At 38.4% G+C, this 60,571-nt stretch overlaps 4 protein-coding genes across 4 annotated transcripts; 3 read left to right on the forward strand and 1 right to left on the reverse strand.

Moving 5' to 3' along the window:
- Nucleotides 1–3,055: 3,055 nt before the first annotated feature.
- LOC148862974 (formin-like protein 4) lies at nucleotides 3,056–6,110 on the forward strand. Its single transcript, XM_088975905.1, has 2 exons — nucleotides 3,056–4,449; nucleotides 4,604–6,110. The coding sequence occupies exons 1-2, from the start codon at nucleotides 3,077–3,079 to the stop codon at nucleotides 5,925–5,927; spliced, it is 2,697 nt and encodes an 898-aa protein (XP_088832031.1). The 5' UTR covers nucleotides 3,056–3,076; the 3' UTR covers nucleotides 5,928–6,110.
- Nucleotides 6,111–15,202: 9,092 nt separating this feature from the next.
- Nucleotides 15,203–20,711, forward strand: LOC148862975 (seed maturation-like protein). Its single transcript, XM_088975263.1, has 6 exons — nucleotides 15,203–15,810; nucleotides 15,930–16,206; nucleotides 18,507–18,605; nucleotides 18,696–18,910; nucleotides 19,984–20,087; nucleotides 20,464–20,711. The coding sequence occupies exons 1-5, from the start codon at nucleotides 15,332–15,334 to the stop codon at nucleotides 20,057–20,059; spliced, it is 1,146 nt and encodes a 381-aa protein (XP_088831389.1). The 5' UTR covers nucleotides 15,203–15,331; the 3' UTR covers nucleotides 20,060–20,087; nucleotides 20,464–20,711.
- Nucleotides 20,712–21,881: 1,170 nt separating this feature from the next.
- Nucleotides 21,882–22,864, forward strand: GLP7 (germin-like protein 7). Its single transcript, XM_088979975.1, has one exon. The coding sequence runs from the start codon at nucleotides 21,983–21,985 to the stop codon at nucleotides 22,703–22,705; it is 723 nt and encodes a 240-aa protein (XP_088836101.1). The 5' UTR covers nucleotides 21,882–21,982; the 3' UTR covers nucleotides 22,706–22,864.
- A 1,231-nt stretch (nucleotides 22,865–24,095) lies between these two features.
- Nucleotides 24,096–47,636, reverse strand: LOC148862977 (pyruvate dehydrogenase E1 component subunit alpha, mitochondrial-like). The gene is made up of 8 exons (XM_088974547.1): nucleotides 46,617–47,636; nucleotides 46,383–46,462; nucleotides 44,955–45,032; nucleotides 26,676–26,771; nucleotides 26,512–26,583; nucleotides 26,165–26,218; nucleotides 25,939–26,004; nucleotides 24,096–24,596 (listed from the first exon to the last, which is right to left on the reverse strand). Exons 1-8 carry the CDS (start codon nucleotides 47,323–47,325, stop codon nucleotides 24,552–24,554), a joined length of 1,200 nt encoding a protein of 399 aa, XP_088830673.1. The 5' UTR covers nucleotides 47,326–47,636; the 3' UTR covers nucleotides 24,096–24,551.
- Between the last annotated feature and the right edge of the window lie 12,935 nt (nucleotides 47,637–60,571).

Below are 60,571 nucleotides of genomic sequence, written 5' to 3' on the forward strand. Positions count from 1 at the left end.
GCTCCCATGATTTATCCTAGACCAATCGCCAGCTAAATTCATCACATCGGCCATATATATTCGCTTCTTTCTGCATGCAATTAATTTCTGTCCTATGCACTCTCACCCTGCATGCACCCTCATCAATCACCATTGATTGTTCGCGATCTGCTTTCTCTTAGTAGATATGTCGGATGATGCCAAAATGAGTAGGTTATTTGGTCGAGCTGCAAGAGAGTGATTATCAGAGTGTTCGGATTGCTTTACCTAAGATGAATATTCTGAAGTTTAAGTCAATAAAGAGTTTTGAGAGAGCTAAAAGTGAGAGAACTAGAGAATTAGTGAATTTTGAGAGCTAAATCATGTATACCTATCTTTGAAAATGGGGGTGCCCTTATATAGGCGTCGGTTGGCATGAGCTTCACGCATCACATCCGAGATCCTCGAGAGGACATGACTTACCAATCCGAAGTCCTTGGAGGTAGTTTCATACGTGGACTAGGCTTTTGTGCTTTATTTGGTTTGCCTCCAGAACGATCGGTGCGGGAATTGACTTCTGGAGGACCCGAGAGTGATAAGACGCACATAGAGGAGGTTAGTGAGCACATCTCCTAGGTCGCCACCTAGACCTCAGTCAGATTGGTAAATCCTTCGGGAGAGGTTACTCCTCATGCTGAGGTCCCTTGGACCGATAAGGACGAGGTACCATAGGTCGGCCCTAGACAATAGGGGTGCTCACAGTTCGGTTAGGCATTTTTTGGAATCGAACCAGTACTACCGGTTTTTAGAAAATCAGTAACTAGAACCAAGCCAAAGCCAATCGGTTAACCAGTTGACCGATTCGATTAACTATCAGTTCAGTTCGTCGATTTTTCGATTTTTTTTTTGTTTTTACGATATATATTAATATATAATATATATTATATTTTAAATAATAAATAATACATTATAAATATATATTTATATATAATGCATATTTATTAATATATAAAAATATATAATATATATAATATAATATACATAAATATATATAAAATATATAGAAATATATGTATACTAGTTGGTAGACCTGTTCAAGGGTTGGGTCGGGCTTTCACTCTACATTAATAGATTTTTTTTTATGGCCCGATCTCGGCCCAACCATCAGGCCTACAACTTGGGTTAGAGCCTGACCCTCATAAAAAGCCCGAGGCCTGGGCTTGGGCCCGAGCCCAAAGTATATAGCTCATGCCGTTGCTGAAGCGACTGAATAGAGAGAGAAATTATAAAGAAAAAAATAAAAATGTATATATATTATAATAAATATTATATATTTTATATTATATAAATGAGTTGGGTTGGGCCAGGCTTTTCTAACAAATCCCAAGCCCGGCTTGACACACAGTTGGGCTTGGTGTTTTGGGCCCAAGGTTAGGCCCGCATGCCTAATTACATGTCCAAGCCCAACCAGAGTGCGAGCCAGGCCAGGCCGAGCAGTCGAGCTACCCGACCCATGAATAGGTCTACTAGTCGGTTTGGTTAACCACTAGTTTTCTATATTGGTTAACTGAAACGGAACCAATACCCTTGTTTTTTTAAAACATCAAACCGAAACTGAATCAACCAGTTCGGTTAATCGATTTTTTGGTTCAGTTTCGGTCGGTTTTTTCGATCAATTTAGTTTTTTTGCTCACCCCTACTAACAACGTGTTGCTAGTTGCTTTGCCGATATGCCTAAATTGTATACGAGATGCTTGGACTAGTTTCGGGTGCGCTTCATTAAATATTTACATGTGTATGCCATGTTGTCATAAGGGTAGTTCTATAGTGGAAGAAACCCGTGTGGCGTCCAGGCCAAGGAAGGTCAGGACAGCCTTATGTGCACTTGGGGCTAGGAGTTACCTGATGAAATGGATCCACCAAGGTCAGTAGCACTGGATCATTACCTTAGTTCGCATGGCCAGGGTTCTCTGTTGGCTCTTTTCGGTCCATGGGAGGCGCCGCTTACGTGCTAAAGGGGGACGACTAGATGAGAGGCGACTTGGCGCCGATGAGAGAGGCTCCTATATGCCGGTGATACTAGGCACCTGTTGTCCAATGATGATAGGCAACCGCTGGGCCGGAACACACCCATGCGCTAAGGGCAACATGATGGCTCAATCAACTTAGGCAAGGGACTGGCGAGGTGTATAGACATGCTTAAGCCAGACTTACAAGCCAAGCCTCCCTTGAGTGTCGGTGGCACAGTGTCGGTCCATGCACTGTCCTCATGAACATGTATTCGCTCATGAGGAACTTTGATAGCCATGCTAGCCATTAACCAGGAGTACCCCGCAAGAAATGTTGGTCTAAGAGTGCAAAAATATAAATCGCTCGTAGTATGTTAAGTTTTGGTGATTTACCTCAAGAATATATGAGATTTTTCAATAATCTTACTAACCAAAACGATGATAGTATCCCTTAATGTAAACCCGCCAAACATAAACAAGGCTAAACCTCTCTAAGACCGTGACAATGTGATGGCCTGTCATGCCATAAGTCGCGATGTCATTGAAGTGAAAAATCACCCTTCATCAACATGCTATTGCTATCACGTCTTTGTATGCAAGGGCACGGCCCCAATTTCTGCTGTCTACTGTTGGAAGTGGGCCCATGGCCTTTATGATTTATTGTCTGCCAGTCGTGCGGTCTACATTAAGGCCTGACAGTATCAAGTAATCAATCCAAAAAAAACAAGGATGATCGAGAGAATCCACCTTCTGACTTTTTATTAATAAATAGTCAAATACAATAAAATAAAAATGCAGTCAGGAAGAGGAAGAACGAAGAAACATTCAGATTCAGGCCTGTGCATTTATAATAACATAATTATTAATCCAAGAAAAACCGATTCAATGCTTTTGACGTCGATTACAATGGGATTATGGGAAGAGAAGAGGTCCGACAGAGTGAACCCATCATCACAAGTCACAAGTCACAACTACCCTCCCACGGTCCCACCCGACCGCGTCCACTGCTCATGCAAATATACCCTTTTATTTTAGACCATAATTACCAAAACACCCTCTCCTGTTAGGACACCACATCCAACTGCTCCCATGGATATTTTTGTCACTTGATGAACAAATGCCTGGCAACAATTACCAACTACTCTGCTTTGAAACTGTCAGCAACCAAAGCCAAACCGAAGTTTGCATATAAAGAAATTAACGTCATTTCCCCAAACTGTACAAGAACCAAAACAACACGCTCTGTTTCCAGTTTCCATCATATCTGCATATTCCATCTTCTCTCTGTCTTCGTCGCCGTAATGTTTTCGCCAAGGGTTCCCTCTCTTTTCTTTCCTTTCTTCTTCGTTTTTATTTTCCCTTTCGCTCATTCTCAGTCGAATTTCCCACAGAATATCGAAACTTTCTTTCCTCAGCTCTCTTCTCCTCCACCTCCTCCTCCTGTATTTCCCCCGCCCACCCTTCCAAACAGTCCTCCTATCTCTCCGCCAACTCCATTGACACCGCCACCGCCCACTCCATCGTCGGACTCGCACAACGTCGCTAAGGCCGTCGCAGCCACCGCTGCCAGCACTCTTGTCGTTGCCGGTGTCATCTTCTTTTTCCTTCAGAGGTACACCGTCAAGAGTCGTCGTCGCCAGGATGAGAAAAATCCGACGGTTTTCCGCCCAGACAAGGTTATGGCTTCCCGGGACGAGTTCAAGAGATTCGACCTCAAAGGGGTGATTGTTGACGAGAGTGGTTTGGATGTACTCTATTGGAGGAAGCTTCAGGATGGACAGCGTAAGAATAGTTTCCGTAAGGAAGTCATTCCTAACCGTAATATTGATGGAGGAGAACCGGAGACTCGTAGAGGAGGAGATCGAAGCAGGAGATCTGAGCAAAATCAAGAATCACCATTGCTTAGCGAGAGCTCTTCAACTTCCTCTACGCAGATTAGGCCGGCAGTACGAGAGCCACGTCAGAAAATGGCTGACCTTTGTCCTGTGTATGATTGGATTCCTCTTCGCGAAGTAGACAAACCACCATCACCAACTCCACCACCAACGCCTCCACTCTCTGCATTCCCCGTCCCACGACCTCCACTCTCAGAGCCCTCACCTCCACGGTTTCCACTGTCAACGTCCCCACTACCGCCGGCGCCGCCACCACACCAATCACGATCAACTGCACCACCGCCCTCACGTCCTCCTCTGCAAACATCACAGGCGATTCCTGAAAAGAAAAGTCAGGTAGCACCTCCTCCTCCTCCTTCGCCTCCAGCTCCTACGAAGAAAACTCCAGCACCACCACCGGCTCCACCATCTAAACCGGGAGGAGCTGCACCCGGAGGGAAATCGATCAGAAGTGCGCATGCAGAGGCTTCATCATCGAAGGAGACGGGTGCTGGCCAAGTGAAGCTCAAGCCGTTGCACTGGGATAAGGTGACGGCTAATGCCGATCACTCCATGGTCTGGGACAAGATTAGTGAGGGTTCATTCCGGTGAGTCTCATTCCCGAAATCAAGACTAACTTTTACCATTCATTGTTTTCTTTGGTAAATTCATGATTAAGAAAAAACATGATAACATTTCTTGTTACTAAATCAATATTTCTTTCTTTTTCTTTCTTTTTCTTTTCTTTTTTTTTTTTTTTAGGTTTGATGACAATCTCATGGAAGCTCTGTTCGGTTACATGGCCACGAACCGGAAGTCGCCTGAAAGAAGTAGAGAGTCAACGAATCCGAACAGCTCCAAGTTTGGTCCACCTGCACAAATATTCATCCTCGACCCCCGTAAGTCCCAAAACATAGCAATAGTACTTAGATCCCTCGCCGTTTCTCGCCAGGAAATCCTTGATGCCCTCCTTGAGGGGCGAGGCCTTAGTGCTGATACCCTAGAAAAGCTTACCAAAATTGGTCCAAGCAAAGAAGAAGTAGCCGAGCTACTTGCATTCGGAGGCAACCCCACCAAACTTGCCGATGCTGAATCCTTCCTCTTCCACATCCTGAACGTTGTTCCCTCCGCTTTCGCCCGTCTCGAAGCAATGCTTTTCAGATTGAATTACGAACCAGAAGTCATCCAGCTCAAGGAAAATCTACAGACACTTGAACTAGCTTGCAAGGAACTCCGAAATCGTGGGCTTTTCTTGAAACTTTTAGAAGCCATCCTAAAGGCAGGCAATTTGATGAATGCTGGAACAACAAGAGGTAATGCGCAAGCGTTCAACCTCAATGCACTTCGAAAGCTTTCAGACGTTAAAAGTATAGATGGAAAGACTACGCTCCTTCACTTTGTTGTGCAAGAAGTAGTTCGGAACGAAGGCAAACGCTGTGTAATCAATAGGAATCACAGCCTCGGTCGAAGTAACAGCCGGAGCAGCACCAACAGTAGTGGGAGCTCCGAGTCTTCGGTTGCAAAAGAAGAACGACAGAAGGAGTATATGATGCTCGGGCTGCCGGTGGTCGGAGGACTTAGCGTTGAGTTCTCTAACGTAAAGAAAGCAGCGACAATAGACTACGATACCTTAGTCAAAACATGCTCCACTCTAGCAGCCCACGTTGCCCAAACTCGGGATATCTTGGTAAGATGCAGTGTCAACGAGGGAGATGGGTTTGTGAGGGAGATGAAAGGATTCGTAGACAAAGCTGAAGAAGAGCTCAAGGCATTGAGGGAGGAACAAACGAGGGTATTGGATCTTGTGAAGAAAACAACAGAGTATTACCACGCAAGATCTTCCAAGGGGGATTACCCACTTCAGTTATTTATTATAATCAAAGATTTTCTGGGCATGGTTGATCAAGTATGCATTGACATTGCTCGGGATTTGCAGAAGAAGAAGACAGCGAGCGCCGGTACATCACCACCAATGTCACCGATAAAAAAGATTACGGTGAGGTTCCCGAAATTGCCGCCACATTTTATGTCAGACAGGTCCAGGAGCTCTTCTTCTGGTTCCAGTGATTCGGATGACGATTTTTGAAGAGGTGTCAATATTTGAATCCTCAAATTAAGGATTTGATTACTGTACATAATAAACAGGAATAGTAGCTAGGAGTAGGAGAATGGAACACACATAGCTCGTTGAGTAAATTATTAATTGATCGTGTCATTGCGTTGATTCTTTACTTAATACTGAATTGTTGGAGTCAGATGAAAAGTTGTCCATCTTGTAGTGTAAATTAATTTTTTAGTTTTTTCTTTTTTAATTTCAATACATCATGATCATGAAGATTGAATCGAAGAAGTTATTGGGATTACGTAGTTTTTTTTTTTTTTGGTTGGAAAAAAATATATCATTAACATAAACAGCAAAAAAATCAACAAGAACAGAGAAGACAATCTTGCAAGCACTCATGACAACCAAAGAAAGAATCAGCAACGAGTACCTTAAATATCAGAGACGACGACATTCCTCAGTGGCTCAGTCCCCCTATATCCAGCTTGAGGCATATCAAAAGCTGAGCTGGTTCAAGAACAGAAGGGCTGAAGGGGTTATGTAAATACAAGTGCAGATGTGGGGGCATCTGTCATTCAATCCCAAGCAGGGAAGACATACCTGGCATTAGTTTGACAGTGAAATTTAATATGCGCATGCTCCACCGAAAGAGGATACAGGTGTGAATGGTTGATGAACTCATTAAATGAAGTATAAAAATTAAAGAAACGCCGGCCTTTTATTTATTACTTAGTGCCACAGCATATTGGGGAATTGAAGTGGCAATATTAAGATGCAGTAGTTTAGCAATTAGCAGAGCAAACGTATGAAATGTAGTAGTAGTCAGTCCATGGTTATCGTAAAGGACTACGTTTATTGATATGGTAGAGGAACTAGGAATAGGAATAGAATGAGAAAGGAAGGAGGAAGAGGAAGTAATACCAATTGCCAAAGACTAATATGAACATATTATATATACTGGTGGCCGTGGCCGATGGCTTCTTAAAGTTAGTACAAGATTAGATTAGTGGTGCTTGTCTTTTTTTAATGTTAAAATACGCGTTTACGGCACTTATTACTCTATCCATCTTCTGGTAAGTGGTAAGCTGGTTTCGCTTGGAGACGGGATCCGGCCTCTTTGGCTTGTTTAGCTGACTAACCAGGCAAGGATAGCCTGCCTTGGACATACACGCAGTGACGCAGACATACAGAGACGTGTAATGGGATAAATTCTTGGGGGAAAATGTTGAGATAAAGATAAAATTGCTTTTTTGCTGCTGAGTACTCTCTCTCTCTCTCAACAAGTGGAAAATGAAAATGCGGCTCCTAGTCAACCCAACCCAACTCACATTCGGTTTCACATCACATGCACTCTCAATCGAAACTGCGGTGCACCAGATTCCAGATATTTGGTTTTGGTAATGGTAGCCCTTTACACTCTATAGTCAAAATGGTTTCATGGCTGAAATGTGGGTGAGGCCCGCCCGACGTAATGGGAGCGGTTTAAGTGGGCCTGGGCCGGGAACCTGATTTGTACCCTCTACCTGTAGTTGTTTCTGTCAAAATCAGTAGAGGTTTTGCTACTTATATTTTATTTCATGAATTTTCTTTGAATAATATATAGTTAGTTGGTTTAGTTCTTGCATCCCATGTTGCTTCTCCTTGTTAGTCCATTAGCTCATCAACGTCTAATATTGAATTATTGATAGGATAGGACGGTGCCAACTGCCTCAGTTGATAAGTTCTTTACTCTCTATATAGCTGCTGTTTCTAGCGGATTCCTGAGATCAAATTCCACCATCACCCATCTCTCTCTCTCCTCTTCCTTTTAGACTCCACGATTTCACATTCCATCCAGCGATGATCTCTTGATCATAGTCTTTGCAAGTTGGTGAGTTGCATCCATATTTATAAGGGTTTGTTTTGTTTGTAACCGGAATTGGAATTGAAATCTGATGTATTCACTTCTAGTAATGTATTATTTTTTTTGGCTAAGTATCTCGTCATTTGATTTGCTTCCAAGTGGCCGATGACTCAGAGGCTGAAGTGGAACTTCTTAGTGTAGTGCAATTCAGATGTTCCCTGCCGGAGATGATATGATCATCTTTGTAAATGGCAGACCTGGTTGATCTGTAAGAGATGAATTAGAGAACCCGAGGGTGTTTACCCGACGAGGTTACTCCGATGGCTAAGTTAGCTCTTAGTTGTGAGCTGAAAATGATATTAGAGGATGAGAGAGTTAGAGAGCAGAGACTACCTATCCTTTTTCCTTCTCTCCTCGCCCCTTGGGGGGGGGGTGAGGCTTTATATACTGGAGTCCTCGTGGGTTTGGTTGAGTAGCTCCTATATTTTCGCTGTGATGGGATATGTTTTGGTGTTAGGTGGGGATAAAGCCACCAACTGGTAAGGTTGCCCATTTTCGCCTAAATCGGGGAGTGGGTGAGCTAATATAGCCGTAACAAGTCATAATCCTGTAAAATGCGAGGTACGGTGGTGAGCTGCTCGGGGTTGTCATGTGGTCGCCGGTTTGACTAGGAAGCGAACTGCCAGTAAGGTGCCAGGCTACATGGTGGCAAGTTGTCTGTAAGTGTCAAGCTGCTTGGTGGCGAGCTGCCTGTGAAGTGTCGAGCTGTCTATAAGGTGCCAGGCTACATGATGACGAGCTGTCTATGAAGCGCCGAGTTGTTTGTAAGGTGCTAGGTTACATGATGGTGAGCTACCTGTGAAGTGCCGAGCTATCTGTAAGGTGCCAAGCTACATGATGGCGAGCTACCTGTGAAGTGTCGAGCTGTCTATGAGGTGCTGGGCTGACCAAGTGTCGAGCTTCCTGTGAGGTGCCGGGCTGACCGGGTGCTGAGCTTCCTATGAGGTGCCGAGCTGCTTGTGAAGTGTTGGGCTGACTAGGTGCCGAGCTGCCTAGGTGCCGGGCTGACCAAGTGTCGAGCTGCACTTATTTGTCATGAGGTGCCATGTGTAACGTTATTGTTGGAGGGTCAAATTTGCCCTCATCAAATTCCTTTGGAATTAGAATTGAAATGATCTCTTCTTATAGTCTGTTTGATTCAGATAGGAATGGGAGTGAAAATGGGAGTTAGCAGTAATATAATGAGATTTCATTCTCGAGAAAGGGACAGGAAATGACCATTCTCTCAAATGGGGGAACGCCATTCTAACAGGAATGTGAATGTGATTTTAATTCTGCGCAACCAAACAGTTAGAATAAAATTAGAATAGCCCATTCCGATTCCATACCACTATTCCCACAAACCAAACGGGGCCTATATGTTTTTATTTTTGATAACTAAACGCTAACAAATACTCCCCCCCTCAGTTTTGACCGTTTCTATATTTGTTGTTTATTATTATTGAGGACGATTTCCTAGTGTTTTACACCGTAGTTTAGGTGGGTATGGATGCCTTCTTAGCAAAGTTTTCAAAAAAAGTTCTGCAAAACTTTATGAAAATGTTTGAATATTCATAGTGCATGTCAACTCATGATATTTAATTATAGATGACAAATTACAAGATGGATCAATCCACACAAAGTGTCAAACTATGCGAAGAAGGGTGTGGCATGGATAAAAACGAGCCATTTGATCACAGCTTAAATGACTGAAGTGAGAAGCTTATTAATTTGTCATTTAGTGAAGCTATAATTGGGTAGATTATCATATTCTTAAATATTTTATTTATTAAAAAACGAAGAAATAAGTGATTCAATTTAACAACTTAAGTCGTTATCAAATAACCATTATGCTTTGTTCCTTTACTAAGAGGTCATTTACCTTGCTAAGTGCATTTATTGAATTTCTGTTTTTTGTTAAATTTATTCAGATAAACGAGTCTTCTCAACTTTCCCATATTATTTTGCCTCATCCACTTTCCTGGTTAAGTGGTTAATTTTTCTATCTTTTGTCATTTTTATCTTTAGGTCCATGTCTATGTTTTTTTAATTATATTGTTTTAATGGGTGCTTTTGGCATATTGTATTTTGAGCATTTATTCTTCATTTGGGAAAATCAAGTGGAAGAAGCTAGGTAAGTGATACCCAAGAAAAACATATTTACTATTAATCTCACCTAAATCCTCAAAAAGAACGTGGGAGAGTCGATGGGATTATGAATCCCATTGACCAACTTTCCCCTATATTAGAACCCGCGAAACATTAGAGGCTATAAATCTTCTCTAGATGGGCTCAATCATAATGAATATGCAATTTCATATATTTGACATATTCACATGAAGGCACAACCTAAAACCCAAAATTCTTGCGACTACTAAATGCAACCTTTACTTTTGTTGCATTCAATCACTAGCCCAACAGTGCTATGCTCGGGGAAGGGAACCTAAACCTTGTAACCAAGAAACCGGTTCTCAATTTCGTATGTATATAACATGTTAGTGTCATTATGGACTTACTATAGCAGTATTATCTGAATTCTGGCCTTCCAATAGGTATCTATCACATGACAAATATGTGATTAGTGCTGTAAATCAGGCTGGGTTAGGTTAGGTTGAGGTTAACCCTAATCCAATTCGAGTTTCTAAACCCCCAACCCTAAGCCCCTAACCTAAACCCAATCTGACCTATTCAACTTTAACCCTAACCCAATCTATTCGTTCAACCATAACATAATCTTTCTCCTATCCTCTTAAAATCTCAAATCAAAATCTCTTAATCGATTAAGAGATCTAAAATGACTTTTCATATATACTGACCATTTTTTTTTTATTGCTGTTTACTTAGTTGATATTTTTATTGATTCTTTTTAGATTTTTTTTTGAAGCCTGAAAAAGGCAAATTTCAATACGAATGCTGAGAATATAGTCTAAAATAAATTTCATTGTTTTAGTAATAAAATGAGATAAAAAAGGAATATTTCAAATGGCCAGAGTCTATTATCATGATAGACCTCCTCGTGAAAATCTAAAATCATGAAATTAACAATAATAAAATATAAAATAATAGAATGAAAATCATTAATGACAACATGTAATTAAGGTTAGAGCTTAAGAATATATATATATATTAGCCCAAGGGGTCGAACTTAAACCGATTATCAATCAAAACCCAACTTGACCCATGTTGCGGCCCCATATGTTATAACTTCATCTATTGAATTCATATCGGATCCAACACATTTAATCTTTGATTGTTGAAAATTCAAATCAAATCTAAATTTTGTTTTATTGTGTTTAAAATAATGGAAATAAATAATTTAAAATTTTAATTATTTTCTAATTTATGCACATAAATTTTAATATCTATATATACATAATATATATATATATATATATATATATAATAAATTTTAATTAAATCCAATCTTAACTGGATTGATTTTTTATTTCAGAGTCCATTAACAGCCCTAACTATAGCATTGTGTCAGTGTTTGGCATTGATATTGTTTCTCAGAAAAAAAAAAGGTGACAATTCAGTGCCACAAATGTTGTTTTGCCAACTGAGGGGTGGCTCAATTGGTTTGTTAGCTGGTTTGCTCCAACATAGATGCAGATTTGGTTAGTGAAACCATCGACTTTGGGAAGGGAGGCTATTAGTGTGGAGTGAATTACCAAAATACCAAAAAAAAATGTTGTTTCTTGTCTTGCCCTTGTGTTGTGTACCATGTTTCACTGACTTGGTGCCAGTGTGACACGCGAAAAATGGTCAAAACCCTTTAACGGGTAAAATATAAAAACCATGAGGTTTTGACAATCATAAAAATCTCCCCTATACTTTTGAAAAATCATGCAGTTACCTCCCTTCCATCATTGTCCCATCCAAAAAGATTGGCCTAATGCATTAATTTTTTGAAAAAAAAATCCATCCATTTTACCCTTATGTCTATCAATTCAAGTGGAGATTTACTAAAATATCCCAAAAGAACTTTTAGGCTCAGTTTGGAAGGAATACAAATACAAATATGTAGAGTGCAAAATCTTGTATTTTGTATTATTTTGAATACATTTGCATTGTACATATTTATATTTGTACTCCTTCCAAACTGAACCTTAATTTCTAACTAAAAGAATTCCCTAAGTCAGATTAAAAAGAGTAAACTAATTTTATTTTGTAAACTCATTATGATCAAGTGAAATCTAGAAGGACAAATCTAACATTTTGATTATATTGAAAGATGCCCTAACAAATACTAAATGCAATAATGTAACTTCTAAGTTGCTCTTATTGAGACAATGATGTCTTTTTTTGGTAATGAACTAAAACAATAATGGAAGGGAGGGAACAGTAAGTTTTTCAAAACTACAGGGAGGGTTTTGTTAAAATGAAACCTCAAGAGATGTTTTAATGATTGTTATAAACCTCAGGAAAGGTTTTTATATTTTTCTCTAACTATTATTACCTTTTCCTAGCCGGCAACAATGGCTCCAAACCAGAAAAAAAAAAAAAAAAGCATAAGAAATCCTTGTCGTTTTCTCTGGAAAATGCAATGCAAGAAATTGCTACACTATTTTTTTTTTAAAGAAACATTATATTTCAGAGAGAAAGAAAGAAAACAGGAAAACACACAATAAACAGAAACACATATGAAAACTAACAGTAAAAAACCTACAACTACCCCAGAAAACTAACCCAACTAAAATAGTCAAGGGGGCTTTGAAACTTCAGCTTCCTTTTTAGACCTAGAGTCAGACACTTCTAATCTCATAAGAGGGAGCAGCCACAGAGGAGAGACTGACCAAAACTCTTCAGAACAAGATTTACCTTTTGCAGCTAACTTATGAGCTGCAAGGATTGAACCACAACTGGCGCTAAACACCACAAGCTTCACACCTGAAATGGCATACAAATCATGCAAAATCTACCAAACTGCAGGATCACAATCAAAATATCTTTGAGAGACTGTATTAACCACATTAACTGAGTCACAGAAAATATTGTTCAAATTTTGAATTTCAAGTCTAATGGCAGCAAGGCAACATTCAACAATAGCTAAAACCTTAGCAAAAACTGTAGAAATAACTTTACAAGAACAAGAAATCACCAGTCATTGGATATCCAAAATCCAAAACCACTACAGCCAGAACAAAAGCTGCCATCAGTCATATCTTTACAACCAGAAATACTATTCCAAGAGTCCAAAAAAGCCTTGCCATCCAACTGATTAGTCTGAGAACATGCGGTTGATTTTAGAGGGGAAACTCTCCTCACTTCGTACAAAGAATAGAGTAGAATGAGGATTAGGCAATGACTCCTCAAATATAAAAACGTTTCTGGATTTCCAAATGAACCGCTGAGGATTCCACCACATAATCATCAATGTTTGTTAGATTGGGTTCTTGGTTCAGCGACCACACCCACCAATCAGCAAAAGAATTAAATTACGAACTTGTTTATTGCTATATAAATGACAGAAAATAATAGAAAATTTTGATGTTTGTTCATGCTACTTATTGCTTATATATGACAGAAAATTATAGGAAATTAAATGCAACTTCTACACCCAACCAATCCACCAATCCGACCTACCCACCTTCAAATGTAGGGAGGGTTTTACATTTTCTTTTACAGAAAGGGTTTGGATTTTGAAAATCTAATCCACTATAGATTTTGGGAGGATACAAGTTTGGAACTCTAGTGAGGTGGGAAAGATATAACATTTACAAAATCCTTATCCATCCTGCCATGTTGCCATCCCTAATTTGAAATTAGAACCCACTCTTTTGCATGCAAAATAGTTGCACTTTTTTGTTCTGATTTGACCTATTTTTGGGCAACAAAATTGCATCTACAAAGAAGGGTAGATTATAGATAGGTACCCTTTACTTCAGGGGTAGTGTCAGATAGGTACCCTGAACTTTCAATTGTGACACTTAAGTACCTTGAACTCTCAAAAATAGACACTTGGGTCCATTTGTTAGTATTCCGTTGGTTAAATATTATATAATCTCAAAAATACCCTTCTTGTGTATTTTTTAGATCATTCTACCGAGTAAAATCATCACCAGAAAATATCATCGTCGAAAAATTTGAATCTACTATTTGCTGTCCATGTGACAACGTCATCATGAGAAGAAAGGTATTTTTGGTATTATATAATGTTTAACTTATGAATGGACCCAAGTATTTATTTTTAAGAGTTTAGGGCATTCAAGTATTGCAATTGAAAGTTCAATTACCTATCATTCACTACCCCCAAAGTGCAGGATACTTTTTCTTTTCTATAAATTACTCAAAAAATGTTAGGGTTTGTGAAGTAAATCTTTTATGAATAGAATAAATCTAAATTTCTATATGCATTGAAAGATATTTTTTACATTAAATTAAAATATTTAAATTGATCTTTACAAATATTGGTAAGGGAAGTTCAAGTGTTAAAGTGAAATTAAATGGAGGTTTCGGTATTGTTTGAAACCTAGGGCCGGGCCAGGACCAGATCAGAGTAGGTTTAAGCATTTATTCCAAGAAACAACAAAAAGAAGTGAAAGGACACATGTGATACAAAGCCGAAAATGAGATAAACAACATAACCAAAGGCAAAGGTATTAGGTACAAGGAAAGGGAAAGGAAAATTGAAAAAAAAAACACACACACAAAAAGATAAATTCCTATAACTTCCCCCTGCCCTATACTTTCTAACTTACATCGTTGCATCTAAATTCCTTCCTAGAATATTAACTGAAATTGCTCATATTATCATCTCAATATTTTTAAATGTCAAGATTGTTCTTAGATGAAAAATGTATTTTTTTCTTTATGCCAAAACCAAAATATATGTTTTTACACTAACCAAAATACTCTAAAAAGATGATCTATATCATACTTGAATAGTGGGTTAAAACCCACCTTAACCCTCATCCGCCTCAACCCACCCACTTGGACTCGTATGTCCAACATACTCAATATTTTTTTTCTTAAAATACAAAAAAGGAGACAAAAATTGATAAAAATAAAAAAAGCCAAAATTAAAAAAATCACAAAAAGTATATGTTTTTTCAAAAAATGTATTTCAACAAAAATATTAGAACTGTAGAAAAAATACATAAAATGATAAAATTTTCAAACAGAATATATATCTCAAGTGAAAAAAGGCAAAATTTGCAAAAAAAAAACGATAAAGAATTAAAAAATGTAAATTTCAATAAAAAGTAGAAAGTGTAGAAAATACATAAAATTCATAAAAAAACAAATTTTATGAATTTTTGCCAGTGTAATAGGGAAGGGAAATTTAATAATCCAATTTACCATTTAAAATGTTGGGTATTTAGGTAATTTTGCCCACTTTTGTCAGCTGAAAACAATGAAGGGAAATATAGTAGTATTAACATAAATCAGGGTACAGAACCGAAACTATCAGAAATTACCGGGGTGGTTTCAGAAATTTACGCAAGAAGTAAGAAGACTAGAAGAGGGGAGGAAAGAGTTTCAGGTGCGGCGATACCAAAGAAGACGGGCATCGAGCCATCGACGCAGCAGAGGGCTTGGGCTAATGGCCGCCACAGCTAGGGCGTTCCTGCTCTCACGCTTGAACGACCTTCCGCTCAAGACCCCTCAACTACCTCCCGCCTTTACCCGCCATGTACTTCTACGGCCGCTACTTCCTGCCACCGCCGTTCGGGCAACCACTACCACCACCACCACTATTGCTACCAATAGACAGTCTTCTTCTCCTGCTGTTCTTAATTGCCTCATATCCGGCGTCGACGGGGGTGGCGTTGCAGATGACTTTGTCTCCACCCGAAAGTCCGGTTTCGACCGAGAATTCTCCGTCATTGCCAATATGCTCAAACGCATCGAACCTCTAGACACCTCCATCATCTCCAAGGGTGTCTCTGCCGCGGCGAGGGATTCCATGAAGCGCACAATCTCGACAATGCTTGGCCTGCTTCCTTCCGATCAATTCTCCGTCACAATTAGGGTTTTAAGGCGTCCCCTCGACCACCTACTGGTGTCGTCCATCATTACCGGGTAATAGAAACTACTTCTACCACCATCACCGTTACCTTTCACCTTTCTAATTCTCTTTTCGCGATTTTAATAGGAAATTTGATTGTTAGTGAGTTAGTTATTGGATGGTAATTTTGTAGGTATACTCTGTGGAATGCGGAGTATCGACTTTCGTTGATGAGGAACTTCGAGTTGTCTCCTGGGAGTACCGAAGCTTCGGTTTCTTCTCGAGGGCGTGAGGCTTCTGAGATGGAGTTTGAGGAGAGGGAGGATGTCAATGGTCATAGTGACGTTTGTGTGGGTTGGTCTTGTGAAGATCTGGTTGATACAAGGATTCCTCAAGGTTTAGGGGATTTGTCTCCCGAAACTTTCAATTACATCCAAGCGCTGAAATCCGAGGTGGCAGCTATTGAAAAGGTCAGAGCTCTCAGCTCTCCCAATCTCTATTGCTTTCTTATCGGGTCTAGATCCCACATTTGGATGTGAACATGAGAAAAGTAACACAATTTTAAGGAAGAAAAATGGAAAAGAAAAGGATGAATAAAGAAAACGAAAATTTATAAACATAACAACTTTTCGATGTATTGTTTTAGAATATGAGGAATGTTTTAGATTGTTCTAGAATATGAATGATATTGATGCATATTGCGTGGATATGTTATTCAGAAAATCAGATTATATAATTGATATAGTAGAGCCATCAAAACAGTTGATCTTGATTGGTCTCAGTTTCAATTGGTTTTAGGGGATGTGTTGTTGAAAATCAAGTTGTAATTACTAATTAGGCTTCTTTTTGCGCTCCACTCAGCCTTACAATTTAGCCCAAAATAAGTGCTACCTGTTTCCCCCTGTTTAGCTAAAGTATCTGCCATGCCATTTGCAGTTCTTCTCACCCATTTAAAAGTGATGCTCAGTTCCCTTGTTATCATTTCAATCCTTTGCCTGTAAACCCAAGGGGTTTGGCTGTGAAATTTTGTCCAGGAAATCACCACCTGAGAGTTCCCTTCCACTTCTAACCTTTGAAAACCAAACTGTTTTGCAAGCTTCAGCCCTTGAAGCAGAGCCATTAATTCTTCTGTCAATGGATCCCCTTGCCCTACAGGACCCAAATAAAGTGCCAGTACCTCACCTTCTGTACCTTGAAATACACCCCCTAAACCAGCCCTTCATTTCCCAAAAAACTGTCAAAATTTAGTTTCACGGAATTAGGTCTTGCCGGTCTCCATTCCATAACGACCCTTTCTTTCTCTTGGGCTGAGTTTGCCACTTCCTTCCATGATCTCAAAATATCATTGAAGGATATAAAACATGGAAGATTTCCAAGGTTTTTACCCAATGAACAACTTTTATCTTTATGGCGTCTATGATTCCCAACTCAGATCTACAGCTTTCATTGAAAATCCTCCCGTTCCTTTCTTTCCCAAATAGTCCAAATCAGTGCTTTTCACAGATGCTGTTTTTAAAATAAGAAATCCTAATCCTAGCTCTATCTTCTCTAGTCCAAATCTCTCTCTCTCTCTCTCTCTCTCTACACACACACACACACACACGCACGTGTGCATAGCCACATACACACATTATAGTTCACAGTGAAGCCCTATTTGGAGTTCTGAGCTGAACTGGTAAATGGACACTTGGAAAAGAAAGTGTCAGAAAGCATTAAAAACTGCTTCCGTTAGTGCTAGGGAATATTCAAGCATCTACTTAAACATGTGAGACCCATTTCTCAGTCACGGTCTCAAGTATTTTGTTTCGCGGATTTTCGATCTCCTGTGGAGTATGAGGGATATCAATTTTGTCATTGGAAGCTACATGGTGGAAAAATTCTATATTGTATGTTTCTTATTTTAATAGGATGTGTGTTCACTTTTGAAAAGGTAATTCTGTATTACATCATGCAATTTGGGGATCCAATATTTTCATATATTCTGATGATATTAATCTTAGCTGACTGTAGGTCTCCTCTTATTGATATCATTATATCTTTGAGCTCTCTGTAAGGGCTTTGACTTTTATGGTCTCCTGGTTTTTGAGTGATAGGTAGGGGAGGATTCTTAGATTATTATTTGGTGAATGAGATGCCCTCTTACAGTTCCGAGAGGTTGAGTTATTTTGCCAGAGAAACTAGAAATTTGCCTTCCATATTAAACACTTGGGTTGTTTGGACATTTTGATCTGCAGACGTGGTTGCTGGTAGGCTTGCTATAGGTGGAGTTCTGTGGAGTGTGCTTATTCAGGGCTTTCTTTACTGGTTTTATTTTGCTCACAATGTTTATTTTGTGTTTGTTTATGGTGCATCTGTTTTGGTACTTTCTCCCTTTCTATTGTTGTCTACTACCTTAAGGAGTTCAGAGAGTATCCTTTTGTCTGATTGCAAGGCATTATGTTATCTATAGTTCAGATGGTGTGTATGTCTACAGAGACTCGTACCTTTACATATCGGTCAGGTAACTTGGGGTTCTTTGTTTTATTATGTGATCTTAAAATCGGATTTAGAAAATCTAATGCTTTCATCTTTGAGGTTGATTTTCAAGGAACAAATTATATATTTATGTAACTTATTTTCAAACAGATAGGGATATGAAAGAAAGCTTTTTCAGGGGTTGAATGCACTGTGAAATGTGTCTGCATACAATATACATGATACTGCTTTTTGGTAAAAAATTGCATACATGATACTTAATTGCATATTGAAGTGATTGGTTATATTTTATCAGGAATTGAATGCACAAGAGCAGGAAAATGTCCACATGGAATGTAATGGAGAAGAGAACAATGATTTGTTAGAGTATTTACGGTCCTTGGAGCCCAATATGGTACTGATCTTGGAATTTCTGTGTATTACTTAAAGTAGTGTTCTTAGTTCATGCTCCATAATTTCATATTTCGTTTTGCTTTTTGAACAGGTAAATGAACTATCTTGCCCTTCATCATTAGAAGTGGAGGAAATTATTCATGAACTCGTTCAAAATATACTGCACAAGTTTTTTAAAGATGAAACTGCCTCTGGTTTCCTGGAAGGCTCAGTCATAGCAAAAGCAGACAACTACCCAAATGAAAATGTTGAGCTTTGTGATTCTATAGGCACTACCCGGGATTACCTTGCTAAGCTACTTTTCTGGTTTGTCCTCTCATACTTCACCAATGATCTTTCCTGTTATTATCCATACTTTTATGCCATCATTGCTCATATTTCAATTGAATTACTATTCCAATCCTATAATTTAAGCATTTGAGCCTGGTTTTATAGCCAGGATATCCACATAGAGATATAGACATGTTCAAGCACACACACATGTATTGGTGGTGCAACTGTCCATGCATTAACATGTGTATTTTTTGTTATTTAAACACCAGTAATTTTTGTCATTGTGCAAATGACTAAAATACCTCAATTGAACATGTAATGCAGTGGGAAGCATGAAGATTGAAGACTAATTTTTTTCTGTACATGATCTTATATTACTTTTGTTCTTTCATAGGGTTCTCATTTGCTTTCTAATAACTTTACTTTTATCACATCCTTATTCAACTTCCCAATTATTACCAAGTTGTTTTGTAATCTAAATCTTGAATACATGTGTCAACATGTTCTGGTAAAAATGAAAGAGGAGGATTAAAATTACACTCTTGTGCATGGACGACCCTTTTTGTACTCTCATTTAACAAATATGTTGTATATAGGCCTCATTCGTTTTGCGTTACCTGGGTAAGGCATTTCCCCGGGCAAGTGATTCCTGGGGAAACGCTGCCCAGGTAATCACAAATACGGCGTTCGGCTTGGCTAAGGATTACTCCCATTTAACAAAGCAATTGGCGTTTTCAGTGGGTAAGGGTAACTTACCCACCTTCTAGGAGAGACCTGATTGTGTTTCTTAAGCCATAGACTTGTCAACCAAAATATCAGATCGACTGTAAAGAGACCTGAGCCAAAATGGTGTTTTCTGGTGGCATATCTCAAAGCATCTATTATATGTTTTATTTAATTTGTGCAGTGAGAGGTTGAAGCAGTCTAAAAGAGGCATCTTTTTAGTGCCAGAGCTGGTTTGGTGATAATTAGTATCCAATTTTACTCTGAAATACAATGCTTGCTTGTAGTTATTATCCACTAGTATTATAATGTATGAACCTTTATTGATGTATTCAATTCTGATCGCAAACTGCATTATAAAGGTTATCTTATTCTGATGGCAGGTGCATGTTAATGGGTCATCACTTGAGAGGCTTGGAGAACAGATTGCATTTGAGCTGTGTTACTGGATTGTTGTAAAGTTGAAGAAAGGAAGTTGTAGATGCATGTACATTCTTCCTTATAATCTGCTTTCTAGAAAACAATATGTATGATCATTCTAATATTTGCACTTCCAACAAGTCATTCGTAGATTCATTGAAGTAAATTTACCCATTAGCATGAATTGTTAGGTCATCTCATAGTCGGTGTGTAACCCAAAATGGTAACGAGACTTTCTTTCATTGGAATAGGTAAAGTTGGAACCAGATTTGGGATCCTAAAACTGCCGCAAGGCAGTGCATGTATTCATTCTGAAATCTGGACTCTACCTGTGCTATCAACATTTTTTTATTTTTTTATTTATCATTATTATTATTTTTTGTGATGCTAGTTAACTAGGTGGAGTTGTGTAATACTTCATCCGAATATTTCTGGTGTCGCAGGGACAGGAAAAGAACCTTATTTTTTGGCTCCGTGGAGCATCCATTGGAACATTACCAAATGCCGCCTAGTTGATGACCTTCTGTGTTGTAATGTGTATCCTATCTAGAGGTGCTCTACCCAAGTATCGGAGTTGAGTGATGGTGATGGGGGAGGTGGTTTTATTGGAACCTATTAACAGAGAAGGCATTAAATAACTTTGTACATCAATCTTTTAGTTATTAAAGTAAACTACTGAGGGTTTTAAACACGAATTGCCCAAGGAGACCATTAGGCTCAGCAACCACAACACTTCGGTTATGCAACCACGTTTTGTTTATGGTGTAGGATGTTCGTGCTAAACACGAATTGCCCAAGGAGATAACTTTTGGCACTGAACAGGCTTAATGCATTTATTGAGGTCGGGCTCTAAATTTTTATTTTCCTTTTTCTTATCTCGTCTCTATGCTAAGCGGGTTCAAGCTGGTTGTCAATCAATTTGGTCTCTTTTTGTCGGTCTAGCTTAGTGGTGGGTTTTCAAGTCGCAGCCTTTGACAAGTTACTATGACTAGCCTGCAATGCATCCTCAATTGGTTTAGAACTCTCTTTTGCTGCAATAGAGAAATGCTCTTCCTGTATTGAATTCGGAAAGATTACAGACGCATCAAAATATGTTCCAGGATGGATTGAGGGAGGTAACAACCTTAAAACCAACTGGGAATCAATTATCAGCCACTTTAACCCACTATATTTCCTAAAACTGAAAGTTCACCAACCTTTGTTTCTAAAAAATGTGTTTTTTTACCTTATGTCGTCCAGGGACCGGTGTCTCATGAATAGAAAATATAAAATCACTGATGTTGGTACTGTAACCAGAAAAAATTGAGCTAATTGAAACAAACATTGTCAAGAATTACTAAAATGATCAAATTCAGTTTTTAGCATTTCACACCGTTGGGCAAGGAAGAACAAGTGAATCCAGGAATAGTTATTTGAATACAGGCAAAGAATCCCATCACCAATCACTCTATCTCTAACGGCCACTGAACTCCATTCATCGATGTGGTTTTGTCTCATGTTCTAGGCATGGATACATATATCATCTGGGCTGAGCTGATTGATTACTTAACCAACAACGACTACAGTGTTCAACCAAAAAAAGAACAATGCAAAACAAGGTAAATGTTTAGAAAAAGATCGACCAGTATGATTGGGCCGGATGGACAACTCTGGGCTATTTTTACATGTTACTCTCATTTGTGGGCAATGCACAGAGACCATGTTAAATTTACGTGAAAGAAACAAAATACAAGTTTGGAGAATGCTTGTGCTTAAATGATCAGCCTTTTCCCTTTACAAATTATCTAAGTGTAACGGAACTTCTCTTTCCAAACTCCAAACCGACTTGCCTTCTACTTCCTTCAATGCCCCTACGCTACTCTATCTTCATGGTTATGTATAAAAAGAGCCCATAATCTCCATTTCCCAAACATCACTCTCAAGTCTCAACACCCAATTCTGTTCAAATTCTGCCGGTTGAAAATGAACTCAGATCTAGAACAAAAACAACCCAACTGTTCGACTAAGAACAACATGAAGGGAAAGACTTGTGGCTTGCTAGGGATCCTAATCTTATTACAATATCTAGGTTCCATCAGAGCAGACCCGGATCCCCTTCAGGACTTCTGTGTCGCCAGCACCAGCACCAGCACCACCTCTCAACCCTTCTTTGTCAATGGCGCACCCTGCATTAACCCAGCACAAGCACTTCCCGTCCACTTTATGACATCTGTTCTGTCCAAACCTGGTAACACAAGCGCCAACCCATTTGGTTTCAATGTAACCCTCACCAACACAAGAAACCTGCCTGGTATGAACACCCAAGGTCTAACCATGGCACGCATTGACATAGCGGCAAATGGGCTCGTACCACCCCACTCACACCCTCGAGCCTCGGAGGTCACCTTCCTCCTTAAGGGCAACCTTCTTGTGGGCTTTGTAGACACCTCTAATAGACTCTTTACGCAGCAGCTGCGTGAAGGAGATTCGTTTGTGTTCCCTAGAGGACTAATCCATTTTCTCTACAATCTCCAATCCTCCCCGGCACTATGTGTCTCTAGCCTTAACAGTCAGAACCCCGGTGCACAGCTTGCTGCAATTGCGACATTTGCAACCAATCCCTCCATTCTTAATGATGTTTTGAAGGAGGCGTTTCAAGTTAGCGAGAAAGATGTTGCCAGAATTCGGAAGAACCTTGGCGGGTGATTACTTTACTACTTTACACCCGCTGGATGAAGATGATTACTAGTTAATTGTAACTTATTTCTTTTTATGATGATTGAAATTTCCTTCTCGACGTAATTTATGGATTCTTGTACCTCCAAGATGAAAATGAAGAGAAGATTGGGTTTGTCGTATTGTTCATGTGATGTTACACCGTTAAACTTGGGCCATGTTGACAGGAAACGCCCACAATTCCAATACTACAAGTCTACGATATTACACAAATGCAAAATCATTCAGATTTTGGGCTTTACAACATACCCACGTCTTATAACCGGCTGTAATTCGTTATCACCTCCGCTTTAACTGTAAAACCAAGTTTGCATTCAATTGTTTCTGCAACCGTTGCACCAAAAAGGAACGGTAGGAAGGGTCAAGGGTGTATCATCTTCACGGGTTTCCGAGTTTTATTAACCTAAGCAATTTATTGGATTATGTTGTATTCAAATAATTCAAATTACATGTAAAAATTTCATCTCCAGGATGTATGTAAACTTTTAGAACTTAGAAGAATCAAATACAATCACATTTAGAGACTACTGTACATTAGCAATACAGGGGATATTAGTGTTTAGGTGGGAACAGTAATAGGGAGGAGTTGATGCCAATACAGGGGATATTGTTGTGCTCTTTTGTCATAAGCAGAAACCTTAATAAAAGGACTCTGGCATAAATTTATTCACAAGGTTTAGGAAAGAATGGGACCCACGATACAATAAACAATAAAGTGAGGGGAAAATCACTTGCCCTAAAATTTCCAACTTCACCAACAGTTGGGGAACAGTGAGAGGGAGGAGTTGATGCCAATACAGGGGATATTGGTGTTTAGGTGGGGGTTTGAATTATGGGTGTATGGTGGAATTAAATTTTCTGTGGGTTTCAATGAGATTTTCCCATTCTTTAAAATCTCTATTTAAAGTGCCTAACCACGTTTCTCAGATGAAAGAATTTGGGAAACACACAAAGGCTCAGAAAACCTCTACCAGAAAGTTTTGACCAATGAAAAAGTTGCAGAGAATTTTGATACGTACCACGAACCCTTGTTGGGTGCACGTTAATACCAATACTAGTATACTGCTATTAATTCTATGGGCTACGTTTGGAAATAATTCAAATAAATGTAAATGTAAATATGTAATGTAAATTGCAAAATTGGATTAGTTTTGCACTGATAAATTTAACTTCTTACCAAATAGACTTTTAACTGTAATGGATACAAACATAAGTTCTAATAAAACATTTTTTTATCAAAAACCAACTTGAGTGCAAATTTACTTATTAATGTACTTTTACATCTTATTATCAATGAAAGTATGCATTAATCTGTCATTTGTCAATACATAAATGTAGTGTTGCCAAATACAACCAAAAGTGAACTAGAGTGCAAATTTACCTTGAACCGAGATTTACACTTCATTTGCATCGTCTCCAAATGCAGCGATAAGGATTACAATGACGTTTGCCTATCTAAAGTTAAAAAAACTAAAATAATGCAGCTTAGGTTGCGTCGAGCCAATTGAATCATCTCTTAATAACTCCTCACGCCTTTAAAACAAACTGATGATGGGTTTCAGCAGAATCTTTCAGATTCCAAAAACCAAATTAAAGGTATCCAAAAACATAAGCATCCTGAGGATGCCACGCTCAATAAGTTCCCGATGGTAATCGAAATTTAAAAGGCTCAGCAGGAATCTAAGAAGAATCGATTTCCTATACAACAAAATGAAAAGGATCCATTAATGGGAAAGCCATTAGTCGATAAACGCCACTTAACCCCTTTTATTCCTTCTAACTTTGGTTGAATTGTCCACAGAAATTTTGATCCGTTTCAAGGAAGTACAGCTTTCAAATGTTTCCTATCTGCTCCAAATGCCTGCACAGAGAATCCAAGTGAGTCCTTTACTCTGCTACAAAGCCAATAGTCAACCGTTCTTTCTTTCTATTATTTTTTTAGCGTTTAAGGGAGAGGTGTTTAGGGGGCTGTAAACAGATTACATCCAAGTCCATACCATTAATAAAACTCAAATTGGATTGAATATTATACCATTAATAAATTAAACAAAAAAAATCAATTAGGGGTGTCAACGGACTGGGTTTGGGTTGGACCAATCTGAATCAAAATCAATTTGAACAATTTGGGCGGAGCAATAGAACATATTGAATTTGATCAGCCCAAAATATTTATTGGATTGGACCAATATTCAGTCCACCGACATAAGATTAGAGTACGGGTGTCAATGAACCAGGTCTGGGTTGGACCCAATCTAAATTAAAACCAATTTGAACAGTTCGGACAATCTAGACACTGAATTGGTCCAGTCCAGGCCCATAATGGTCCAAAGTATTCATCGAATTGGATTGGACCTGGTCCATCTGTAATGGATTCATACTAGACCAGATCAGATTGGACCAATATCTGGCCCATTGACAACCCTAAGTGCAATGGTAAAATCCAAGCTAGCAAGTGTGAAAACACAGGTTTTGAGAGCAGCTACTTTGTGAAAACAATTAAATATAAAATAAGTGTATTTTGAACTGATTCAACCAAGAAAAAAACAATTTCTGAAACTAACAAAAAGGCATTCAAAATGAAAAATATGTTATGTCAAAAGGATGACTTAGGCCATTATTCGGTGTCATAACATTGTTGACCACATGCTGAAATTTCTCCCAGTCTAGTACAAGTGCTAATTTAAAGTTCACATGGATTACACATTTAAATGCATTTGGGTCCAAATCACAAAATAAACAAGCGACTAGAAATGGCTTCAATAATACATTTCATAAATAAAACAACTTAGGATGGTATTCTTCAACACAAATGATTTTGTTTTTCCTGTTTCTAAAAAATGCCACATCAGCAAAAAACAAAAAATAAGTGCTTGAAGAAGTGTTGTTTCAAAGCATAGTGACAAATATTTTTTAATTGATTCAAAAAATACCCCCATTTTTTAAACTAACAAATGACTGCTTCCAAAAACAAAACATTTTTTAATGTCAAGAATAACTACTTGGGTACTATTTGGTGCATTGCACACGCAATGAAAGTTAATTTCCGCCTTTTTTTTATAATTAGTTAATTTCCACCTTTTTACGTCAAAACAAATTACACCTATTGGAGCAAACCTTTTCCCTCGAGGAAACCAAATAAAAAGGTAGAAAAGAATGAACAAATATAACAGATGAAGAATAGATCGGAGGGGAATGAAACTTACCTCTACACCAAAACCTTTTAAGTACACATTGGTGAACAGTTCAGAAGGATCAGGCATGGGACTTTCCTGGAAACAAGAGGAAACGGCGAGCAGCATTAATAACAGGAACAGAACAAGTTCAAGCATGCCATAGCAAGAAAAACTAATATGACTGATGAAGTTCAAAACTGAAGCTAGTGTTTACTAGAGTAGTCCAACAATGTACAAATAATATATTGCTTCTAACCTTAGCTTGAGCTATGGCGTCATCCACTTCTTTCCTGACCTCCTTCTCGACATCCTACAAAAAGAAATTATTGACATTTCAGTCTTCTGATGCAATGAAATTCCTGCTCAATTATTCTCCCCACACAATGTTCAGACTTTGTGATTTTGTCAAAATACTTTAAGGCCCCAAACTAAACCTACAAGCCACAAACTTTAAAATACATATGACACTTGATGACTTGAAAAGACTTTTTAAATCCAAAACCGATTCAAAGAAAGCAAGCAATAAAAGCTAATTCAGTTAATCCCAAAAGCATAAACTTAATCACCCACACTAGATATTCAAAGCCCATTTCAAAGAAATACCTTCAACTCTTTTTCAGTGGCTAGCTCATGAGATAATATCAACTTCTTTATTCTTTCAATTGGATCACGCTCCTAAAATCACAACCAGAGGAAGGTCATATGGAGTAGATATGACCAAATCTTAAGAACGATTACAGAAAGAGAAACATTGAGAAATTAACCACCTGTCTCACACCAGAAATTTCATCACGTGTCCTGTAGGTGCTTCCAGGATCTGACATGGAGTGTCCATGGTACCTGTATGTGTCCATTTCAAGAATCTGAAAATCCACAAAGAAAGTTCAGGTTAATTGAAATTACTTTAAAATAGAATGTTAGAAATAGTATTCATGCTAGAAGTAGTTTCTGAGATACCCTTAGCAGACAACAGTCAAGAAATTCATCCATTTCCTATATAGACAACAACAAAAAATAGGAGAAAGCCTTTTAATACAGACCAAGTAGCTTTATATGCAGATGAGATAAGAAAAGATACCCTTTAGCATGAAGGGGCACAAGAGATGGGGGAGAAAAAGGGCATAGGCAATAATATAACTTGATTTTTTAACCATAGATATATAAACATTGTTATGGGCCTTCAAATCATTTCTCACGACTTCAACCCATGTCCTTTTTTGTCTGTCCCTAGCTCTTTTGCACCCTTTTTTATCAATAACAACAGATTTCATTAATACTTAAAACAGGGTACATCTTGACAGATGCATCAAACTCTGATTCTCTGAGTCCACTCCCATTCCCTTTACTTGCAACATCTATTGTTATGGTTGATGGCTCATGGGACACCACCACACACTATGCAACCACAGGATTATGTCTGCTATCTCATACTTATAACATTTCTATTGCGGAAGGACAGCCCTGCTATGTAAATGCCACCTCAGAAGCTGAATACAGGGCAATCATTTGAGGCCTGAGGAAGCTGCTTTCTTTTGGAGTGAAAGGGCTCTCCTGGAGCACATACAGTATCTTTTTATCCCTTTTTTGTATAAATTAGAATCTTTTAATCCCTTTTTGTTGTTTTTTTTTTTATCAGTAACAAGAAACTTTATTAATGATATGAAACTATGTGAAACTTTAAGTACAAAGGGGGGAGGTAAAATATCTTAACTCCCCACCAACAGAGTACATTGGAAGAAAGTCAAAAGTTCACCCAAAATATAGATTCCCTATTCACCCCTTGCTTGGCTAACCCATCAGCAAATGAATTAGCAGTCCTCTTCACCCAGCTGTAATGCAACACAATATCCCTACTCAGCCATTTGAATTTTTTCTTCTCATTGGTATAACTCCACAAACCGCTGTCTTCTTCCTTTAGCCACCTAATCACCACCTCCGAGTCACCTTCAAGAACCAAACATCTGATGTTCAAATCTCTTGCTCTTTGGATACTTTCCAGGGCTGCTAGAATCTCAGCCTTAAGAGAGTCTCCTTCTCCAATTGGGCCTGAGAACATGGCAGTGATAGCCCCATCCTCATTCCTGAACACTCCCCCAATCCCAGAAAGCCCTGGATTCCTTAAGCAACTACAATCAAAATTCAGTTTTATGAACCTAGAGGGAGGAGGGAACCAATAAGGACTACGAGTCTTCTTACATGGGGCAGAGGAAGCTATGTCTTTCCAATTTCTTACCAAATCAGCCACAGAATAACCTGAGAACAGCTCCATAGTTTTCAGCCAATGGGCTACCCTTAAAAGTATTAGATCTAATAAGTTTTCCAGGGTTCTTTCCTTGTCTGAAAATATTCGTGAGTTTCTTTCTTCCCATAGGGACCAACACACTGCTGCCCTAATGCTTCTCCACATAATCTTCCCTCTCTTCTTTGGCCATCTGAAAAATGAAGAAGAGAATAAGCTTTAGACGCTCCCAAGGGGAATTCAAATACACCCAAAGAGGGAAAAGGCCCACCCCCATACTGTTTTAGCGACCGAACAAGTAATCATAAGGTGGTAACCAGTTTCCCCATCAGCTTTACAGAGAGTACACCTATTAGGAAGTAAACAAGAATTGGGTCTCTTTTTCTGAAGTAGGTCATTTGTGATCCCTTTTTTTTTGCTATCAAACTGTTTTATGTGAATAGAAGTGAAGTTAGTGTTAGAGACTACAAACCTATTCAATGACCTCACCTAACAGCTTAAGCTTTTAGGTTGAACAGTTCTTTAAGATGGTATCAGAGCTTGTTTGACCAAGTGATCTAGCGCTCGATCCTTACCGCCCCCATTATAATTAATTAAATTTGAGCACAAGGTATGGGTGCACATGTTGGAGACTGAAAACCCATTCAAGGACTTCACCTAACAGCTTCAGCTTTTAGGTTGAACAGTTCTTTAAGAGTTAGAACTGCACATGTAATAGCTAAAACTGCCAAAACTAGGAAGTCTTTTGTTTCTTTTGCTAAAGCACCCCCTTAGCCTTCCAATCATATCATTGTACAAGGGGGCTTTTGATGTAATAGTGTTTTGAATGGTTCCTTTATTTTGCAAAAAAAAAAAAGAGAGTACATAAAGCACAGATAAAAGAGGAGAGGTAAACTCTCTTCACTCTCTTCAGTATCTTGAACAATGTTACAATTAAGCCCAAAAGTTGGTTTATTCCCACCACTTGTTTTGCTATTTGCTAGTACATCAGCTAAGGCATTACCAATTCTTTTAACCCATATCAGTCTCACATCTATATCTTGTGTCAGCCATTTGAATTTCTTTCTTTCACTGTTGTAGTTACAAAGTCCAACTTATTCCCTTTGTGGCCATCACATCACCAGCTTTGGATCACCATCTATAATCAACTTATTAATGTTTTAGGTCCTTTAACGTGTAACAGATCAATTCTGTTACAGGGGCAATATTGATAAAAAAACAACCACCTAACTTCAAAAGGAAACTTGAGGATGTTATGAACTACAATAGTGATGAAATCAAACTGTAGATTAAGTCCAATGGTGTGCCTAGGCTCTTGTCTCTAATATACCCTCACATGTGAGAACTATATTTCCTGTCTAACTACTAATAAACTCCTATAAAATTTATATGCATTTCTTGGTCCAGTTGTGTTTCAAGCAGCTACTTCTCATGCAGGTACAAACAAAGAGTAGATCAGCATCATTCACCCTATAGATCCCAGTCCTTTCCTTTCAAGATGACAAACCATGTCATAATCAAAATAGTGGGACCAGAAAACATGCCTTCAAATCCTATTGCCTGATTTCTAATTCACTGGGTTTGACTAAAAGACATGGATGCATCCCAAAAGAAGAACCCACTAAGTTCCACTTCCCAAGTGTCGTACACTCTCTGATGTCCTGAAGAAGAAGACATCATCAGGTCCCCAAATATGCTTATATCATCGAACACATCTTCAGATATTGTGGATAGCATTGAGATTTTTAAGACAGCTTCTTATCATAGCAGCAATTTGGAAAGAAATGACTCATTAGAAATGTTTTTTTTCCAAATAATTATAGTTTTTCTAATATACTTTACCAAGCATGAAAATGATCTCATAATATCTACCACACACTGAATAAACATGAGGAAAAAAAAGTATAGCAAGATTGCACAGCAAGACTCCTGAATATGGAAGGTAGACCCAATGGCAATTTCTCCGTACTGTACTTTTATGTAGTACCCCTTGGACCATTAATGATCCAAATACAGAAAAAACCTATGGTGCATGAACTGCACTTGAAGAAAAAAATGTGAATAGGAGGCAAAACAACACATCACAGCTAACATCTTTAATGTTATTAAAGTCTTGATTGTAAGTACACCTTGTAAAACGCGAATCAATGAAAAGTAAGTAGACCATGTGACGTCTTAAACACAATTAGTTGAAGATTTCTCCTCTTGTTCACCTTGCAAGTAAATGTTCCACTGAAGATTTCTCCTCTTGTTCACGTTTGCGCCAGAAAGGTTTCTTACAATCTGTCAACTAAAATGAAGACATAAGGATGTGAAAAATTGGGATCTCACTTTGTGTAAACCAACAAATCAGCAACCCTGTTTTCCATTCCCCTTTTTCTATAATGTTTCTACCTTCTTCAAAACCATAGATTCACCAAAAGAGACATCCTTTGGTGTTGGGACCCAAACACTCCCTCTGAACCCAACTGTAGGAGTGGAGCAGGCCACCACTAAACAGCATTTCACTAGAAGACAGAGAGGCTAGCGTGACACGCGGCAGAGCCTCCTAGAGTTAGTTACACCGCCACCAGAAGATATTCTCTCCATGATTGCATACATGTAGGCCAGCTATATAAGGCCCTGATCATGTAATAAGTGGCGTGAATGAATACCCCTTTCATCTTTCTCTGAGTCATTTTCTTCCTACCTTTCCCCTCTCCCCCCCCATCTTTTGTTTCAGAAGGTTAAGCCACCCTCGAAGGGGCTTCCAAGGTGAGCAGTACCTCATCAGATTGGTATCAGAGCCAGGCTATCCAAATCCCAGGCTTCACGATGCCACAGACACGTTCCACTACCGTGGATGATAGGGCCGACCAGCTTGAGGTTGGATTCCACCAGGTGTTGAACGGACTCAAGGAACTCAAAGTGGTCGTCTCCAGCTTCGCCTCTCAACAACAGTCCGACGAGACCAGTCACCCAACAGGAGCGGAAGCCTCTGCTTCCAATAGCCAAAGAATAGGGTATTACCACACCGGAAAAGTCACTAAGATCAACTTTCCCAACTATTCCGGTGGAGATCCCATTCCTTGGATCTTCCGAGCATAAAGGTATTTCGAATACCACGAAACTCCCGCACACCAGCGTGTCTCCATCGCCTCCATTCATCTAGAAGGAGACGCGCTTCTATGGCTCCAGTGGTATTGCCAAAATCATCCCCAGGTAACTTGGGCGGAGTTCACCGAAGCTTTGTGCATCCACTTTGGGCCGACGGCGTTCGTGGACTACGACGAGCTTATCACTCGGTTGAAGCAGACTGAAACGGTAGCAGAGTACCAGCTCAAGTTCGAGTAGATGGCGACCAAGGTACACAGCTGGCTGGAGAAAGCCTTAGTAGGATGTTTTGTGGGAGGTCTCAGAGAGGATATCCGTTTGGAGGTGAGGGCTCTCTGTCCGACGACTGTCATGGCTGCGGTGGGATTGGCTCGCCTTCAAGAAGAAAGAATCGACAACCTTCGTAGAGCTAGCAAACCGACCTACCCGAATTTGAGGACTCCTCCACGAGTCGATCAGCCTCCCAGAGCTAGTTACACTGCCACCGGAAGATATTCTCTTCATGATTGCATACATGTAGGCCAGCTATATAAGGCCCTGATCATGTAATAAGTGGTGTGAATGTATATCCCTTTCATCTTTCTCTAAGTCATTTTCTTCCTACCTTTCCCCTCTCTCAAACTCATCTTCTGTTTCAGGAGGTTAAGCCACCCTCGAAGGGGCTTCCGAGGTGAGTGGTAACTCATCATTTGGCCAGCGAGGGGATATAGCAATAGAGGGAACACATCATTCTTATCAAGAGAGAGGAGTGGGAACATATGATGGAACAAATCTGTAATTTTACTAATATGCTTTCTTTAACAGAAAACCAATAAATGGACTGCAAATGCTGCTTATACTGCCTCACTGGAATACCAATAGGTTGGTGGCACAGAAAATGGTGAATTTATGGGAACTAGAAAGCATTTCTAAATAGGTATTCTCAAAATAACGATTAAAACTTGTTGAAGTTTGACATGCCCTAGAATTTTGTCTTGTTCGTTGACTGTAAAGTAAAGTAAACAGCAAGAAGTAGGAGATGAAAGAAGAGAGAAAAGAGAGGAAAGAGAGAAAGGCTGGTTCGAATTAGAGAAAAAAGTCATCCCTATATTCGGCCAGACCTGTTATTATATTATTAACTTATTGGAAAAGACTTGAGTGCCATTCTTTAAGTAAGAGGCACTCGAACTAACATAAAAGTACACATCGACATTCTCAACAAGTAGAAAGACTGAAATACCCCTTCACTAACACCACTAACACTCCCCCTCAAGCTAGTGAGTATATATCATATAATCTCAGCTTGTTACATATGTAGTCCACCCTCCCCCGACTCAAAACCTTTTGTAAACAAGTCTGCCCACTGGTTTCCCGCACTAACATATGCAGTTTCTATCACCCCATTCAGCATCTTCTCTCTCACAAAATGATAGTCAACTTCGATGTGCTTGGTTCTTTCATGAAACACTGGATTGGAAGAGATATGAATTGCTGCCTGATTGTCACAATAGAGCTTTATTGGAGTACTGATGTCATATCCTATCTCCTGTAGAAGGTTCCTCAACCACACTAATTCACAAGCAGTATGTGCCATGGCCCTATATTCTGCTTCTGCACTGCTTCTTGCCACAACTGTTTGCTTCTTACTTTTCCACGTTACCAGGTTACCCCTAGAAAGGTGCAATAGCCAGTGATAGATCGTCTATCAGACATAGAACCTGCCCAATCAACATCGGTGTATCCTTCTACTACCAGTTTTCCACCACTCCTGTACAGCAAACCATGACCAGGAGCTCCTTTCAGATACCTCACAATCCTTAGCACTGCATTCCAATGTGGGACCAAAGGTTTCTGCATGAACTGACTCACCACATTAACCGCAAATGAAATATCTGGCCGAGTAATGGTTAGATAGTTTAGTTTGCCTACAAGTCGTCAGTATCTGGAGAGGTAAGGGCTTCCTGGACATCCTTAGGAACAATCACGGAGGATAACAAAGATATGAACTGGCGATGGGAGGCAAAGAGGTGGGTAAGTGAAACAAAATTGGAAATAGGGTGAAGGGTGCAAGTACGTTTACCTTTCCGGAAGGAAATAGGAAGATCTAGGTCGGAGGCTGGTGTCGGAGCTGGAGCTGGATCTGTCGACGGTGATGAAGCTGGAGGAGCTGCAGCCAGAACACGCGGGCGATGTGTATACACGTGACGGATGGGTGGACGGTCAACCGACGATGGCACCGGGCAAGGACATAGGCATGATTGGAACCAGAGGAGGTGGATCATCCACAAGAAGAGGAAGAGGAGGTGGTGATGTGGAGGAAGCAGCAGCACCGGACCCCACGAAGAACGAAGTAGACTCGAAGAATGTAACATCAACACATACCAAGGAACGACGAGAACTGAGATGATAACACTTGTATCTTTTCTGAGTTCGGGAATAGCCAAGGAAGATACACTTCAGGAAACGTGCATCTAACTTGTCAGTCCCGGGACCCAAATTATGAACGAAGCAGACACACCCAAATACCCGACGAGAAAGCAAAAACAGAGACATGTTGGGGAATAAGACACTAAAAGGAGAACGACCATCAAGGATAGACGTGGGCATCCGATTAATTAAGAAATAAGAGGTGAGCATTGCATCACTCCAAAAGGTTTTGGGAAGATTCATGTGGTGCATGAGGGAGCGTGCCATTTCTACAAGATAGCGGTTCTTTCTCTCAACAACCCCATTTTATTGCGGAGTATAGGTACATGAAGTTTGGTGTATAATGCCATGTTGGTCCAAGTATTCTTGAAAAGATGAGGACAAGTATTCACGACCATTATCAGAACAGAAAATTTTGATGTGAACGCCAAATTGATTGCGGATCTCAGCATAAAATTTCTGGAAGATGGCAAATAATTCACTTCTTTCTTTCATTAAATAGAGCCACGCCATTCTTGAACAGTCCAACAAAAATAACAAAATATCGGTATCCATTATATGACATCACTTTATAAGGACCCCAAACATCTGAATGAATTAAAGAAAAAAGACTCAACACACGGTTATCGACCCTAGAACGAAAAGGAACACGATGGTGTTTCCCAAATTGACATGACTCACAATCTAAAACAGAAAGTTGACTCAATGAAGGGACTAAGGACTGCAACACTTTCAACGAAGGATGACCAAATCTACAATGCCACTGGAGAGGAGAAATGGATGACTGAAGGGCCGTTGACGTTCGTCCACCACCATCAAGATAATACAGTCCACCAGCTTCATGCCCTCCACCAATCTTCATCCCCGTCTTGAGATCCTAAAAAACACACATAGAAAGGTAAAATGTGATGGAGCACTTAAGGGACTTGGTCAGCTTACTAACAGACATAAGATTAAATGGAAGCTTAGGTACATATAAAACAGAGGATAGGGATATAGGGTCTAGGTCAACATTACCAACACCACAGATAGATGATGTGGAGCCATTAGCAAGGGTAACAGATTGCGATGTTGAGCAATGAGTGAGAGATGAAAACACACCTGGAGTTCCTGTCATGTGATCGGAGGCTCTAGAGTCAATAATCTAGGGGTTGGGTGTGGATGCCAAACAAGCCATACCTGAGTGTGCAAAAGAAGTTGTGTTCTGCTGCGACTTGGATTGAACAAACCTCTCATACTCATCCCGATGAACACTCACCATCTCCTTGCCTGAACCATCTGAGGGAGTAGAAGGCATCGGGTCAGCTGACCGATTCTCCTGTCTAGAGCTAAAACTGGTGTCACTAGTCATGGCATGGTTGGCCCACGTCGAGGGAGGACCATGTAAGTCATAGTAGTAGTTAATGGTATGTCCATCCAAACCACAATGAGTACACTTCCGTGGACCCGAGCCACGTCCTCTACCACGAGCTCCCCTTGAATCTCTGCCTCCAGTACGACCACCACCACGGATATGTGTAGATCCACCACTACCACTCCTGCTAGGCTAGGCTCCTCGAGCCCCACTTCTGCCACCTCGACCTCTTGACACTGCAAATGTTGATTTATTGGAGACATTAGAGTCCATAGATCCAATGAAAGCCTTCCGAAGACGAGCAAACACATCCTCTAAAGATGGAAGAGAAGATCCCCCTAGTATCTGGGTTCATACTGGTTCATACTCAAACTTCAGCCCCACCAGAAACTGTATCACATCAAGCTGCTCTCGCTGTTGCTGTTGAACTTTGACATCTGAAGTGAGAGGATGATAGACATTTAACTCATTACGGATATTCCTCACACTGGCATAGTACTCCTCAAGGCTCTGATTTCCCTGTTGCCGATTGAAGTATTCCTGATACAGTTGATATACCCTAGTGGTATTATTCTAACCTGAATACAGTTTCTTAGCATGATCCCACACCTCTTTGGTTGTGTCAAGAAACATGAAGTTCACACTGATTTTGGGTTCCATACTGTTCCACAACCATGTAATGATCTGTGCATCTTCCTGTTCCCAGTCTTCATACTCCTGAGAATTAGCAAGGGGTTTCTCCTCTCTTATATGCTTCACTTTCTTCTTCGCCTTCAGAAAAACCTCTACAGACTTGGCCCAAGGGACATAATTCTCTCCATTCAGTTTAATGGAGGTCATTTGGACATTCAGGTAGTCAGTAGATATCATGACACTAGGTTTACTATCACTGTTATCTGCCATTGCCGAACTCCCTTATCACTGAATTATGAACACTACACACTGCACACTACACACAGACACTTCACCGAAATCTGCACACTGATTTCAACAGTAATAAATGTTGAGAACTACAACACCACAAACCCTACTCACTGAAATCTGCACACTGATTTCAGCGATATCAAATGCTGAAAACCACACTTGTAACACCACCAACACTAATCCACAACTACAGGAAGTTTCACCATTAAGTAGACACTATTGTCCTTCGAATCACACACAAACAAGAATAAACCCTAGCATACTGCAATCTGAAAACCCATCATACAAACTGTACTACACCTCTCATGTATTCCATAACAGAAAAATATGCATAAAAAAAACATTACCTCATCGCCTGAAGACCAACCACACGAAGGGCTGAGACACCACTGCACCACACGTACCAGCCCGAACTAGGGCTTAGAAACCACAACAACCAATCACCAACGACACAATCGGAGGCATAGGAACCTCCTAGGGAAGAAGGCAATCACTCCTTTTCAGCCCTTTTCCCAGTCTCCAACTCATAGTTGAGAAACCCATGAGAAACCCTAATTCGAATGCGCAGAAGACAAAATTCTAGCAATTCTGATTTGGTGAACCTCGCTCTGATACCATTTTGAAGTTTGACCTGCCCTAGAATTCCGTCTTGTTCGTTGACTGTAAAGTAAAGTAAACAGCAAGAAGTAGGAGAGGAAACAAGAAGAGAGAAAAGAGAGGAAAGAGAGAGGCCGGTTCGAATTAGAGAAAAAAGTCATCCCTAGATTCGGCCAGACCTGTTATTATATTATTAACTTATTGGAAAAGACTTGAGTGCCCTTCTTTAAGTAAGAGGCACATGAACTAACATAACAATACACATCAACATTCTCAACAAGTACAAAGACTGAAATACCCCTTCACTAACACCACTAACAGAATCAAACACCAATTATATTACACCACCTAGAGCACTCCATTAACTTTTTCAAGACTTGCTACAATCAAGCATTTCAGGCTTCGATCAAATACATGACACTCCTCAATTTTTATCTCCTCTTTGGGGGAGATTCCCTATATTTGCTTCAAAGATTGCTAGGTTGTATTTGAAGACCACCTTGCAATGCTCAATTTCCCCTTCCAAACTATATTTTCTTGGAGCAATATTTGCAAAATAGTGATCCAGGCATATTGGCATAGTAGTTGCTAAGAGTTTCAAAACCATTACGATGCCCCCATCTATATCAATGGTTAATGAATTAAGAATAGACATGTTGTTGTACTCCATTATATTTCAATTTGTTTCACTTGAGAATCTAGATTCTCAATCTCGTCCACATTCATTATTACAACAAGTGAAAATGGAATTGTGATCAGGAAGTTATCACCCTTTCCCATCATTGATAGCATCAAAGTTCCCATAGTTCTGTATAAAGTGAAGAAACTGTAACAATCTAATGATATCAAGTGTAATGATGGAATTCATCTCAAATGAAAAATAAATAATTAATTAAATAAAACCCAAGTATAAGAGTTTTTTTTTATGAATAATAGTAAGCACAAGAGTTTTATTGAAGGTGAATCAGCTTTTTTTTATCAATAACAGAAATCTTTACTAATGAATAATACTTGTGAAAATTAATTACAGAAAATGGGGAGGCAAACTATCTTAACAACCCAACATCAAAATGGCAACAAAATACTAAAAATGTGCCCAAAACAAAGAATCCTTAGCCACCCCTCGCTTAGCTAACCCATCAGCCATTGAGTTAGCACTTCTCTTCACCCAGCTGTATTGCACCTCTAAGTCCTTACACAGCCAATTAAATTTTTTCTTCTCATTTCTGTAGCTCCACAAGCCACTGATATCTCCTTTCAGCCACCTAATCACCACCTTCGAGTCCCCCCTCAATCACTAAGCATCTAATGCTTAATTCTCTTGCTCTTTGGATTACTTCAAGAACTGCTAGAATTTCGGCCCTAAGAGAGTCACCCTCTCCAATTGGCCCAGAGAACATGGCAGTAGTATACCCTTCCTCATTCCTGAAAACACCCCCTATCCCAGAAGGCCCTGGATTCCTTAAGCTACATCCATCAAAATTCAGTTTTATTAATCCGGCGGGAGGGGGGATCCAAGTGGGACTACAGTTCCTTTTATACATAGCAGTAGTAGCAACCTCTTTCCACTTACTCAGCATGTCTGCCATAGAGAATTCAGAGAATATCTCCCATTGATTTCAGCCAATGAGCAACCCTTGAAAGTATCAAATCTGTTAGGTTTTCTGTGGTTCTTTCCTAATCTGAAAAAAATCGTGAATTTATTTCTTCCCATATTGACCACTACAGCCCTAATGCTTCTCCACATAATCTTCCCCCTTCTCTTAGGCTAACTAAAGAAAGGAGAGAGCAAGCATTGCACACTCACGGGGAGATTCCAAGTATACCCAAAAAGGGAAAACACCCACTCCCAAACAGTCTTAGTAACTGGACAAGTAACCATAATATGATAACCCGTTTCCCCATCAGCTTTGCAAAGAATACACCTATTGGGAAGTAAGCAACAATTGGGCCTCTTTCTTTGAAGCAAGTCATTTGTGTTAACTCTTTCCAGGAAATGGGTTTGCTCCAAATCTCTTTAACCAGGAATGACAGCCCAAGCGGAGTAGTAGGTTGGACTAATGTCTTAAAAAATGAAGCACAAGAGAAAGAGTCGGATGAAGAAGGGGTCTAGATTATGGTGTTTCCCTTACTAGGGTTCAAGAAAACATTTTCAAGGATGGTTAGCAAAGATGACATACACCCCAAATTCGTATCCCTTATTGCCCTTCTCAACCCCAAATTCCACCCAAACCCAGAAGAAGAATCAGAAGGAACCGAGAAGGAGGAAATGGATTCATTTTTCAAATCTGACAAAGCAAACAATGATGGAAAGTGGTCTTTCAGGGGTAGGTCCCCAACCCAAATTTGCTCCCAGAATTTTATTTGATTACCGGAATTCAAATTGTACCTGATCCAAGGGGAGAAAACTGGAAGCAGATCATGAATGGCTTTCCACGGGAATGCGGCAGTAGTCCTTGCCAAAATTCCAGGATCCTAGTCATTCTCATCCAGCCCATGTATGCTAACCACAATCTTCGTCCACAATTTGTCCCTTTCCAACAAGAATCTCCACAACCATTTCCCCAATAATGCCATGTTACTTTTCCTGATATTCCCAATCCCAAGCCCCCTAGCTTCTTACTCCTATTTACCACTTCCCACCTCACCGTATGGTCTTTCTTCTCCACTCCCAGTTCCCATAAAAAATCCCTCATTAATTTTTCTATCATGTTGGAGACCTTTGTAGGAATCTTGAACATTGACATGAAGTAAATAGGAAGGTTGGAAAGGGTAGACCTAGTCAAGGTGATTCTCCCCCCAATAGAAAGATAATTTTTCCTCCAAGAAGCAAGCCTTTTCTCAAATCTCTCTACTACAGGGTTCCAAAAGCATTCATTCTTGGGGTTATCTCCTAAGGGGAGGCCCAAATAAGTGATAGGCCACTCCGAGATAGCGCACCCTAACACACCTGCACAATCACTTACTTACCTTTCCTCCAAATTCACTCCCACCACAACTCTTATTGAAGTTCACTTTAAGATTAGACATCTGCTCAAAGAGTTGTATTGTCAGTTTTAGGTTTCTGATCCATCTTATATCCCCACCCTCACAAAATAGGATTGTGTCATCTGCAAATTGCAAGTGTGTAAGTGGTACTTCCCCCCTTCCGACTCTCCAACCTCTTATTAAGTCTCTAGAATCAGCTCTATGTATCAGTCTCCCCAGGACATCTGCAATCAGAGTAAAGAGAAAGGGGGAGAGCTGATCACCTTGTCTTATTCCTCTCATGGCCGGAAAGAAATCCACCGCAGTTCCATTCACCAATATCGAGTAATGGCAACTCCTGATACAACCCCAGATCCACCTACGCCATCTGTCTCCAAAGACAAAACTTTTCATTACCTCCACCAAGAAGGACCAGTCAACTAGGTCATAAGCCTTCTCTAAGTCTAGTTTGCAAACCACTCCCTTTTTCTTGGATTTCCTAAAATTCTCTAAGCTCTCATTTGCAATCAAAATTTGATCAGTGATCTACCTTCCCTTCACAAAAGCTCCTTGATTGGGTGTGATAATGACTAGTAGAACTTTCTTAATTCTTAGAGACAAGACTTTTGCAATTATCTTGTACAAACTATTCACCAAACTAATCGGCCTGAAATCCCTTGGATGTGATGCCTCTTTCTTCTTAGGGACCAATGCAATGAATGTGGAGTTTAAACCCGGATTAATGATTCCCCTCCTGTGAAACTCCTCAAAAACCAACACTAGGTCCTTCACAATATCCCAACAATCCTGATAAAATGCCATTGTAAATGCATCGGGGCCTAGAGCTTTCGTTCTATCCATTGAAAATATTGCTTCCTTTATCTCCTTTAAGTCAAAGTTTTTCTCTAACCCCACTCTGGTTTCTAAACTATGAGTTGGCCATTCCAGCTCCTCCACCCGAATCCTCTCATTTAAAGGCCTTCCAAAAATTGATTTAAAATGGGTTGCAAAAGCCTCTGCTATTTTCTGCTGGTTGGGAAAGAACAACTCCATCAACTTCTAGCATAGAAATGATATTCTTCCTTCTTCTAGTGTTTGCCACAGAGTGAAAAAATCTAGTGTTTCTGTCTCCCTCCTTTAACCAATTACATCTAGACTTTTGTCTCCAACTTATCTATTCCTGCCATAAAAGATCCTCCAACTGCTTTCTAACCCTCCATCTCAATTCTTTGTCTTCTTCTCCAAAAGAACCCCTTTCCTCCTTCAAGTCCAGTTCCTCAATTTGCTCCATTAAAATCTTCTTTCTTTCCTCCACTCTTCCAAATTCCAGATAGTTCCACTCCTTTATTTGAGATTTTAGGAATTGAATGTTTTTGTGGAATCTCATCCCCTCCCATTCGACTGGTGGATTGTGTTGTTCCCACCATTCTTTGATCTTCTCTATGAATCCCGGATGGATCAACCACATAATCTCAAACCTAAAGGGAGCAGGTCCACCTCCTCTTAAGTCCTCCTTACACAACACTATAGGCCAATGGTCTGAAGTGAGTCTAGGGAGTGCTCTAGAATTCAGGTTCCCCCAATGCTCCTCCCAATCTGTTGAGAACAAGAATCTATCTAACTTAGAGCAGATTGGATTAGATTGAAGGTTGGACCAAGTGTAGATATTGCTTAGGATCGGGAATTCCTTAAGCTCAAAAGTATCCACAAATTGATTGGAATTTCTCATGTTGGTTGTCACTCTCTGTCAGGGATTATTGGTTTCCTCTGTGAATCTTACTACATTAAAGTCCCCCCCCACACACACACACCAAGGTCCTTCCCATAGGCCCCTAATATCACTCAATTCTTCCCATAACCTCTTCCTCTTCCTATAGTCATTGGGGCCATATACATTTGTTAGTACCCATTCAAAACCATCTTCCACCTGCCTGAATTTCATAGAAATTGAATGATCCCCTATCAGTTTTCCAAACCTACCACCACATCTTCCTTCCACAATGTTATGATCCCACCCAAGGCTCCCCAAGATGGAGTAGCCACCCACTTTATCCCTTTAGAACTCCACACACTTCTTCCCCATCTACTATCAAAGTCCATTCTCTTGGACTCCTGGATTAACACCACATCCAGATTGAACTTCCTAATTACTTCTTTGATAGTTGCCCTCTTCCTTGCATTACCCAATCCCCTCAAATTCCAGCTTAGAATTCTCATCTCAACTTTAGAATTCAACCTAAAAAACCACAAGATATCTATTTGAATCCTTTCCTTCTATCCCCTCTCACCCCAAACTTATTATCCCCCTCGATATCTCTCTTTAATCTCTCCACTTCACTCAATTTTCTTTTCTTAATCTTGCTCTCCTCCTTTCTTTTGATTAGGGAAGCTTTTAGATCATTTGGATTCTTCAGCTTACACCCCAGCTTTCCAACAAATTCAGCTATCGAATCATCCTTCCTAGTCTCCTTCCCTTTTTCATTTTTGTTCTCTCCATAACTAGTCCTCTCCTCTACTCTAACCTCCTCCTCATTGCACACCAGCTCAGACCCATTTGTAACTCTCCTTTGTAGCTCATTTTTCTTGATTTCACCCATTATGCTCTCAATGATTCCCCATATTCTTTCTTTTCTTAAAGTTCCCTCCATCCTCACCTCTCCCCCCTTCTTTCCTTGAGGACTCAGTGTGGCCTCCTTCTCATGGGCTTCTGAGATTGGACTGAGAATGGAATCCGAAACAAGAGAAACAGAAGTGGCATCAGTAGTAAAAGCTAAATGAACAGGGTTAGCAGGGTTACTTGGGTTCGGCTGGGCAAAGGGAATTGGAATTGTAGGCGGACAGATGGTTGTCAAGCCCTGTGTGTCAAAATTGGAGTTTTCTGTCTCCTCGTTTTGGAGGGAAATATTCCCCGTCATTCTGTTTTCACAACAACTGCTCCCCTTACCCAATTGTTTACCATTCTGTGATGTATTCTTGCTCAGTTCTGGGTTAACATAAGCTAACACCTCGGTTTTCCGTACAGCACTAGCGCTTGAGAGAGGCTTTTCCAGTTCTGGGCACCAGAATTGCCCCCCACCTCTTTGATTGTGAGTTTATCTGTTTTCAGCCTCTGTGTTGTGCATCTCTGCCTCCGCATTCCCTTCTTGTTGTCCCACCAAATCTCCATGGAATAGGCAGTCAAAGTTTAGGGATTCCCTGTTATGATCCTCTTGAGATCCTTCATCTTCCAAGCTTCCAAAACTTGAAATGTCGTCTGAACTCCCCTCCTCAAAGTCACTGTCTGAACCACAGCTTATCCACCCTTGGTCTTCTACATCCCTCTCTTCTTTCTTATCCCTCAAATAGCAGGGATTAGGGCGATCTGCTGCGCTACTTTCCTGTTCCTCAACACCCAGTCGAGGGACCCAACACAGAGATCGAGTTTCTCTCTCTGTTCGGCATTTTTTCTTTTGTTTCAGTTCGGCCAGCTCTGTTTTGGAAGATGAAAGATGGGATTTTTCATCTATCATCTCCCTCTTTCTTTCTCGACTCACGTGGGCCTCTAAGAGTGTTTATGCTATCCGGCTCACCCAATCTTCGAAGCGGCTCAGAGTGTGCGCCTTGGTTATTACCATCCAAACCCAAACCCCTTCCTGCCACATCAGCATAGGACTGTCGACCATAGCCAAAAGTCTTTAGTTCAAAAAAATTGAATTAATTGCTTTAAATGGAGTGCTTTGGGACTGGTTAACCTCCTGCGATTGTTCCCCTTCTGTTTTCATTGTACCAGTCTTCTTCTTCAGCCCCTGAAAGCCATGTGTACTCCAACCGGCCACCTCAGCATCTCCCTTTTCAGCTTTTCGTCTTCCCCAAAGCGACACCTCAGCTTCTGAGGCAATCCAAACTTTGTACCAGGCACCATCCGAGCATATCTCAATCAAACAGGGCACTTGTTCTGGTTTCAATCCTGCAACTCTAAGTTCCACTGCTCGCAAGCTCCTCTGGTTTACCTCCAACACTACTCCACCCAAGGTTTTTGCTATTTTTTCCAAAGTTGTTTAGTTCCAGAGGTGAAAAGGAAGTCCTAGCAACTTAATCCGAAAGCTACCTTCTTCTGGTTCGATTTCATTACAGATTGGGACCCATTTTTGTATTGGTACCAATCCACCATCGATCTGTATCATGTTGAAGCTCCACTTCTGAACATCAACTTCCAGGATAACTTTCTTCTCAGAGAAAGGCAATAGTATAGCATCACCTTCCAGCTTTAACTTTTGTGCCACTGCATCTAGGATTTTTGTCCAGTCCTTTACTTCCCTTTCAGCTGTTAGAACCATTCTATGCTCCCAATTTTTCCTCCCTTCTTCAACTGTTAATCTCCAATGTACGGTTGAGCTTGCTACCGTTACTTCTTGACAGACAGGGGTCTGGTCCAGGTTGGTATTAGGTAACCATTGGCAGGAGGAGTTACTTCCCTTCAGTGATTCTTCTGCTGCCTCACTCTCAACTTTCAAGAGGAAAGATTGAAGACTGCCAGCAAAGGAGGCCCACCCTTGTTTCCTCAGACCATCAGGCACGCAAATCATCTGCTTTTTATTAATGCCAAAGTGTTCTGAAACTGTGAAAAGCCAGCCTCTCTCGTTCCTCTTCGGAACCGCTTCGTATCTTTTTCCAGAGTAGTAGCCAAAAGAATTTTTCCACCCTTCTGCCTTGATGGAGTTAACTGTTCCATCTACGAAGCCTTTAGCCCTACTACCTTCCCTGACTTTCAGGTACTCTTTACCCCTTGCTCGTCCCTGCTCGAAGATAAATCTCTTCGTTTCAATGCTCAGATCTTTTCTCCACCTCCCCGCCAGCCTAAAACTTTCCTCCACCGCCATTCTTTCAACTACTAACCCATTTGTCCTTTTGTTTAACTTCTACCAATATTCACGCCATTGTTAAATTCTTCCAAGAATTTGTTCAGTGGTCTGCCTTTCTGAATCAGCAAAAAAGCCACCTCCACTACCCAAAAGGTTTTCACCACCTTGTATCTTCCCCCCACCAACAAAAAAAAGAGAAGTCGGGTGGAGGTGAATCAGCTATTACAAATAATAACTAGTAATAAATAAGAAATAACATTCATTTGCAGGACATCAGCAGGTCCATGTGCTCTATGCATTATACTGGCAACCGTAAATATCAACTATGGTTTTTACATGACATGAATTACTAATTACTAAGATGCATTTTCATGATATGGTTAACTAGTTTGCCCATCATCCATGTAAAAATGAATCAAATAGTTACAGAAAAATATGAAGAAATAAAACCATTAAGAAAGACAAAGCAATCTAGCACCATTGTTATGTGGCATCACTAAGCTCGAAATTACAAAAGAATGTTTTAAATACTTAAAACGTAAAGTTAATTATTTGACAAAAGGAAATAGGGATGACATAAATAAAAAAAAAAAAAAAAACATAAAAGCCTAATAGATTTACTCACAATGGGCCCATTCTGCAAAGCATACTCCTTAGCAAATTTGCATGCTTGCTTCACAGCAAAAGCATCCATGCCATCTACCTGTTATATGTGTAAAACAATCAAAAGCTGTGATATATATATATATATATATATATATAAGTAGCATTTGAGGAGAAAAGAGAAAATAACTGCCTAATGTTTATGCAATGGCCTGCTCTTGTCTTCCTCCTGTGGAAAAAGAGAACTGTAGAATCCATCTAATAATAGCACACAAACTTACAGAGCCCCAATGTTGAGCAAATCCCGAGCACAAATTACAATATTAGTTACAGTACCCATCACAACTATTCACAAGTCAACCAACAAGGATTAGGATAAGGTCATGCTTCATGAAAAGAAGCCATGAACCCGGAATCCTGAGATAATTGATTCAAACAGATGCAAATGTAAAGTCTGCAATGGCATCCATTGCAGCTGCCGCTCCAGTGTTTTCCTTTTTGCACTTTTCAGTGACAAGGAAAAAGACTACAAGAAATACCCAAACTACTCTCTTCCAATTTTCCCAAAGCAATTCCAGTCCTTTCAATTATATCCATGCAGACATCAAGGACAATTAGTGGGTTGCTAGCAAATGGTGAGAACCAATTATGAATCCAGGCATTAGAGCAGAAATATCAAGTTCACAATCTGAAACCAGTAAATTAATGAGAAATGCACACATACACACACACACACACAAAAAAGAAATATCTAAGCTATTATGTCAGAAACTTCCCACATCATAAGACCAATCTCTCCTCATAGCCTAAACTTCTGTTCCTGTACCCTATTGAACTTCAAAAACAAATATAAGAAACAAAAGGATAATGTCAAGTACATAACATGCAGGTCTTTTGTTAAACCTGTAATTTACACATTCAATAGTTTTTTAATAATCATTAATTATTTTTGATACTTAGGCAATAGCCAGAATATCAAATGATCATAAATCTAAGGTGAGACTTCTTCTCCTCACCAAGACACTTCGCAAAGCAAATCAAGACAATTACCAACCAGTACAACACTCATGATTAGTTTTTCAGCTGTCCCTTACACTTCGTCACTTCGATAAGCTAATATATCCATCCACAGTTAACTACTTATTTCATCATAGGTAACACATTTAACAACTTCTTGTTGCTGCAACTCATCACCGACCACAGGTTATGCATGGTATGATTCTAGAGTGAACGATACAATATACAAACAGAACATCCAGTAGAGTCAAAAACTTTAAAAACTTCGTCTTAGTAACTACAGTTAACAATATAAGTGCTCAGCTTCAATCAACTTGTGAAACTTCTCTAGCAAAATTGTAAATTGGGACTCAAATGATAAAACAGCAAGATGACAGTCATAACATCAAAGTAAACAAATTGGAATGACAAAATGTTATAACACGAATTTCACCTTCAAGCCAGGAACATAATCCCCACGCTTGTAATAAGCTGGACTCTTAGCTGCTCTCCATTCTGCTGTCCCCATTCCGTCTGCAAAACCAAAAAGAAAAAAAAAAAAAAACAAAACAAAACAAAACAAAACAAAAAACAAATTCAACTAAGAGCATAAGAAGCACCAGTGCAAGAAAAGTTTCAAGTTTAAAGCGAGGTAAAATTGTATTATTTCTTTATCTCAGTCACTTACAGTGGTTGTTCTCACAGACCAAAATTGCGGGCAGATCCAAAAGAGCTGCCATATTGAGTGCTTCGAACAACTGGCCTTGATTGGCCGCACCATCACCGTACATAGCGAACGTGACAGTATTATCTTTGGAGTACTTCTGCGCGAATGCAAGACCACAGCCGAGCGGCACCTGTGCACCAACAATTCCATGCCCACCATAGAAGCCAGAGTCTTTCTTGTAGAAATGCATAGAGCCTCCCTTTCCCTTAGAGCAACCAGATTGACGACCCATCAGTTCAGAAAAGATCTCGAGAAGGGTCCCGCCCCGGCCGAGGAAAATACAGTGATCCCGGTAGGCAGTGATGATGCAGTCCTTCTTCGTGATGGCAGCTTCCATGCCAACGGAGACGGCTTCTTGGCCGTCGTAGAGATGACAAAAGCCGCGGATGAGCTTAGCCTTGTAGAGCGAATCCGCAGCGATCTCCATACGGCGCATGACGGCCATGTCTCTGAAAAAACCGAGGAGTTCCTTTGGGGTGGTTTCGACGATGCGGGAGGGTGGGTCGATCTTGTGGCCGGTGAAGGGGACGCTGGTTTCGACGGTGATGACAGAAGTGTCATCGGCAGGTGAGGAGAACGAGCGGCGTAGGGATTGAGAAGAGGAGAAGGAGGCAAGGGGCTTGAGGAACCTGGAACGAGATGAAGATGTTATTTGGTTGAGAGGAGCCATCTCGCTCGTTTGATAGATCTTCCTCTCACAGCTTCGAGAGGAGAAGGGATCTAAAATCCAGAGCTGAAGACGGGAAGGTTTCGGACAGGCAGAAGGGAAGGTGGGGAAGATGGGAAAGTATACTAGAATAGTAAAAAAGGAAAAATTAAAAAAAAAAATGTGCACTGCTTTTTTCAATTAATTAATTTAATTTAATTTAACTAAATTTATTTAAAAAAAAAAGGATTAGAGGAAAAAAAGAACTCAAGAAAGATCTGGACCACCTCCACCTACCGCGGAAAACGATGAAATCGGTTAATCGGACAAATGATAAAAGGCCCATTTGTTTCTTAGAATTAATAAAATAAAGCCCTCGTTGTTGAATTTTATTAGTAACACTGTCCAAACAAGTTACCACAGTCGGGTCAAACATCTCCCAGAATGAGAAAAGGAGATATTCCTAATGCGCCGCTGCAATGATTTGTTGGGACAGTATTGAGAGATAGCAGATCACTACAAGAATTGTATTAATAAAAGGGATGCTTAAAAGAGTAAATTATATAAGCATCCGTTTGTTTTTTAGAAAAATGCTTTAACACCTTTTAGGCTTTTACCTTGAATTTTCCAAATTTCTTTCTTAACATTTTTTGAAAAATTATATAAATAGACCCTTTTCATTGGTTGGCATTAGAAATTTAATGGAAAATGACGATGTTATCCTTTTAAATACTTTACAGTTTTAATTTACCCATGAATTACCATATTTGGAATGTTTATTAATCAAAAAATATCCCAAAAGGGTTCTTTTACATACGTTGAGGGTAAAAACTTTCATTGCTCAATCCCTTATTGTTCTCAACCCTCTAACTCTGATGTCTGGCTCACTTGATTGTTACTACGTGGTTGTGGTTGAGGTCACCTGATTTTTTTGTTATTCATCTATATTCGGATTCTATTGAGTAATGAAATCCTTTTGATTTCCAACAATAAATATATATTGGAATACTTTAGACAAAATTTTGAAATAAATCGAATATTTTTAATCATTTTTAGTTAAGTTTTGAACGTCAAACTAAGGAAAGGGGTCAGAGTGTAGGGAATGTAAAAGTGGCAACATAATTAATGTACTATTTACATTAAGGGTAAAATTGTAATAACCCAATTAAAAACAAATAAGTATGCCGTTATTGGATGGCATGGTTGCGTGCAAATCTTGAAAGGCTACATTTTTTTATTGGAATGGCTGCAAAATTCATACCTAATTAAAAAACAACTAAGTAGTATGAGTTATGACTTAAGTTTTTGATAAATATTTTGTTTTTTTTTTTTTGGAGAAATTGTCTAAAAACTCATTATGAGTTTTCAGCATTTCTCTTCATCTCACCACAACTTTTCAAAATGTCTAAAACTCGTTATGTCACTAACTTGACTTTAAACATACTCACAGGTGTTAATATATTACCATTTTAACATTTATAGAAAAATATATAACATATACAAAATAAATTAATGGGTGTTAATATATTACAATTTTAATATTTCAACATGAAAAAAGGAAAAAAGTTTTAAAAATATTTTCAAATATAAAATATAGAAAATATAGAAATTACAAAAAATATAAAAAATTATAGAATTTGCAAACAAAATAAAAAATTATTTTCAAATTATAGAAACTATAAAAATTGAAAAACAAAATCAGAAAATAAAAATTGTAGAAAACAAAAAATTACAAATAAATAACAAAAAATACAGGAAATTTTATAGAATGTAGAAAATAGAAAATGTAAAAAAACAGAAATTATAAAAAAAAAACGATGGAAATTATAACAAAACACTAAAAATGCAAAAAAAAAAAAACAAGAAATTTGAAAAATGAAAAATACCATTTTTCCTCTAACTCGTCATTCAAGAGTAATTTGGTCATGAAAATGGTTATTTATGTTGACATGGACACCTCTGTTAAGAAGCATTTACGATGCACTAACAAAATGTGGGTTTTGGAAAATAAAAACTTACTTACACAGTTAATTTTAGATATTTTGAAAAGTTGTGACGAGCTTAAGGGAAATATTGAAAACTCATGGTGAGTTTTATACAATTTCCCATTTTTTTCCTCTTAGTGAGTTCAAATTTGCACCCCACGGCCTGGTGCCCAAAAAACATTTCACTATGTTTCCGTCATTCCTGCTCATAACCTCTCATCTCTCGACCTGCCCTGAACCTTGCATCTCTTCTTCCTCTTCCATCCGAGTTTGATGAGAAATCCAGCACCTACGCTAACGACCCTTTGGGCAAGGGCACCAGAGGTACTCCCCATCTCTCTCGTCTCATCTGTTTGATCTATTCTACTGTGTTGAGTGCTAATTTTGATGGTTTTTTGTTGTGTTTTTTCCATTTGTTCTGGTTTGCTGTGTAACCTGCGTTTTCTGATTAAGGGAAGCGGCTTTTCAGTTTTCATCGGAAAAAGGAAGGTTGAAATGGGGCCTCATTACTCATTAGGTTACAGTTTTACACGGTTGTAGATAAAATACATTTTTTTTAAGTCTATTGTACACAAAATACTTGTATTTTAGATGAGAGATATGGGGAGTACCTTCGGTGTCATTGCTGGAATGGTTGTCGGTGTCAGTGACGGATTTTCATCAAGCTCGAATGGATGAGGAAGAGGAGGTGTATGGTTCAAGGTAGGTCGAGAGATGAGAGGTTATGAACGGGAGTGGGGGAAACATTTTTGTTTTGGACTTTTGGAGCTAACGGGACCAGCGGCAACTCCCTATTGTATGGGACGTTTCTGGGGGCACAGATTCGAAGTTCGAACTCCTCATTAGTGCTATAAATTTCAATTACACATTTTAAAAAATTGATACAAAATTTGCACTACCTTCATCCTATTTCAATTCTTTCACCTAAAAAGCGGGGACAGCATCTTGCATCTTACCCTTCTCTACTTTCATTCTTTTTTTTTTTTTTGTATTTTATGATAATTTTCTTTAAGTTCAGTTCATATTATTTCTCACAAACAAATATGATGGACAAATTTGAACTAAATCAGAATCTACACTCAACATTTCTATGAAATGAAATTTATTCCCAAACCAAACCCAGACTTAACAACCTCCCCTTAACTTTTCTGTTTGTCTCTACGACAGACGACAAAAAAAGGTAAATTGCATATTAATACCTGTACTTTGGGTCTAGTCTCACATTTGTATTTGAATTTTAAAACGTGTCTAAAATTCCAAAATATTTCAGTTTAATCCAAAATCATTAACTATCATTAAGTGGGATGTGAAAAGATGCAAATATCCTTCCTATGTCATTTAATTTTCTTTATTAATCATCTAAATACATAAATCTAGAGTATTGACTGATTTATTGAGAAAGTTTTGTGATCTGTTGTGGGCTTGAAGCTTCAATTGTCTTGATTTTTTAAGAAATATGTAATTCTGACATTTTCAAAAGATTTTAGTTGTACATGTCATAACAAGATAAGATAACTGACAAATGACTAACTGTCAGGATTAAACAGACAGTTTTCATGAATTCAAGTAGTACATTTTGAAATTCGAATATCAAAATAAGACTAAACCTAAAGTAGACGATACTTATTTACAATTTACAAACAAAAAAATAAAAATTAAAATATTAGTTTTTAATTACAAAATTATTACATGGAATGGGCAAAGGCATCATCAAAAAAGATAAAATATTATTCTTTAATAAGGGATTCAATTACCTTAAATCGCTTTTTGATTAAAGTATTCAGAATCAAATTATCGACGTGTAATACACGTGGGGGGCTTAATAAGAAATGGCATAGTATGAAAGTCAAAGAGAGGGGTGAACAAAAGTAGTTGTTATAAATAATGGAATTTGATGTGCGGATGTTTGATAGCAAGACTGTAATACAAAATTTATAATCAATATGCATTATTAACTATTAAATGGAAAACAAACAAAAATCAGGTATAATATTTGGCAAGTGACCAAATTTGATATACAAAATTTAGGAGGTTAATATCTTTTGATTATATAACACAATCACATTGGTATGGACAAAGTTGTAATTGACATCAGATGAAACCAATGCCTTATTACACATTTTAAGTAATATTAATATTGCACATTTTAATTAATATTAATATTAGAAGTGATTACCCTTTTTACATAAAATCGAAATGATTAGGGAATCGATGTTACTTTTTTTCGTAAGGCTATATTTGGAAATTATGCAAATATGTAGAGTACAAAATGATTCATATAAATTGTGAAGTAGGGTTAGTTTTGCACTGACAAATTCATCTTCTTACTAATTAGACTTTTAGTTGTAATGGATGCTGATCAAGGGTAATTTGTCTCACCCGATAGTACGCAAACATGTGGAGCGACCTGATGATTGGAAGACAACTCAGCATTTCCGAACACCTCAGCAAGGCATGTCAATTCGAGCACCTCAGCCAAGACCGAGGTCTGAGCAGCTTATACTTTTTTTTATCAAAACATATGCTTTTTTTTATCAAAAGCCCACTTGAATGCAATTTTACTTTTTTTATTAATGTATTTTTACATCTTATTATCAATATAAATATGCATTAATTTGTCATTTGTCAATATATAAATATAATATTACTAAATACAAACAAAAATAAACCAAAGTATAAATTTACCCTGAATCAAGATTTACACCTTATTTGCATCATTTCCAAACGCAGCCTAACGAATATCACTGACTCCTCGATATGTTTGGTTGGTAGAGGTGTTATTGATTGATAGTTTGTTTGGTTTGTAAATGTCCGCCAACCGCAACGCAGCTAATAATGAGGAGGCATATATCATATGACCCGTAAATGACCAATTACGACCCATTGGATTTATATTATATATATCTTATTAATATCGGTAGTTCCGGTAGCATAGACTTTCCAATTATTATCATATCACAAAAAAAAAAAAAAAGAGAAAATGTTTGTTTATTCAGTTTTTAACGTAAAGACAAACATCAAGAGGATTAGATACCCTACGACCCTAATAAAAAATAAAAGTAAACAATTTAAAGGATAAATGATCCCTCATTAGCGATTTTGGTCAAATCAAACATAGCCTTGATTTTATCATTTTGTTTTTTTAATCAGGATTTCTTCCTCACACCCACCTCAGAGTACCTCCAACCATGTATTAGAGCATATGCATAGGGTGATGTTCCCAATGTGTGGTTAAGACATGCTGTGAGATTGGTGTAAGGAGTGCTATGTAGGGGTGATCATGGGTTGGGTTGGGCTGGATTTTGCACTTATGATAAGGAGTATAGCTTAGGCTCGGGCCTAGGCCGACTTAGAGTTTTAGGTCTAAAACATAAGCCCTAGCCCAGGTCTATATGAGCCCGGGTAGGGCCGAGCTTGATTCCAGGTCAATATCACTCATATATAAAACATTATATATCTATATATTAAATGACATAACATGCATATAAACTTATTTTATACATTATATAATATATATAATATTTATATATAAAATATATAAATATTATAAAATAACATGTATACATATATAACATTATACACAAAATGTATAAGTTTAAATATATGCGGGCCGGGCTTGAAGTATTAAGCCCAAGCCCAACCTTAAAATTTGTGGGCTTGATGTGGGCCCTGGCCCGGGCCGAGGTGAAATGATCACCCGTAGTGCTCTATGAAGAATAGATCTGGATTCAGTAGAGATGTTCCCAATGTATGGGTGCAATGTGTTGTGAGTTGAAAGTGAGGAGGATTATGTGAGGAAGAAATTCAGACTCTTTTTCTAGTTTGGAATTCAGTGACTTATTCCACCCTTCTACTAATTACATGTTGTTAGTGTTAGGCCATGTTTGGGAGTGCTTAATTGGGCCGGGCCATGTTTGGTGTTTGAGAAAAAATAACTTAAATATAGGATTAAATAAGAGAAAATGAGATTTAATAGCTCAAGTATAAGACTTAGTGATAAGGGATTAAATGAGGTGAAAAGTAATAATTGAAGTTACATTTTCAACCCTTACAATTAGAGATGAATTAAGTGCATAAACACGGGCACTTTAGTAGCCCTCAAATCTGGCATTAAAGCTATAATAAAATGACTTTCATACTCTTTCTCAAACAAAGAAATAGATGGTAATTTTAGTCAAAAAAAGTCTCACATTACATCCATGATATATATATATATATATATAAAGCGAGCGAGCGAGAAAGAAAGAGAGATGTTATGATTCAATTTCAGCCACTACTCTCTCATATTTCACGCTTTTGCCTTGTATAGAAATGCTTTGTTCCCTATATAAATCAACTTATATTCTCTTCAAGTAGGTTTAATTTGACATCAATGCAATGGTTAAAGACTTAAAGCCTTGGATGACGGACAGTTCTAATCTTTTGTTGGGGCTGCAAAATGATCAATTGTTTGATCTCAAATTTGTATATGATCCGGTTGAGGCAATACATATTTGATCTATTTACAATTAGATCAAATATGGATGTACCCCAATCTCTTTTTTAAGCCACTAAAGCAAAACCTATTCAACAAAGAGTCACTAAAAGCGATGGTCTTGTACATATGTTTGATACAAAAAATCAAGACATGATGACCATATGAAGCAGGATACGGGTTGCTTCTAGCAGACTGGTGAGTGAAAGTGACTTGTGTTTCAATGAATTCATGCATGACTGCCTTGCAGTTCACATTCAGAGTGCAGATTCTCCAAGGAGGTTTGAGAAACCGAGTTCACTGAGTTTGGATTTGTTCTTCATAGAGCGTGCTTCACACCAATTTCACAGTGCATCACAGGTGTGCGTCGAGAACATCTTCCATACTTGTTAACATTCATGGGAAGATGTTCCCAGTGCATGACTGCAATGCATTGTAAATTTGGTGTGAGACATACCTTGTGAAGAGCAAATCCGAATTCTGAAAATGCATCCACCAGGAGCTTGAGCTAGAGTTAAAGGCTATACGTGGTTCCACCTCGAGATCATCTTTAATTTGAAAGCACAGCTAAAATGATCGGATGCAATCTTATAATATTTAAACATTTACATTCATGCTTACATTTACTTAAGACTATAATTTGTATTTACAAGTAAAGTTGGTTTGAATGTTAGTATATTTACTTTAGAGTCACAGGTTAAGTATCATAAAATTCAGTTTTCAACTCATTTTATTCATAATTGAGAGTATCAAGTTCAATTTTATTTTTTATTATTCATAATATATAATATGGTGACTATATATTTTAGTATAATTTATTAATGATAGTACCCAACCTGAATTTGATCTAAATCCTATAGATAAGTTAAAGTCAAATCAGAATATTACCGAATTAAAATTTGAATCTAGGTACATTTGGTTTTGGTCCAATCTATTTGCAGACCTAATCTTTGAGGCTACATGCTTGAAGATATCAAGAAAATGTAAGAAGAACAAAGAGATTATCTGCAAAGAAATTCACCATAGCCTATAATCCATAATCCATGGTGCTAAATTGAATCCTAAACCCCCATGTTTTTTCTCTTATTTTCTACCTGGTTGATTGTCACTTTTATCTGTATTGATTGATTGGTTATAAGTTTTTTTGATATCATAGCAATGGCATTGGAAGAAGCCACATTATCTGTTACTCTGAGTCTGAGGGATGGCAATTAACTTTATGATGAGTCTGAGCTAGATTATATATATATATATATATATATATATATATATATATATATGTTATCCAACGAATGGAATCTACATACGAGTATTTGAAGTCTAAACACCTGGAGGATCTCCTGCACCTAAAAGCTCTGCATTCTGCAGTCTGCACACACTCTGAAGTCTGATTTCATCCGATACGAGTGCTAGTTTACATGGCCAATATGTGCATTCTGCAGTCTGCACACACTCTCAATTCTTTGTCTTGTTGTATACGATTTCGTGAATCTGTTATGTTGTGGCCTGTGGGGTCCGGACTCAAGAATTTCATTTCTTTAGATATTGAACTGCTGACCCGCTAGGCACCGGATGAGGAAATACGGGTCAGCCCTCTGAAAGTTTTATGATTATTATTATTTGGAAAAATTCTTGATCAATATCTTTTACTTTGGCTCGAGTGGCTGTAATAATCCAGTACTTAAATTTTTAAAATGTGATAATCCAGCATATGTTGTTAATAAATCTGTTAATCAGCCGTTAAGTGATATTTGGAAAGTAAAAAATGTCTTAAGAATGACATTTAATTTTCTTTATCAACCATCCAAACATTGACAATAAAATGAATAATTCCAAATTCTATATTCTTCTAAAGAATCACCAATGTTTTTGAATAGAAGATGTTAGGATTTGGGACTATTTAGTTTTTTGTCAATGTTTGAATGGTTGATAAAGAGAATTAGGTGGCATTTGAAGGACATTTTTGACTTTTCAAATATCACTTAATGGCTGATTAACGGATTAATTAACGACAGGTACTGGATTGTCACATTTTGAAAGTTCGGGTACTGAATTGTCGCATTTTAAAGTTTGGGAACCAAATTGACACTCGAGCCAAAGTACAAGGCACTGATCGAGAATTTTTCCTTGTCATTTTACTTCATGTGAGTATACAACACGGTTAGGGGTAGCTCATCCTCCTCCTTTTAACCCCTCCAATCCTGGTGGCAGCGGGATTTGATCTCAATATCTACTCCGATGAACCAGTAAAATAGTGTCCATGTGACTATGTTAAATAGTTCAATACAAATACTTAAAAAAAGTTGACACCCCAATAGTTTTGCTAATTTGCTGAAATCCACCCTCTAATTTGTATATTATTAAGACATTCCTCTTTAATCCATCCCCCATTCCCATGAAAAACTGTTACTATATCTGTTTAGGGATGGTCAAGCGATCATTCAAAATAATTTTTGTTTCAAAAACTACCCTTGATCTATTAGACACAATAGTAAGCACGTTCAATGAACAATTGATAAATACTCTTACAACTGTCGAAAACAGTGGTTTTTAATGTTTTTCAAAGATAGGCTGGGGGAAATTTGAGTGCTCACGGATTGTCCTTGCAGTAGACAAGCTGCAAAAAGCTCCACTAATTCTCACCAGTCAATGCCTAAGAGGGGTTGCTTCTGTCAAAACGTTATGGTTGCTACTGAACATACATGCAAACTTTACTTTTGCATCACTATGGTTTAGTGAGAACCCTAATCACTCGTCAAAATAGAATTCTCTTTTGCTATAAATAATTTACAACTGTGATCCCATCTCTTGCCTATTTATCTTATCAGGGAGTCCTATTGTAGCAGAGACGTCGATGGAAATTACTAATAATTTTTAATTGAATTATGACAGAAACTATACAATTAGCAAAATAATGCTTGCCAAATGCTGAAAGGGTATTTTTTATGACAGAGACTATACGATTAACAAAATAATTCTTGTCAAATGCTGAAAGAGTAGTTGAACCTAAGTTGTAATGAAGAATGTGCTGTTCACCTGTTCTATCAACACATTTGTGATATGGCTTGCAAAAAATAAGTCTTCCATGGCATGACATTGCTAAGTGAAGTGGTTATTAATAGTATGAATTGTTTTGTAGCCAATGGATCGATGTGCATCACCGGCTCGGGCCGGAGGTCGGACTTACAAAATCACAGGAGACATCAACACTCAATTGATGGGTCTTTTGTGATTGGATCTAAAGTAAAAAATCGTGTCACAGTTGGAAGGGTGTGTACACGATTTTTGCTTTTAGGAAAGGGGAAACCTGTGCTGCTTTCAAATTTCAAGGATGGTTGTGAGGTCACGACTTCTATCGTTTAAGATGCTGCAATTTTTTCAGAGCTCTTGTAGCCCTTGCTTATGGTGGAGATGCAACAACAGGCCTTCAATTTATTTGATAATGGAGTGTGGCAAGATATTTAGTGAGGACTGAGGAGATTATTATTGCTAGAGATTGGTCATAAATCTTACAATGTAGAGACTAGATATATAGGTGTTCATTCTGTTTGAGTGGAGAATAACCATTGGGTTCATGACAAGGAGTGCTGAAATCTTGAAACATATTTTTCATCTCCTTATTTTTGTGTGGTTAATGGCATTACGGTAAAAACATCATTTGCTACTTCCGTTAAGAAAACTATGATACCAAAAAGACATTGTATCCAAAAAACTTGTGACCAACCAATCAGTGTTACTCAATCAGATAGTATTTAACAAAATTCATAGATGGATTTTGATTGGTTAACTAGTACAATGTCTTTTCGATATTATATATATTTTCCCACAAGTAAAGAAGTTGCAAACTATAGGGTTTTTTAATTGGCGGATTTTAGTAAAGATGTAAAATTAAAAGGGAGTCTTAATAAATGACCCTAAAAAACTAATAAATCAATTATAACTCAAGGTCAACCCCATAATTATAGTCATCAATGTTTTAAAAACCGATCGAGAGGCGAATTATTTAAGTTTCTAGGTTACCATCCACGTTACCATATGAGCCATTTGGTATATCATAATACATTTATATATATATATATATATATATATATATATATATATATATATATATATATATATATATATATATATAAATGTATTATATATAATATTTATAATATATTACATATATTTAAATATTTATTTATAAATATATAAATAATCAAAAAACTGAAAGACACAATTCAGTTTTAGAAATTTGCCCTGGTTCGGTTAAGCACCCCTATTATGTAACACTTAAATTTCCACTTTAGTATCTTAAACTGGGTAGTATCAATTTAATACCTGAACTTTCAAATTTGTCACTGCAGCTTTCAAAAACCATTAACTGATGTTAAGTATCATATAAAAGACAAAATTACCCTTTCACCTCTCAAACAAAAATTAGATATCTCGTCTCTAGCTTTGGAAAATGGAGAGAAGGATGTGTGAGCAGGCACCCAAAGAGGGGACGTCAAGCTCCAGTAATGGTCCCTATTGCTCGATATATGACCGAGAAAAGCTCAGATCGTCAAGATAATGAGACCCATGTGCACATGTTCACCATCCAACCATGCGGGCTCCTTCCAGTGTAGTCATCATAAGTTGGTAGTAGCTGGGGAAAAGATGAGAAGGTGTCGCCGCCGTGCTGACAGAGAGATTCTGAAAAGGGCATTAGCACCTCCGGTTCATCAATCTAGTCAACCGCGCTGGTTGAACTTCCAACCAATGGATGATATCCGATTTCTGAGTTTTTGTTTGTTCAAATGCTTGTACTACTTGACGATACACATATATATATATTTTTTTTATTTTAATTTGTATGATATACACATACAAGAAAAACATCCATTGATGGACTAATAAATCTTGTTTGTTGTTTTCCGTAGGAAGATTCATTGAGTGTTTTACCAAAAATCGCTGAAGCAGTAATGTATTGATATTCGGATACTTCTGTGTTAAGGAAACTGTCTTTTGCTCTTTGAAGTTGAAATTGTTTTTGGGTTTATCAATATTTCGCAATTTTGCAATTATTATTTGGACTCTTTTCATTTGTTCTGTTTCCGAATTCTGAAGAATTTCGTCGAGCTTCTGTGTTTTGGATTTGTAGTATTGATCATGGAGGACAAACCAGCGGGGGTACCAACTTTTGCCGTAATTCACACACTTGAAAAGAATATCGGAGATTCCATTTCCGATGATGTCATTTATCTTAACCTCCCAGTGATCCCCCATCAACAGTCGGACCTCATTCATCGATGGCAGCCTGGACTTTAGGTCACTCATCGAAGGCACAACTCGTTGCTTCATCCGGCAATGATCAAAATCGTTAGTCTCGCAGTTGTGGTTCATACCATTGCTGCCAACGCCATTATCGTGGTTGTAGTTGTTATTGTCATTAAGGTCGACGGAGGATGTCCGAGGATACGCATCACGGCTGCCAGCAACCAAGTCGGATCTCCACCTCGATATGTCAAGCATATCCTTTAACTGAGAGAAAGTTGCTACTTGGCTCCACTCGAAGACGATAGAGACGCAGCAGAAGAGATGCATGAAGCTGGATCAAATAATATATCATTTCAAAGAACGAAATCACTAGGATTAAGAGGTTTTCAACTGGTTCAGTCTCAAGGTAGAAGATAACGAACAGTGCCTCATCTTTTGAAGAATAATTTTAACATTTTCAAAATATTTAAATTTCACATGTCATCAACATGATAAGATAACTGACGATCAGTTAAGGGGAGGGACCAATTTGACACTTATTGAATGTTTGGGTACTGGAGTGACATGTTTAAAAGTTTAGATACCAACTTAACACTACTTCCAAAGTTAAGGGTATAAATTGAAAGTTTCCCTAAGGTTATGTTTGGTTTGAAGGAAAAGGTAAGGAAACCCATACAAGATTTATAAAAATTTCCTTACCTTTTTCTACTTTTTCCTTCAAACCAAATAAAGCCTAAATTTAAGGTCAAAAAGTTTTTCTAAAACAAGATAAGCATATCCATTTATATATAATAATGCTAAAACTGAAGTAACCACAACTTTAAGTCCAAGAAATAAGAATATTTGGCAAAAGGAAATAAAGACATTAGATCAACATGAACCCAACCCGATCCCGATCTAAGTTTCGGGTTAGGGTTTTCAACCAACTGATTTGCACCTAGTTCTCATCCAGTAATCTTACCCCCTCAAGGTTTCACACTTTTTTTAACGAAAAAGCTGTCCATGCAAATTAAACAATTTATTTTAGACATGTGGCTATGTTTCTTTGTCAACGCCATTAGCTACCTCCCATGTCCTTTACTTGAAGCTATGAACAAGTTAGGTTCGGGTTGAATAGTAGGATATACTTAGATTCGAATTCTATCTTTTCAATATTTTGAATTTGAGTAAAATCTTATCCATAAGATTTTTTATTGGACCAGGATATTGTATGCATTAAAAGAATGATCAGAATATTATATGTTAAATATAATGCCTATGAAACTTGAAATTATAAGCCTTATAAAAATATAATGCTTACAAAAACTTTATTAATGTTTATATGTTGATTATATACATAATATGAAATATGTAATACCTTCTCGTCCGTCTGCTGTTGAATGCTCAATAAACAAGATGTTGAGAAAGGAGATTGTGACGGAAAGTTAAAAAATAAACAAAAATAAAAAATGTATGAAGAAAACACATTTTGAAGCTTTCATCATAATTAATTAAAACCTTATGATCTTTAGGCTTTTCAATTCTTTTCCTTGTTGAAGAAAATGTTGCACATTAGATATTTAGATCA

Source organism: Nelumbo lutea, chromosome 3 (genome assembly GCF_056320005.1).
Source record: "Nelumbo lutea isolate HS-2025 chromosome 3, American lotus-T2T, whole genome shotgun sequence".
NCBI classification, from domain to species: domain Eukaryota; kingdom Viridiplantae; phylum Streptophyta; class Magnoliopsida; order Proteales; family Nelumbonaceae; genus Nelumbo; species Nelumbo lutea.

Bases quoted from the DNA above. Each gene is read 5' to 3' on its own strand.
- LOC148862974 (XM_088975905.1), top strand. From the start codon at position 3,077: ATGAACAAATGCCTGGCAACAATTACCAACTACTCTGCTTTGAAACTG. The intron at 4,450-4,603 runs GTGAGTCTCATT...TTTTTTTTTTAG, and splicing joins ATTAGTGAGGGTTCATTCCG to GTTTGATGACAATCTCATGG.
- LOC148862975 (XM_088975263.1), top strand. From the start codon at position 15,332: ATGGCCGCCACAGCTAGGGCGTTCCTGCTCTCACGCTTGAACGACCTT. The intron at 15,811-15,929 runs GTAATAGAAACT...GTAATTTTGTAG, and splicing joins GTGTCGTCCATCATTACCGG to GTATACTCTGTGGAATGCGG. The intron at 18,911-19,983 runs GTTTGTCCTCTC...TTCTGATGGCAG, and splicing joins CTTGCTAAGCTACTTTTCTG to GTGCATGTTAATGGGTCATC.
- LOC148862977 (XM_088974547.1), bottom strand. From the start codon at position 47,325: ATGGCTCCTCTCAACCAAATAACATCTTCATCTCGTTCCAGGTTCCTC. The intron at 46,463-46,616 runs GTAAGTGACTGA...TTGGTTTTGCAG, and splicing joins GGTCTGTGAGAACAACCACT to ACGGAATGGGGACAGCAGAA. The intron at 26,584-26,675 runs GTGGTTAATTTC...TTGTGATTTTAG, and splicing joins AAATTTCTGGTGTGAGACAG to GAGCGTGATCCAATTGAAAG.
- GLP7 (XM_088979975.1), top strand. From the start codon at position 21,983: ATGAACTCAGATCTAGAACAAAAACAACCCAACTGTTCGACTAAGAAC.